This window comes from Chanos chanos, chromosome 5 (genome assembly GCF_902362185.1).
Source record: "Chanos chanos chromosome 5, fChaCha1.1, whole genome shotgun sequence".
Lineage (NCBI taxonomy): Eukaryota > Metazoa > Chordata > Actinopteri > Gonorynchiformes > Chanidae > Chanos > Chanos chanos.
Window position 1 is genome coordinate 4679314 of NC_044499.1, and position 72089 is coordinate 4751402.

The window sequence follows — 72089 nt, forward strand, 5'->3', positions numbered from 1 at the left end:
ATTAATTGCGTAGGCAACATATATGCTCACCTAAATTCTTTTAGACTGGGGCACTTCTGGATGACGGAGAGGATTCTGGTTGCCCAACTCTCAGTCAGACTGTACACATTCAGCTCAATCTTCTTCAGACCAGGCACAGAGTACAGAAAGGAAAGAAGAGCATCCAACTGCTCATCAAACTTTGGACAGCTGCGAGAAACATATACACTCTATCAAACACGCAACTGCTAAAAACATCTGATACGTGACAGGTCTAAAAATATTATTTAGGTTTAATTTAGCCAAGGCTGTTATTTTGGGGGGAGATATACATGGAGGACAGAAAGAAAAATAAACAAATGTTCATGGATGAAAAGACAGATAATGTATGTGTGGGTGCACATATGTATGGAAGGGAGATAGAGTGTGAAAGATGTTAGACTACCTATCAAGTATGTGTGTGTGTGTGTGTGTGTGTATGTGTATGTGTGTGTGTGCGTCTGTGTGCGTGAAAGTGTTTATGCGTGTATTTTAATTTCAAAAAGGCTCCTGAAATTAAACATTGGTCTACAAGACAACGTACCTTTCTGTGACAACTTTTATTTGGTAAAGTATCTGAAAGAGTTTGGTCCACTCAATTTTGGCAATCTCCAGGTATGGACAGGTCAGACTGATTTTGGAGTAGGATGTTGCAGTCTGTGGGGTGGACGTCGCCAGTAACTGACTGCCATTTGCAATATACAACCTGAAATCCAATCAGAGACAGACCATTGCAATTAATCTAGAGAATTATTGCTATGGCCACATAGCTGTGGCTAACATTTTACTAAACCCATCAGATTTTAAGAATTAGTATTTTGTCCAAAATAGAGACTGGATTCGTGTCATTTACATAATTTTTGCAGTTGCTTTGCTTTAGTGTGGATATTAATTTACAATATACTATATTGGTACTTGTGGTGTAATGACACCCTTCATGTGAGTAAATGTTCAATCTCTCAGGTGCAGTGTTATTCACTTCATATCCTAATACCAAACTATACACTACTTGTCTTGTCCGTAGTCAGTAGCCAACTACGGAGTGGAACAACCATCAGCCACCTCTTCTACATGGATGACATCAAACTGTATGGCAGGAGTGAGCGAGACATCGACTCACTGATCCACACCACTAGGATATCCAGCAATGACATTGTCTTGTCATTTGGGCTTGAGAAGTGTGGTCGGATGGTAATAATGGTAAGGAGGGAAGGTAGTCAGAGCCGCAGGGATTGCACTACCAGAGGGCAACATAGCAGATGTAGAGGAAAACTACAAGTGCCATGGAATCCCACAGACAAATGGGAATCACAAAGAGGTCACTAGGAAAGCAGCAACTGCCAAATACCTACCGGTTATCAGATACCCTGCTGGAGTAATGAGCTAGCTAAAGGAAGAGATAGATGCCACTGACATCAAGACATCAAGAAAGCTCCTTACAACGCATGGAGGATTTCACCCCAAATCCAGCATCCTGAGACTGTACACTAAGCAGAATGAAGGAGGCTGAGGACTAGTGAGCGTCAGAGCCACTATCCAGGATGAGACACCAAAACTACATCAGGAAGATGGCCCCAAGCAATGAAGTGCTTATTGAATACCTCAGGCAGCAGAAACCTCAGAGGGAAGAAGAACAGGAGCAGGAACCATCATGGAAGGACAAGCCCCTGCACGGCATGTACCACTGTCAGACAGAGTAAGTGGCTGACATTGAGAAATCCTACCAGTAGCTGGACAAGGCTGGACTGTAGGACAGCACAGAGGCACTGATCATGGCAGCACAGGAACAGGCCCTGAGTACAAGATCAATAGAGGCTGAGGTCTACCTCACCAGGCAGGACACCAGGTGCAGGCAGTGCAAAGACGTCCCTGAGACAATCCAGCACATAACAGCAGGGTGTAAGACACTAGCAGGCAGGGCGTACAAGGAACGCCATAACCAGGTGACTGGCATGGTATACAGAAACATCTGTGCCGAGTATGAACTGGAAGTCCCAAGGTCAAAATGGGAAACGCCCCCGCAGGTGGTAGAGAACGACCAGGCTAAGATCCTGTGGGACTTCCAGATACAGACTGACAAGCTGGTCATGACTAATCATCCAGACATAGTAGTGGTGGACACGCAGAAGAAGAAAGCTGCAGTGATAGACATAGCAGTCCCAAGCAACAGCAACATCAGGAAGAGGGGACACGAGAAGCTCAAGAAATACCAAATGGCAGAAAGAAGAGCTAGAAAAAATGTAGAGGATGAAGGTAACAGTGGTCCCCGTGGTAACTGGAACACTCGGAGCTGTGACCCCCAAACTGGGAGAGCGGCTCCAACAGATCCCAGGAACAACATCCGTGATCTCTGTCCAGAAGAGCACAGTCCTTGGAACAGCTAAAATACTGCATAGGACCCTAGAGCTCCCAGACCTCTGGTGGAGCACCCGAGATTGGAGGGGAAAGAAAACCGGCCACAGAGCCGAGGAAAATTTTTATATGTATGTATACGCGTGTGTGTGTGTGTGTGTTATGAGGGGCCAAACAGGAAATATATAAATATAAAGCTGAATATATAAAAATACTTCTGAATATATAAATGTGAGTCTATATGTATAAATATAAGCCCAAATATATAAATGTAATCCCGATAAATGTAATTCTGAATATGCAAATGTAACTCTGAATATATAAATACAATTCCTGAATATATAAATATAAGCCCAAATATATAAATGTAAAGCTGAATATATAAATGTAATTCCGAATAAACTAATGTAATTCTGAATATATAAAAGTAACTCTGAAAATATAAAAGTTAATTTATACTCAGACATATCAAAAGACAGTCGTTTTTCATTTTTAAATAATTTTTCTTTTTTTTCTTCATAGGCTACTGAGTGAGAAAAACAAGTTTAACATTGGCATCAGTAAGGTTTTACAGTACAATCAAAGATAATCAAGCAAAAACATTAAATAATGTAAATGTGAATGAGGCAATAATTTGGACTTCATTAAGGGGTCCTTATTTTCTTGGTATTAGGACTTTCCAAGTAGGGGAGCTAAATTTGACAGGGAATTGACAAAAGGATGGTCTGAAAAGGTAGAGAAATAGGAACCTTTGGAATCTGGTTCCCTTACTTGGAAGGTTCTGTAGGGTGTTCACCAAGTTCACCATGGTGTATAAACTTAGCAGATGTGCACAGTTAAGTTACAAGATAGTTACAGTACAGTTAGATTTTACTGATGCTCATGTTAAACTTCTTTTGCTCACTCAGTCGCCTATGAAGAAGAAAAAAAACAAATTATTTTAAAAATGAAAAACGACTGTCTTGTGATAAACTAACTTTTATATATTCAGAGTTACTTTCATATATTCAGAATTACATTTATATATTCCGAATTACATTTATGTATTCAGAATTATATTTATGTATTCAGGAATTATATTTATATATTCAGAATTACATTTAAATATTTGGGCTTATATTTATATATTCAGAATTACTTTATATATAATATATTCAGAGATTTTATTTACATATTCAGAAATACTTTTTATATATTCAGCTTTATATTTATATATTTCCTGTTTGGACCCTCATAATACACACACACACACACACACACACACACACACACATATATATATATATATATATATATATATATATATATATATATATTATTGTTAAGTTCTTATAGATGGTGATGTGTTTGTTCTTAATTAGATTTGTTGAAGGAAGCGGGGTAAACTAAAAGTTTGTGTGAGGGAACTACACTACCCATAATGGTTTGTCACAGTAACGTAACTAGAAAAAAAGAGAGGGGGGGGGGCTAATTTTAGTGTGTGTGTAGATACAGACTCGAGCTCGTTCAGAACGATTTCTCCATGTATTACTGCATTAACTTCACTGAAGGTTCCGTTCTACAACAAAGTTCTCAGTCATTATTGCTGACGACAGATCAAAAGAAGAAAGAAAAATATATACATATCATAGTCTATTTTCAATCATTTTAACCACTGATTTCATTTGATTTTGTTCATATTATTACACATATTTGTAGTAATAGCACTAAGTAAACCATTCATTTATTTCTGTTGCAAAGTTTTGCTTAATCTATGGCTCCGAGTCTGAATTCTTAGTGATTATGTAGACAGAGAGAGAGTCTTCACTTTTTGTTTTTCATGATCGAACATATTGGATCACATTCAGAGGGTTTTACACATGTAGAGGTACAGGGTTCTATTTTGGCCGTTTTCTTCGTCTCCACTTGCATGTTCCCTTTCGTAGAGTTAATGAAGGACAAGATTAAACTGATTTTGTTCATGTCTTTGCACCATCTGAGGACATAAGCACAAATGGATGCCTTGACAACACATGTGGCTTGCATAAGATTTTGGATTTAACAGAATTTCAGCTTGATCGATACTTGGACCTAAGGGCCAGACACATAAGACAGCTATTTCTTAGGACTGCAGCCTGTTGGGAACCTCAGTGTTGCTTTAAAATTAAATTCAAAGTAGGTAGCCTTAGTGTTGTTTTTAACTTTGACTTGAGCCTTTGGCTCAAATCAGCCTCATTAAAAAAGAAAAAAAGTTGTAACGCACCACTGTATCATTTTTCGATGTGTTGCAGATGTATTTATGTAAAATTAATGGATTCTCCTCTCCTTTACCCGCAATTGTTTTTCATTGTGTTTCATAGTACCCATTTTATGATCTTCATAAAATTACTAAAATACAGCTATTTCTTACACAGACTTGTGCAGGGGGACACATGCCTTTATTTATCACATCTTCATCTTGCTATTACTGTACGTAAATGTAACTGATTGTTACAACCAACGGAGCGAACCCAGAAGCAGGACATTCAACTCAGAATGGAATTACGGGATATAGGTTTATTTTAGGTTGAAGTGATGGTAGGATAAGAGAGGAAGTGAGTAGGCAGAAGCACATGGGCATGTAAGCAGGAGAGGGTGAAGCTGGTCGTGGACTTGACCGGAGCGCAGCAGGCGGTCTCTGGGCGGTAGGCGTGGCTGGCAAGGAAATCGAGGTGCGCAGAAGGCAGGCAGGCAGCATGTATTCCTGACACGTAAAGAGAGACGTTAGAATAAACCACAGGGAGGAAATAGAACACACAATTCTATGACCGTACGAAATACTGCCGGACTGGAAGAGACAACGAACTGGCAGAGAGTGGAAGAACAACCCGGAGTTTATGGAGTTTACCGCTGATCATGGAATCGGGAGCGCCACGCCCACTCACAGACACACACCCACACAAAGAAACAACAGGGGGAGCGAAGGAAACACAAGGGACGGGAAACACTAGAAACATACAGTGGAACGAAAACTAGAAATCAGCCAAAGCCTTAACATTGATGCATAAATCACAGTTCTTTTCATTCATCAATGACATGAATGAATCTTTATAACACCATTAATTAGCCATACATGAAAAGACAACTAAAATCCTTGTCATGCTGACAAATGCCAAACAAATCAAACCAGTCCGTTGTCTAAATGGAGTCAAGTTCAAAGCACAGTCAAAGGCATTTAATATCTCAGAATTTGACTCCACCTACCAGTCTGATCTCAATTTATCTCATATTCATCTACAGTATCTATGAATATACCTTGTATGTTTGAAAATGTATGCATGAGGATTGTATGTTTGAAAATACTACAGAGTTCCTTACGTGAAGTCTCCCTTTGTGTTTGATGCATTCAGTGTTGAACAAAGACTCTCTCTATTACTGTCCTCATTCACATCAATGCTGCCAATCAGAACACAGAGTCAATCAAAACTGTCATTATGACCACAATTAACATAAAAAAGAATCAACTAAAGCACTGACAGCATTAATTACAATCAAAATTGACTGGCTAAAAGTGCTGTAGTCCTGACACCTTATAATCCACATATAATTTATAATGAGGCCAAAAATGTTTTAGAAATGTCAGGTTTCTACTGGAATCTTGATCAGTGCTATTATATGGAAAGACCATAACTCACTGTATTCCTGCTAACACCCTTACTTGATGAATTCAAGTGTGGAGCAACTCTGGATGAGTGAGATGATTCTGACGGCCCAGCTCTCAGTCTGTCTGCTCACTGTCAAAACCACCTCCTTCAGACCAGTCAAGGAACGCAGGAAAAACAGCAGAGAATCCATGTGCTCATCCGAACCCGGGCTGCCACAAGAAAAAACATTAAATAAAACTATTGAAACACACCTTTGATAACAAACAAACATCATCCACAAAAGAGAAGACAGAAGAAGAGAGAGAGGGAAGCTATGGTGATGTGCTCATAAAATGCTATCAAAATAAGCAAGCAAGCTCGTGCAAAACGTACCTCTCACTGAGGCCATTTACTTTGGAAAATATCTGGAGGAAGCTTTGCCAGTTTACGTTGGTGATCTCAGAGCGTGGAAAGGTGAGTCCAAGATTAGAGAGTAAACGCTCTCTTTCGTCTGAAATATGCAGTCTGAAATCGAATCACATTTGTAAACTCTAAATGAACGTGCACATACATCCACATCTTCTCTTCAGAGAGTTCTTTCCCTTTCCAAAAAGTGGCAAATGACAAACATGTGTCACTTTTTTCCCGCCTTTACTTTACAGCCCAGTAAACTGAAAGCCATGGGAAACGACAATAAAGTTCATTAAATATTAGATAGTTCTAATACACCAATACGGACACAGAAAAGTCAGTCTGTTAAATATAGTATAAGAAAGTGTTTTTTTTACCTCATGTCTCTGTCCGTGATTGTCATACTAAGAGATGAGCAGAGACTGTCTTCAGATTGACTTATCAGCTCGACTTCCCTGTAAATTGGAGTACAAAAGCAAGAAGAACACACAGTTAACTAAAACGGTCGAAAACAGTCAACTAAAGCACAGTCGGTAAAGAAATGTCAACAAAGGCAAAGTCACGGTGACGCACTGGAAACACTGTTGCCTCGTAGCAACAGAAAGGCCTGGGTTCGATTCCTGGCCAAAGTTGTATGCACTGCCAAGGCTGTGTGCTCCATTGTGTTCGGCGACTCCATGCATCACCTATTACATTCTCAAGGAGATGCCCGTATACTGGCATGTCGAAAGACGCTCTCACTGGCTTCATATTTACCACAGGAGCAGTCCCACCACAGGACAAAACAGGAGACGTGAGACAAGCAGCTGTTTTAATCCCAGGAGACATGGTTTATTTCACACACTGTGCAAAGGTGAATATACGGCATGCAGAGCAGGTGCTGATGCTCAGTGGGCTTCACTGTAACTCTAGCTCTTGGTTGTCGACTGTGGAGCAGGTGGAGGCGTAGCTTAGTCCAAGGCTGCGGAAGAAGGTAAATGGCATCCTCTGTCATTTGTGCTTACATCTTCCCCCGACTCGCTCTTTTGGCTAGAACTTGATGGGCCTTTTGAAGAGCTGCCAGCCGTGCCTCCTCAAGATTTCCCACGGAAACACCTTGTGTATTTGTTAACATTTTGACAAGCCACTTGCTTCTGTTGTGTCTTCGGATGAGCGGTACCGAAGTTGCACCCAGCCTCAGTAAAGGCCTGCTTTGACCAAACCTGTCTGCCAGGCCATCGATCTGTGAGTGTACCATCCACAGATTAATGATCAGCCAACAATGATCAACCATTAGCCGGGAAACAAATGGTGTTCCCTGGTTACTCAGGATCTCCTTTAGGATCCCAACCCTCCTGAATAAGAGGAACGAATTGCGGGTGATGGCTTTGGATGTGGTCTTTCCGAGGGGAATCACATATGCATACAGGCTAGCATATTCCAGAATGATGAGGATGTAGTTGTGACCCGTGGTGAATTTTGGCATCCGCCCCACCAGGTCCATGCCTATGCACTCAAAGGGAACTTTGATGATGGGAAGTGGGATCAAGAGGCTGGGAGATGGCACTTGTGGAGCCATTTTGGGTGTGACAACGCTGACAGAGGTTCTTGGAACCTTTCATGGATGTGTTCCTCTCATTTCAGGTTCCCAGGCGGCCAACCACTTGGTGGACACAGGTCAGCTTCATCGCTATGTCAATCTGCCTCCATGGCACCACCAGAAGTTCCTGCTGTCAACCCCATCTGACTGCTGCATGTGCTGGGAGGGAAGGTGTCCCTTCTGATGTGGCTCCCCCACAATCATCTGGACCTGCTCCCAACTGTTCTTCAGGCACTCATACTGGCATTGTTCCTTGGTGAAAACCCGGGTGATTAGACACAAGATTAGCCACAGGGGTACCTTCCCCACTGAGGAAGAGGATAGAGACACAACAGCTTCCTCTGTTATTTTGGCCATGGTTCTGGGGCAGTGCTGATTCGCTGAGCACAGCCATCACACAGGGACATACGAGAATACAGGGAATTGGATGAGTCATCTTGTGATCAAAAACAGATCCTAGGCATTTCCAATGTGTTTAACAGCTTGCCTCTTCATAGTAGCAAGAGAAAGAGAGCGGTGAGAGAGGCAATCTTTCACAATTATAACATGTATCTTTTGCAGCCTTGCTGTTCCAGCTGGCAACCAGATCCACATTGTTGGCATATTTACAAGGGAGGTTTTCACTCACAATGGAACAACAGGATGTCTGTGCAGTCAAATTAAGTAAAATATATTCATAAATATAAAGTAACAAGGTACTTTCTCCTTGGGGCATGTGTCCCGTACATTCTTAGCACTAATTCTCATTTCAGTGGGCTGTGTGTAAATAGTGCACATTGTAAGAGTAAGCATTGTAGAGGGGCCAATTCATTTCTGTGCATTTGTTGTTCACTGTGCACATGTCCTCAATCAAACAAACAATCCCAACCACCTTTTCATTTAGATTCCTCAAACATTCCAAAGATATGCACATAATTTTAACTGCACTTTACATCTATAGGCTCAAATAATTTGTTTCACTGATCAAAGTAGCAGTGCTGCAAAAGAAACAAAAAAATATGTTATCAATTCTGTGAAATATTGTAGCGGTGACAAACGCATACCTTATTTCCTTATTGATCTCTCCCTTCTGAAAAAAGTCAACAAGCATCAGAGCAGTATCTATTGTGATGGCCTTCACGGTCAGCACTCTTGCCCAGGAGTCCTGCTTGTTGAGAGTGTTGAGGGTTTGCTGCACATCCTGGTCTGAAAGAACACTGTTTTCCCTGGTAGTCAGGAGAAAAACAATTGTAAATATATTAGTGTGTGTGTGACTGAGTGTGACTGCATCCCTCCTTGAGCCGACAGACACACACACACACACACACACACACACACACACACACAGAAATGGGGGGAGAAACTGAGTTACCGCAGTTTGGTCAGGTTGTCTCCATCCACTGGGGTCAAGCTCAGGTCACCACTATCTTCATGCGAGAGTCCCTCAGCCATCAGCCTCAAAATTCAAAATACAACCAAAAAAAACCATTAGAGGAAATGTTTTAATTAAAATTTTGCAATGTTTAAAAATTTCAGATGATGATACTGGGGTATTGCTCAGTGCAACTATTCAGCTACTTTGATAATTCACATTCAAATTAACAGTAGAGTGTATTTTTTGTGTGATTTCAAATTTCATGGTTGTTTGTTCAGCTTGTCTCACCTAAACTTCTCAAAACTGTTGACCTCAGGCTGAAGAGGCTTGACCTCCTCTGCTGTTGTAGCAGAATGAGTGAATTTCACATATGTACTGTTGGAACAAAACTGCAGGCAGTAGTGTACCACCAAGTAGTCCATCCTACTCAGTGGAAGATCAGAGAGATCAATGTATTCCCAACCATCCATCGCTACCCTTAAAAATTCCTCTTCGTGGAATTCATAAAGACAGCAGAGAACAAACAGGTTTGCATGTCCCCTCAGATGGAGTCGCTCATGTCTTTCCTTGATGACTTTAAGGATCCATTCTTTGAGCTGAGCTTGAATGGTGGGAGAAACAGAGAGATTGTAAGTTTCCATCAGGCAGCCACTCAATTCACTGTTAACGAGGCCAAAGAGAAACCGGATCACTGGTAGGAGATGGAGTTTACTTTTCCTCTCATCAGCATCATCCAAATTGAAGTCATTGCGTATGTCCTCTAAATTACGAAACAACCTCTTGACTTCCCTCTTCATTTCATTATCAGTCAGCAGAGCATAGTAAAGAGCAGTGAAAAACTCCTGAAAACTGAAGTGAATGAAACTGAACACGGTCTCTTGATGGATTTTCCTCCTGAAGTCAAATTTACACAAGAATGGAATATTAGCAGGATCCGGGATAGTTTCAGACACTCTCTTCTTATCAAACAGGGCCTGCTGTTCCAGCATCCCTCTCTTTGCTAACTGGCCTAGACTCCTCAGAAGGCCGGGGACAGACTGACTCAAACCCTGGTAGTGGTACTTCAGCAGAGTGGACATACAGTCAACATATATAGAGGTGGTTGTATCCAAAACATTGGTTATTTCCATACTATCTTTGTGTCTCTCCCTGAATACTGTGCAGATGATCCAGCAGATGACAGGGATGAAGCAGGCAGTGAAGAGGGTTTCATTTGCCTTTACATGCTCATATGCCTGTGTCTGTAAGAGCTGATCATCTTTAAAGAAGCTCTGAAAGTAGTCCTCCACACCCCTCTCAGAGAAGCCCATAATCTCAGTGAAACGCTGTGGTTGTTTTTTGAGCAGCTTGCTCAGTGTGTCTGTAGCTGTAGACCTGGTGGTGACCAGCAGGAAGGACTCAGGCAGCAGGCATCCACTCAGCAGGGCTTTCAGAGTGGACTCAGGTGAGGCTGGAGTTTGGACATCAGTGGGCAGAGACCAGTTGAACACGCTGTCTTGTGAGAGTTCAAGTTCATTAAAGCCATCTATGAGGAAGAGAACTCTCTCTGGTGAGTGCTGTAGTATCTGTGAGATCTGTGCTGGTGTTAAACTCTGACTGTATCTCAGGAGCTCCACCAGACTCTTCTCCCAAGAAATTTGGTTAATTTCTTTACACTTCAGGTGAAAAATAAAATCAAAATTGTCGGTATAGAGTTTTCCAGATGCCCAGTCCAGCATAATCCTCTGAGCAGTTAAAGATTTGCCATGTCCAGAGCTGCCCTGTAAAATAACTGCTTTTGGAACAACTCCATGATCATCTGGATTGAAAAACTCCTCCAAACCGATGATGCTGTGCTTCTCACTTTCCTTTTTACTGAACAATTTTTTTCCTTTGGAGAGGATGTCTTCCTTTCTCTCACTCTGTCCTCTGTGTCTCTGAATGATCAGCAGCTCACTATAGTGGTCAGTCAGCAACACATGTTCACCAGGGAGGGAGTCATACTCTGTCATATATGCATACTCAAAGCGAATGACTTCCTTGTACATAAGACTTTGTGAGGACCAACCTACAAAAAAAGATTATTGCCATTATTGTAGTCCTGCTATTAAATTACTCAGTTATATTTCACTCTTCATTTCCATTTAAAATGAAACAGTTTAAATGTAGAAAAGAGGTGGTTCACCCTATTCACTGTTCGGTTTGTATCTCGGTTTCTGGGCCATGGTTCAGTGTGTATCACATAAGAAAACTAAACCTGACAAACAGGACTGCTGCGAGAAAATGCCATTTCAGCAGAAAAGGAAACACATTAAAACACATTAAAGTTCTTGTACTGCTAAAAGAGTCACTGGCACATCCTTTGAAACTAAGGAGGTGAGGTTTGCATATGCCACTGCCTATGACTGACTGTTTCACATAAACTCTGAGCTTAATGTGAGGACTGCTAACACATTAGCTTCCATGCCATGTTACTTAGCAAGAACTGGAGATTATGAACAGCTCTTTAGCTTAGCTTAACAAAGGAAAAAAGTGAATTACTGGGAGAATACAAATAAAACAAACAAAAAAACAGAATTAACTACATGACAAGGCTTGGCACAGCAAAGCAAAAAATATATGTAAACCTTGGCAATACAACATATTTTGGCAATATTACACATAATTAACACTCTAAAAACTGTATATATATAATTAATGCTGGTGAGAGTTAAAAATAAGTGAATAAATACTCTGGGCAAGTATTTGAGACCTAAATAAAATAAATAAATAAATAAATAAATAAATAAATAAATAAATAGCTTCAGTTATATTCTAAATATTGTAACGTTAAAGGGTTGCCTACTTGTTATGTTTATGTCCGTCTAACCACACAAAAACATATAACATGGCGTCTTCCTGCTTTCATAGTCACCAGATTATAACCGTTTAAACAGGACAAAACATATCAGTATTACATTTGTTGAACATTTCACCTCTGCTCCAATGACTCCTTACTAGGATAATTACCTGGAAAAGGAACAGTGAGACTGCTGTCCTCTGGAGGAATAGAAAAGGAGAGAAGAGGAGACCAAAATTAAGATAAACAAATACATGATACACTAATATCTGATTTCACAAATGTTTCCAGTTTAGGGTCACATGATGCTTGCTGGTTCTGTACTAAACAGCTGGAATATGACAGAATTTGAATAGTTTCTGAGCAGAATTTTCCAGTCAAGCCACAAGAAATATCTCATCAAACAGAGGTAACAGAAGTAGAAGCAAATAGAAGTGATTAAATGGCATTATCAGATTTTCTAAAAAAAAAAAAATAATAATAATAATTAAAGAATAATCAGATCAAATAAAACAAATGTATTTTTTATTTTTTGGCAACAGCAAACAAAATGTTGTTTTTCCACCGACAAAACTGTTTGATCTTAAATCATCGTGCTCATGGTGCTAGATGGTGCCAAAAACACAACCATACCAAAAGTAATGTAGAACATCTGTATCATAACATCGGTGCCATATTACACCTTTAAAATATTACACACGATACATTAACAGAACAAATACACAAATTAGTGCGGGATTACATCAGCTAATATTTAGATGGAACAACAAAAAGCACCTTTGGTGCTCTCTGTCCTCTTCAGCTGTACAACTGGACAGAACACTGTTCCTGATGATAGAGACCATGTCACATGACTGATCAGTACTCTGTGCCTCCAGCCTCTTACCTCTACAGGGGTTCCTTTATTCTCTTACCTAATTCTTGGAGCAGGTGTGGCTCAACGTCTCTCAGAACAGAGTAAAAGGCGGATTTCACTCTGTCTCCTCCAGAGCGCAGTGCAGTCAAGAGTGCCCTCATTTTCTCCTGCCTGGTCCTTGCTGCACTGATCTGTGAGTATGTCTCCTCATGTAGCATGCCCAGTGAGAGCAATGAGTCTGCCAGGGGCATCACCATGGTTACCCTCTGGATAAGCTCCGCCCTGTGTTCATCCACAAATCGAGCATCTGAAGAGGAATTATCACCCACTTAATACATTAATCAATAATTCATCAATCAGTCAGTACCATTAATGAGCAAGTAAGTTGCACAGTCAACAAATTTATCACCAACTCCACTGTCACACAGTGTCCCTTGAGCAAAATGTACAACACCAAAATGCTCCAAAACTATGCAATAACTGCTTACTGTATGCAAACTGCTCTCAGTAACAATGTCACCTAAGCTGTGATGGCTGTACCTTGTAAAATTTGTCTTAGCCCCGGAAATGTGTCCAACATGTCTGTCTGACTGAGCATCTCGATGAACCTCTGACATGTTTCTTCCCCCCTGTTAATCAGGGTGTCCAGTAAGTTGATACAAATCTGCTCACTAGAATGAGATGGGACATTGAGTTTCCTGTAGTCATGATAAGTGATGAGTGTTCTCTCCACCACATGCTGGAGGACAAAGCCTATGTCAGCAGAGAGGATCTTGATTAGGCTTGTCTTCTTTTCACGCAGGGTCTGCATGGCTCACTGAAAAAAGCAAAATGAAATCATATATTACAACCCCAAATTACATTTGAAATTAAAGTTTTAAAGAAAAAAAATTAAAATATGGAAATTTCAGTTGAGACTCTCCATCACAGTTCTTATCTCAGCCCTGTAGAAGAGGCCTCCAAGCAGAGATTACTTTTATCATGTTACCACAGTGTGTCAGTGAAAGTCTCCACAGAACATGTTCTGCCATGTTCTCTGCCATAAAACTTTCTTGTTACACAGTGTTAACATTTGCAAACATCATTCAGTTATGCTTCTCAAAAGTAGGAGTCCCCTTCAGCTTATTTAAATGAAAAATACCCTTATTCAAATCTCCCTTATTGGTATCTGTACGGAGACCACAGAAGTGTATCAGTTAAGTTCTGGTATGTAATTACGGTATAACTATAGGCTGTTATAAGCATGGTTAGGAGAGTAAAATTTAAAATGAAGAACTTGGAAATAGAGATGGCTCGTACAACATACACCAATCTACACGTCGTAATTAAGTTGCAAAACACGTCTTTGTCAACACTGAAAAGAAAAATTGATGATTGAAACCAATAATTTCTGGCCCATGTAAAACTCCTGGTTTTGAAACATTTGAATTTGTTATTGAATAGTCTGTAAGTGAATACTTCTACTTTATGGAACGTAGCATTCCTCAACTTATAATAGCATATCATTAGTGACTGTACTTAACGTGACCTGTGCCGTGGAAAACCAAAGAGATAAAGAGATGCCTGTGTAAATTCAGTCGCTATTCCCTGGCACCTTTTGCCCGCCCGCTCTTGAATGGGTGCAGCTGTATAGCGTTGGTGAACCGTTACACCCCTGGCATGTGATTAATTTATGTGATTTGCCTTTATGAGTAGCAATAATAACTGTTGAATTCAACAACTGAAATACAATAGCAGTTTTGTGTTCTAAAATCCGTATTGCTGTGTTTTTAGGGGAACAAAATACACCTACGATGTCACTGCCCGTTCCTCCGTGACTTTGGTTCCACGTGAGGTGTCTTAAAACCGGAGACCAAACATACCACTACCTATTAATTCATTCTACTTTTTATACTGTTCTACTTATAATCAATTTACTCCATTTCTCTGATTATATTCCAAGAGCAGAAGTCCAAGCGAAACAAAACTACCCAGCAATTTCGACTACGTGGATAGCTTTGCTATTTAACGTTCAGTTTCTCCTCTTTTCCTGTGTCTTGTTGCCGATTACGAAGTATTAACTTCCTGAAGAAACCACACCCCCCTCAGAACAAACACTGTTGTTACAGCTAGAAGTCAGGGACAGTCTGTGACCTTTACAGGTAAATGTCACATTACAGGAGTCACTGCTGGACCAGTGAGAGATTCCAGCCATCTCAGGAACAATGACTGGCTCTGAAAAAGATGTAACACGTTTACACTTACATTTATTCATCTAACAGATGCTTTTATCCAGAACAACTTCCAAGTGAGGCAAAACACAAACCAGGTATGTTACCATTAAGGAGCTTTCTGTGGTATAAGTGCAGTAGCTAAGTTCAGTATTAGACCAGCGTAAGAAAAGTTGAAGGAAGTTAAGAGTTAAGAGAGTTAACCACAGACAAACACAGTGCCGTTGAATGAGGGCTACAAAATTTAAATGGATATGCAGTGTTTTCCGAGATGTGAAGCTGAGAGAAGATGAAAGTCTCTTTTCTGGAAGTCTTCTCTTATTAAGGCGCCAAATCCCATGACCAAATATCTTAGATGGGAACGCAGATCAGGCCTACCCAGAACAGGTTATTCCAGATTATTAAGATTATTTCAGATTATTATGATTCCATTAAAGTACAAGTGATCAATATGGCATTTATCATTAGAAGTACAAAATAAACTTGCAAACACACTGACTAAATCAATAAAAAAAAGACCCCCCCCCCAAAAAAGAAAACAACAAACAAAAATCTGCATATATAGTCCAAACAAAACACAGAATTCATTCCTTTTAGTGAGGAATATCAATTTACTATTTACTGTTTCATTTTGTCTCTAAACTTACCTTGGACATTGACATTGTACAGGGCAACATGAGATATTTTGACACTAGTCGCTTTAGCTTGATAGATTCCACTGTCTGTCTTCTTCAGGTCTTTTATTGTCAGAGAGTAGGTATCTTTGTTAAAGATCACTCTGCCCAGGTAACGATCTGACACTTTCACATCACCGTATTTCTCTATGCAGGTCACTATATTCTGGGATAAGATAAGCTGCCAGTCGGTGGCACGGTGGGTAGCGCTGTCGCCTCACAGCCAGAGGGTCTCGAGGTCGATTCCCAGCTGGGCGCCAAGGGTCCTTTCTGTGTGGAGTTTGTATGTTCTCCCTGTGTCTGCGTGGGTTTCCTCCCACAGTCCAAAGACATGCAGGTCAGGTGAATTGGAGCCACTAAAGGTATGACTGTGTGTGTCTGCCCTCAGTGGTGATGATGGGTAACTATTTTCCTATTGCAACTCTTTCCCCAAAGGACACTGATTAATTAATTACCAAAACTTAAGCATAAACAATATCCTCCAATGATGTCAATAGCTCGTTTCAGTTTGACTTTAGAACCTCGTACAATATAGACAACTGTAAACTGTCTTGGTAGCGTATTAATTTCTGATTGTTTGAGGTGAAATGAGCAATTTGGAAACAATTAACAACTAACACAGTGGACTCTACACAGCAAAGGAAACTGCTGGTGGAGAAAAAGTTGCTGCGCAGTACCTTATAACTGTGGTGGGTGAGTGTTTCAATAAGAGCATGTTTACGTGTTTAGGAGTGATGGCATGAATGAGTATGTAACTGAATTATTACATACCACCAGTGTATGGATTGTTTTTGCCAAGAGTTACTTGCAGTATTGTTTAAACATGCTCCTGTGAACAGAGAACTGTGTGTGACAGACAGAGACAAAGTCTAATGTTATGATCTCTGACAGATTCCAGACTCAGAGAAAAGTGATTTCCAATACCAGTTTTATTCTAATTACAACTTCAGTCTTATATGTGGTAGGTGAGTGTTTTAACCAGAGCATGTCAGTGTGTGTGTGTGTGTGTGTGTGATATGGTAATTAGAAGTGAGAGGGCTATCCTAAGTCAGGGAGTCACATCATGAAATCACCAAACAGACAGATATGATGGTGAGAACAGATCATAAACCCCAATAACAGGACAAAACACTGCTCTTTATCGGGAGTTGCAATTCTAATGAAACTAGTATTACAAATAACCGTGATGTGAGGGAAGTATTTTACACAGACATATTCTGTATAATATTCTGAGAGTTGCATTTTCAACATTTGCAGAGAAAGTTATTTATTAATCATACCCAGTATTAGAACCATGAATTACAGTGGTAACTGATGGATGTATGGCAAAAATCATTTTCACTTGTGAATCTGTGATCTGTGTATCTATTCTTGTGTGTGTTGAGATATTAAAGAGTTTTATACATAATATTAAAGAGTTTTATCAATGAGAGAATGACTTTTGGTCTAAAAGGACTGATGAATCACAACCTCATGGTAACATCATGTATATTTGTGTGTGTGTGTGTGTGTGTGTATGTGTGTGTGTGTATTTCAGATCCAGTAGTAGCTCCTGTCCTGTCTGTTCTTTCAAACTGGTCCAGCAGTGACTCCTGTAATGTGACTCTTGCCTGTAGAGTTTACGACCTCTTTGTGACCTCCGGTTGGAACAGAAGATTCTGCTCCGTTTGTCACAGACAATTCTATACTCTGCAACCATAGCAACAAGGTCAGCTGGAGAGTGGATGCCAGGGAAATTAAACTACTCTGTCCCTTTATTAAAGGTGTGGACACATACAAATACACACGCAGACCTATACAGAGGCACAAGAGAGCTGCTTACAGTGTAATGTGTATTTGTGTTTTCAGATGCAGTGACGCCCCCTGCTGGTGTCCCCATGTATCTGCTGAGGACAGTGCTGCTCTCTGTTACTCTGGTCCTCTTGGTGTCTGCAGTCATCACTGTCCACATCAGAGAGAGACTGATCAAATCATCTTAAACACACACACACACACACACACACAGTGTATACATATGCAATGTTTCTGCAGTCTGTGTATAATCTCAAGCACTGGTTTCTGACACAGAACAAGAAAATTTAAGAGTTCATGTGAGTTTTTCAAGTTCATTCAGCTTCCATTTGTCCGTTTCAGTCCTTCCATATTCGTTCATGGATTGTTGTAGGAGCAGTGGAAACTCCTGTTCAGTTATATGAACTATCTGTCATACTCACGTGACATTATACAAACGATTACATGACATGTAACTGTGATATGAATTTTCAGACTGAATTGAACAAAGTCTTAATCAGCTCTTGTGTCCATTTTCATTTGGTTACTCTTAGAGGTGTATGCCTACAAAATACTAATACAAATATATAACAGATCTGACAAACATCTCTCACATTTCATGAATTATTATTTTATATGCTGGTCTGGTTGCTGGCTGGTCTGCTTTTACATTCACGATGGAAGAACTGGACAATACAGAAAATCAATATATTACAAAGTAAATGTTTTATTTGTTTGCTTTTAAATGTAAAAAAAAATGGTCGACCAACAAGAATATGTTTACTTGCGGATACCCTGAGTTTTCCAAAAACATTCATAGACTGCTTAATAGAGTGTGCTGTATCCAATGGATGTGCTTTGTTCCCACTCATTCCATAGGCATATTCTAACACATATTCTACAGCATCAAAACATTCTCGGAATGTATTACGCGGCTTTGTTGAATACTCGATTCTGATTGGTCAATTACAGCATTCTACGGTCTGTTATTTCTGTATAGCGAACCGCTGCTGTGTATAACAGACCGTTGCTATGGAACTATTTTTTTTAGCTGAAGCAATAAAATCCTTTTTAAATCCATAAAATCATTTTTAAATCAATATTTTGTGTCAAATTATTGATTTCTTTAGTAAGTAGCTGTGTAATTAGCGGGAAAAAGTACATTATAGCGTACATTAAAGGTCATTATAGCGTACATTAAAGGTCATTATAGCGAAATAAACTCCCTCAGGGTGTTTCAAGACACCCTACATCACCCTGTCGGGGTTTATTTTGTGATAATGACCAGCTCGCTGTACATACTAATTTGTATTAATACTTGTCTTAATGCAATAATAAAATGATTTAAATGCAAACAATGATATACAGTAATACAAATGAGATTTGTTTTAAGTTATAAAGCAGGCATCTCTGAGCTCCTACATAAACCACACAGGCACAAAGACTCATTTGAGAAAGACTGTATACACCTGTTTTGCTGGTGTGTTGATTCTGGTATAGTGGGAATGATGGTAGACCAAATGTTCAGTTAGTCCATTTCTACATTGAAACACAGAAACATGATCTGCCCAGTCCCTGGGCAGTAAACTAATGGTCCTGTCTGCTGCCTGGCGAAGCCCCTGTCAACACAACATGCAAACAAACAAAGTGAGATGTGGATCCATTTCTCTGATACGCCATTTTACAGCTTAAGAAATCTACCAAGTTTCATTTCTGGAGGAAACATCACATCAATCTCACAGATTAATGATCAAAACTGACAACTTATTTCTCCTAAGCCTTTACATCTTCATTCAGTATGAGTGTACAATAAGTGTTCCTTTATGTTCACATTTGTTGTTGATGTTTGCATGCCGTTGATGTTTGCATATTAGTAACTTATGTTGACACTACAGCAGATGTCTTGGTTTTTTTGCACTGTCTTGTCTTAGTAATGTTTGCACTGTCTTGTCTTAGTAATGTTTGCACTGTCTGACTTAGTAATGTTTGCACTGTCTGATTTAGTAATTTTGCGCTGTCTTGACTTAGTAATGTTTGCACTGTCTTGCTCTGTTTCCACACTGCTGGACTTTATGTAGTTTTGTGTAGGCCTATGTGGTCTCAGTTAGTTCTGTTGTAGTCTCATGTGGCCCTGTGTTGTACTATGTAGCACCATGGTCCTGGAGGAACGCTGTTTAATCTCACTGTGTGCTAGCTGTATATGCTTGAAATGACAATAATGACGTCTCACACACAGTTTAAAGCAAAATAAAAGTTCTCTTAGCATCTCAACACTCTTTCTTAACCAACAAATTGCTGTCACAGACATATGTAATTTAAAATTCAACCCATCAAACCTATCAACCTATTATTTACAACAAACAAAGATCCTGTCCAACAGTAGTTGGCCTTACCAGGCAAATTGTGTGAACCGCTGAAACTGCCATGAAACGTATTATGAACGAATACTGGGGCAGACTGCCGGCTCCCTCCAGTGGCTGTGTTACTGACAATTAACCCTTCAGTGCGCTGGTTCCCTCTTCGCTGCCCTGGAAAAGGGGTTTGAAAAAAAAAATGGAAGAAAACATAACGGCCATGCATGTTATGAAAACGTGTGAATTTCTGCTTGATATAAAATTAAAATCTTTTAAACGGGGCAGTTTACCTGCTTCTGATCGAAGTGCTCCGGTCTCTGAGCCTGAAAGGAATTAAAAAAAAAAAACATATTTCATACTTAGCTTACCATATTAAACCTTTTTGTTTTTGCTTTACAGTAAAAAGACCTTATTTTACAGTAAGTAAATGCCTCTTTAAAATGAACTTATTTCAAATAGACTGATTAATGATTTTTACCTGGTAAAATAATCTCGTTCTTCCATACCTCCCTCTCAGGGTCACCTTCCTCCAATATTTTCACAGTGACTTCATCATTCTCTGCATCCATGCGCACAGAAAACAGGGGACTATAGTTTGGGCCATCGTCCCATTCGAATTTGGCACTCTGAAATTACAGAACAGGATGCATATGCTATAAGCACTACACCATTAACCATTTCTCAGTTTTAGTCCTAAGCATGCATGTAACTGGTTTAAACTTTAAGCTCTTTTGGAAGAGAAAACTGTAAGGTCATGTTTAACACACACCAAGGACAAAGACATCTTTTGGAAAAACTGAAGCTTTGTTGTTGGTTGGCTCTTACAAAGGCTATGACTGCTGATATTCTTCATGTATGTGAGTAAAATCAAAAATGGAATTGAATCAGATCGAGGGTGACATGGAGCATGAAACTCAATCATCTGCTTGACGAAAGGAGAAATCGTCAATCACATTAGAGCATTTTTACAGTATTCTTATCAGTGAAGAAACTTTCGTTAAAATGTTACCAGGAAATCAACTGTGTATGACTATCTAAATATTCAATAAAAAATCACAGTATCTGTTTTGATGTGATGAGAGCAACGCCTAAGGTTTTATCAGTTTGCATATAAACACGTGCTAACAGTGTACTAACAGTGCAGTCAACAGCACAGTTCATGTTACCATCAGAAACCTGGAGAACTACAGCTTGTCTTTGATTTACAACGGATGCGAATTATAACCAATCAGCCTTACAACGCCCATCCCATTAACCTCGTTATATTATTTTTGAGTAGCGGAGTTGGTTCGTAAAGTCTAACAACAACTATTTTTCATCTCCTGTATGACAACATCGACTGGCTGTGCTGTGGCATTGTCACAGCCTGCACCTTACTTTGGACTTTTATTTTGAAATGTCTTGTGCTCCTGTTCCCTGTGTGTTTCCACCCCTCACCTGATCCTGTTTGTTCCATTTATTAACCTCGTTTTCCCCTTGTTAATTTCCTCCAATTAAGTTTCTCCAGTTTAGTTCTCCTCTTGTGTTTGACCTGTCCTTTTGTCTATCGTTGTTTCAGTTTGAGGACACTGTTTAGCTGCACTGTTTATATCCAGTTTTTTGTACTGTTTATCTACATTTTGTAGTAAAGTCCTCCTTTTTTGTATCACCATCACTGTGTCTTGCGCTTGGGTCCAGCTCCACTGCACGCCTCACAGGCAAGGCAGCTGTGTTTGATATTGTTTAGATTTCAGTGTGTTTGTTGTTCAGGGGCGTGTTCCAGAAAGCAGGTTTAGTGAACTGTTAGTTAACTCAGAAGAGATAAAACCTCCTAACAGAAGAACCCTGTGGTTTTGTTTTGCTAGGAGAATGAAGCCATAGGGCTCTTCTATTAGGAGGTTTACTACTTACTACTCAGTATGTTTGTTACTGTTTGGGTCTCAGCGTGTGTTTGTCATTGTGTAGGTCTCAATGTGTTTAGAGGGCTGTACTACAAAGCAAGGTAATTGGCTTATCCAGGCAATTTCTGGCTAAGTTGAATCAGAATAAGTAGCAAACCTCTTAATAGAAGAGCCCTATGGCTTCATTCTCCTAGCAAAACAAAGCCATAGGGTGCTTCTATTAGGATGTTTACTACTTAGTCTGAGTTAACGTAATTAGAAGTTACCTGGATAAGCCAGCTACCTCAATTCGTTGTACAGCCCATAGGTCTCAGTGTGTTTGGTTGTTTGGCCTGATGCTGGATTCAATAGTAATATAAAGGGATTTAGAACTTACGATGGAATTGACTCAGAACTAGTAGGTGCTTGTCAAAACAGACCCCCATAAGTTGAGGACTCTATAGATTTCTGAAATGGTGTTTGCATTCAAGGGCCATAAAGGAATTGAGGTAACATGTCTAGATACCTTTCAAGATGAGTGAGCTTTATAATCAGTATGATAATCATTTGTTTTTATTATTTTCGCAAATGAAAATGTTTGGACAGTTTTCTTTGTTCTTACAAAGGTTACACTTCATAACACTCAGCTGTTCTCATCATTCTCAGTGAAATCTTACCAGTGGCTGAATTTTCTCTGCCTTTGGTTCACAGGACACACTGTACATTGTTCCAGTAATCAGTTCACAGTTGGGAGTGGTTATGATGTGTCTCGTTTCGCTTTGAAACTGCTGTTTCACCTTCAGAGGAGAAAAGATGTACCATGTACAGGGAAAAAAGCGTCAAGAGAAATCGCTGTTCCATTGGAAAATGTTGAATTCTTAATACATAAAAAAATCAGTCAGTTTGAACTGTATAACCATATTTATGTACCAACTACCATACTTATGAGTCCACAAACTGAGATGAACTTTAAAAAATTGAAAATTGAGGCTGATTTAATTCCATTTACCTTTACTCGTCAGTGTTTTTACAAGTCATACTTTTTAAATATGTGTTCCTTGATCAGTTGTACTAGAATAAAGTAGTATAATTTGATTATGGTTTAAAATAAACTGTAACTAATTTTTCAACAGAAATGGAATTTATATTGAGGCCTTTGTTTGTCCTTAATGAGGTGCCAGGCATTTTGAAGCCAGACAGTACCTCAGTACCAGCAACATGCTGATAAACTTTACAATAAAATAAATAACAACATAAAATTAAAGCGTGTTTTGCCAAAATACAGTTAACAAGGGGGAAAATGTGCTGTGCTTTCATACATGAAAGACAATTTATTTTAATGAGTAATAAGTGAGATATTTGTAAGCAAGCTTAACTAAACAGTTAAAAATGTGGCCAGTTCCTTGCTAGATTTCTCCTCCAATCATCCTCATGTCATTCTTAGGTCCTGTCTACCTTATCAACGGATTGTCTTTACAGTTAAGACCCAGGGGCAGACTGGCTGACTGGTCAATCTACTAAGCTACTGCCAATTTGGCTGTAAATTCAAGTCGTCAGGTCAAAGGATGGGATATCTGAACCCCTCAGCATACGGTGACCCTGCTCTGTTGTTTTCTATCTAGCTAATTAATATTTAACCACAATAACTGCATGAATTCAACAACCATGCATTGGTGTGGACATATCCTTATGCTGACAGAAGTAAGCAGAGAGAGCTTAATGGAGACATGGAATAAGTGGAGCCATAGAGGTGAAAGCTGATTACCTTGTTGACTGATACAGTCCTTTGCAGCAAATGGACATACAGTGTCCTCCACTTCTTGATAACTGCTGGTTCAGAGAACAGAAGCACTTGGGCCTTGATCTTGCGGGACGGAAAAAAGTATCCCAGGACGGGTTCTATATTTAGGCCAAATAGCGAGCAGTTCTCGATGTCGACAATTACGTGTGTGTCGTTCACTTCCAGGGGTTGCATTATCTCAGCCCCCTCAGCAGTAACATGGACCACATTCAGACGGAAACTGTCTCCTTAAAAACACATAAATGAGTTTAAATGTTTTTGCATGAACATGACATAACTACACCTAATGTACAGCGACTCACCGGAAAGGACTTCACAGTGAGGGATATGCAGCTGACGTAAACGAGTCCCACTGCACTCGATGTCATAAAGGGGTCCGGCAGGCGTCCAATTATTTTGATCCAACAGACGGAAATCCCAGGGAACCGTTCTGTATATCATCTCCCCCAGACCCTCCATTTCAAACATAAGTGCGGTTTGATTGCACAGAAATAGTCCAGCTCGTGGACATCGAAACCTGGACAGATGGCCTACAGTTAGATGATGTTTTCACAAATTTATTTCCATGTCGTTATATTTCTCTCTCGCTCTGTTTTTCAGTCTCTCTGTACATTGGTTGTAAAATAGGATCGCATCAGACAATCCCAAAATTGAAATTGAAATTAGTGTGTTCAACAACTTTCTTTAACTAGTTACAGCTCTTTATACATAAACAACTTTTGTAAATGAAATGAAGTAAACAAAAAATACCTGTAGAGGATCTCAGAGCCATCTTTCTCGATTTCAGGACTGAACTCAACCACATTTGCCGTAGGCTGTCATGGAAAAATTTAAGATCTTAAATCACCTTGTGGTACAAGAACTGAAAACTTAATTTTTATATTTATGTTGTTAAAATATATGGTACATTTTATGAGACTTCAAATTATGACTTATAGACAAGTATCAGTTTAAATACTTTTAAAGTTAACTGGAAAAGTGTTCAATTCCACAGTCTGTTGAAAATGTGAATGCATTGCAAGACCTTGTAAAAGCCATGAGTAAGTCTTTAACAAAGAAGAGTGTGATCCACACTAAAATGTCAGAACACTATGCTTTTTATAACTAAATTTTATGTCTTACACTCTGCTAAAGTAGAAACAGAACTTGAATCTTTAAGACATTGTACCTAAAATATTCAACTTACAAAATCAGGTTGCTCAACATTTAGAGAAATCTGTGAACTTGCCAAGCTTGACATGGAGCCGTATCCAGAGCTTGCACCCCCTGCAAAAGTAAACCATTAAGAGAAAAAAAATGTGAGATAACCACGCCCCATTCATTTGAATATAAGAGATGGAAATAAAATGTGGCATTACAAAATAAAAGTACCCTGAAATAAATAAAAGTAGTAGTCTATTTTGAAATAAAAACCTAGCTATTTATTTATTGAACTGCACTGACTCGTTTATATATTCATATTTACATTAATTTATATTTCTATTATATTATATTTCTATATTTATTGCCTCATTCATTTGGTTCCTGGATTTATTTCATAGCCATATTTATGTATGTATTTATTCATTTATTTAATTTTGACTTAAATGGCATTCCATACTTTGAGAGTTCCTCCAATCATCATATACAGTAGCCTGCCGTCCAGGCTGCAGGAAATCAAGCCTAATGTCCAATGCAGAAATCGCTCTCAACAGTCTCACTGGCTGTGGCTGAATAGTCAAATAGTCTTTTTTGCTTGGGAAGGTCCCTAAATGATCGTAATGACTCGGAAGTATATAAGTGACAGCCATGATAAGAGCTGGACGAATTCTCAAAAGGCTACGCAGATCCTTCAAGGAACATCTTTGTAACTAAAATACAACATTCCCGGAACGTTCTGGGAACCAAAAATTGTTAGCTGGGATGTCTCTCTATATAGCTCTGATGCTGAGGAAAGGTGCCTCGGTGATTCCTTTCTTATCTCCTATAATATAGGGTACACTGTTCCATCCATTACAAAAGGAGAGGAGATAATACCACCCCACAATTCCTTGCGGCATCAACATTTAACCTGCACAGGTTGAAGTATCTAAGATGCACTTTTAGTAGTCCATCCTCAGAACACTGTAGTTTCAGTACGACAGACCCACGTCAATAACGTTCGCCGTCGCATAATTATGCAGCCTTGGGTAAGTGCAGTCAGATTCTCTTAGCACCGCTGTTATCTTTTCCTAAGTCCTAATGAACTTTCCTTCACATCTTTCCTTGACCAAATGATGCTTTCCATCGAGGTCAAGGAAAAGTGGTAAGGAGAGGACATGGGGCGTTATTTTTTTCTGACAGTTTGACCGCAGCCATTGACACCCATGGAAGTCCGGAAATAACGTTTTAAAAGCATATTGTCCATTAAGGCCCTAGCTTTGCTGCGCTGAAAACAAAGGATATTCCAAAGTGCCACTGAACGCAAGATACGCAACGTGTAAGTGGGTTTAAATGGGTCCTGTTTCCACAGGCTTCTTTGAGAAAGAAAAAAAAAAGTTAGATCATGACAACCTGTGAGAAATTACTGCTGCACAAACGAGCTGTCAAGTTGAACACTTTCTAGCCCAAAATAGGCTGGGCCTCCCACGTACTCGTAGAGCAGTCGCCTCTGCCTGAGACCTTCGCATCAATTTTCATAGTTAAGAATTGATCCCTGTGGGGAAACCTGTCCTCTACATTTAACTCTTTCTCACTGCTTAGGATGCAGTGGGCAACTACTGTGCAGTGCCTGGGATCCATCTGAAGATCCCTAACAAGTATGAGGAAACCACAGTACCTAGAAGAATCCCAGATATTGTGGAGAAGAACATACAAACTCTTCACAAAGGACCTGGAACGAGAACTTGAACCTCAAACCTCTTTCTTGCACAGCGACAGTGCTAACCATTACACCACCATGACGTGGTCTACACCGCCAGGGTCTTTGGACTGTAATACTTCACATTCACATACCCATCTGGGCCATAGTAAATCTGGCCCACTAAATCGTGTGAGTTCTGACAGTTAGTTCTAAGGACTGAGGATATTAAAGTCTGTGTGCGCAAGTAGGTTTCAGATGTAGTGGAAAATGTTAAGTTGGAGTCCACAACAATAGTCATTAGTATGTTTCTCGCTGTTTCTCATTCAAAGATAAGAGTTTCAATGACAAACATCTATTACCAGCAGGTACTGAGCAGATACATGTATTGAAATCTTTCAAGACTGAAGCGGCTGAAATTCATAGCACATCTTTATAATCTATATTCTGTTCTACACACAGCCTCTGTCCTCCACTTTCCCCCATTTTCTCATTCATTCTTTTTTTTCTCACTCTTACCAAAGTGGGAAATTTCCACTTCAACTTCTGTGAATCTGTCTGCACCGAACTGCAGCTTCACTGCACGTTCTTCCCCTTCTGTGCACTGGCCACTTGACCTTGACTGAGGCAATCTCGTCCTTCACAAAGAACCACACACACTTTGTATCAACAACGTTTCACAAACCTTACAACAGACAACCTACTATGACTTCACAAAGGAGTAATAACGCCAGCTGAGAATCTATAGCAACTTGTTTTTTCGGCTGCTTTTAGCATGTCTGGATGTACAAAATACAAGGCTTGGTAAAAAACAAAAACAAAAAAAAAGTAATAATAGTTTTAGTTTGAAGCATTCCTTTAACATCCATGACACAGTTTTTCCTCTTATTATCTGCGACAGCATCAGGATTTAACATGGAATCAGATTAAATTAGATTAAAACTTGCATGATTTAAGGTTGTCATCAGCATGGCAAACACGCCTGTCCCCTCAGCTCTTAAGCAGAGTCTGATTCCTGATTAAGCACTTGCAGAAAATTACAGAAACATACCCTACAACAGACACAGTGCAGTCTGGGCGTCGCTGTGACTTCTGTAGGATGCTGATTCCTGCCTCTTCTAACAAACCTTGTCCTTTGAATCCTGCTTTAAAACTAAAGTGAAAAAAAAAACATTTACTGAAATCACAAAGTACAAATTAAATAATTTGCAATTCGTGATTTCATTAATGACAGTAATTCAGTAATTGTAAGTATGAAACACATCAACACATCTTTTGTTCTAATTTATCGTTACAAACTAAAAAAAAAAAAAGACAAATTCCTCCTCTTGGTTCACCTTCAGACTTCGGGGAAGAAAAGAGGCATTCCAAAAAATGAAAATGACATCCTCATATTTTCTCTTTCTTTTCTGAACAAACTGTCATAATGATTCAAGACTGATGTGAGAAGGTATCTGTGACAGACCAGAACGAAAAATTGGCCCTGGCAGTTATGACCTGTTCCGTGCCCAGTCCAAAGTGGATTACCAATGACACCGGCTATAAAAACATCACTCAGGCAGCATATTAACTTCCTTCAAACTTGTGGCAAGAGAAAATTAGTTTTTTTTTCTGAATTTTATTTCATTGTGATACATTACTTGTTGCTGCATTCATATTTACAGCTTAACTTCGGCTTGAAATGGGTCTTTTGCACAAAATGATGAACTGTATAATGAATTTGAGCCAGTCAAGAGAGTACTGAAGGTGTACCTCTTTCATCAAATCTCAAATGGCCATTGGCTTACCGCTTCAAATCATTAATTCACTTGATTTGGAGTCTAAGTATTCTGATTTATGCCAAAATTGGCCTTCGTGTTACCCGACTTCCTGTAGGCTGGGGCAGCCCTGGATAAGGGAGAGGATTCTGGTTGCCCAACTCTCAGTCAGACTGTTCACATTCAGTTCCACCTTCTTCAGACCAGGCACAGAGTACAGAAAAGAAAGCAGAGCATCCAACTGCTCATCCAACTCTGGACAGCTGCAAGACATGATCAAAATATAACCAACATCTCATGTGAAGTATGACAGAACTCAAAGTATTATTTTCAGAGCTGTTATTGTGCAGACATTTATACTCATTCTAAAACAAGGCTGACATAATGATCAAAACCAAAGAGAAAGTAAAAAAATAAATAACATGAAATGAATAAGTAGATATTCTTAATCAAAATCCATCCAAGTCAGTAAAACAAAAGAATTATAACATCAGCAGGGGCAGGTACTGATTCCTTGGCCTTTACTCTACTGTAATCTCTCCTACTGCCATAACCTGTAAACCTTTGCGTTTTATGCTTTTGTCTGTATGTGAACCCCAACATAAAACCCTATTTTTAAGAACATTATCCAAGTTTCATGTTTCAAGTTTAAGTTCATTTAAAGCCCAATTTCACTGTTTACAGTCTCAAAGGGCTTTACATGCCCGCAGGATTACAGCAAACAGAGCAGGGTGGCACCCCCTGACTTAATCCTCATAGTGGGCAAGAAAAAACAACAACAACAAAAAAAAACCCATCCCTACCAACATTCATCAAATGCACAGAAAAGAAACAAAAAGGCAGAAGTGTCTTTCAGAGCATAAAACAACAAAATTTAACACCCACTTCAGGATTTAAAAAAGGCATTTCGACATTAAGAGCCGATGCACTGTAACTTATGAAAAGTAGGTGAGCAGGTGCAAATTCTGTGTGTGTGTGTGTGTGTGTATGTGTGTGTTTAAGAGGTATTAGTATATATTCTTAGAATACATACATTTTTTCTTGAAAGCCTTTTATCCTGTTGAAGATCTGTAGGAATTTTGTCCACTCAATGTTGGATATCTCTGAGTGTGGATAGGTCAGACTGATTTCCGAGAGCGAGAGGTGAGTCCACCAACTGGAATGCGCTGGGAACCGGAAACTCAAGCTGTGGTCTTCAATGTGCAGCCTGAAACCAAACCAGAGACGTACAGTTACATTTTCAAATCAAGAGTTATGTCATCAAATCCCGTATGAAAGTAAGATATTATTAAATTGCTGTAGCCAGCCACTACTGTTGAGATTCTATTGCTCTGTTCTCTGTCATATTTCAAAAGTAACTCCAACTTCAGAAACCATTTTATTTTACAATGTATTCTCTGACTTCAAAGATAATTTGATATGATTAAATAAATAAATAATATTATAAATCAATCAATCAATAAATCAATATTTTCAAGGACAGCATTTAGAGGTAAGGATCTTAGCTACTGTTCAAGCACACACACACTGGTTTTACATCTATGAGCGATTATACATTGATCTTCTCTCAAATACAACACACATGCGCATGTGGTCTGGACAATTGCTACTGATATGTCAACAGTAATCGAAAATTTCAGTCGGACCATTTAGCCAGTGGGATAATACTGAGAGCTGGTAGTGCCTTACGTGACGTCTCCATCTTTCTTTGAAACTCTGAGAGATGAGAAGGAGTTCCCTTTCTCACTGTCCGAAAGTCCCCAAACGCTGCCAGAGAGAGCACAGACTTAGCTAAAGCACCATCGACACAAACAGTCAACTACAATGCAGTAACTGAAAGTAACACTAGTTCTCAATTTCTACAGGTGCCATTCAAGTGATGGCTTTTAATCTCTCTTTTAGTCTCTTCCACCAATGATCCACATGCCTCACAGGAGTTCAGAATATTCCTACAGACTGACAGCCCTCCCCAGTCACTAGGGAAACCTTCCTGCTTAAAAGAGAAATATGTGCCTTGGCATTTTCAGAGATGTTAACAAAAACTGTACCTATGTGACAAAGTTTAGAATCCAATTTAACTAAATCAGGCTTTTTAACATGAACTTTGTATCGAAATCACTGGATAAATATCAGTACAGTAATACTGTATAATATAATAACTTCATTTATTTATTTATTTATTTATTTATTTAGTAAAATATACATTTTCTTATCAATGTATTTCTCAAATCAGAGCGTAATGCTGAACTAAAGTTTATTTTTATGTGTTTTTTGTTTTAGTTAATAGATATTTATTTGTTTGTTTTATTTACAAAAGTGCACCAGTGGTAGGGCACATTAAAAGTATTAATTGCGTAGGCAACATTTATACTCACCTAAATTCTTTTAGACTGGGGCACCTCTGGATGAGGGAGAGGATTCTGGTTGCCCAACTCTCAGTCAGACTGTACACATTCAGTTCAGTCTTCTTCAGGCCAGGCACAGAATACAGAAAGGAAAGAAGAGCATCCAACTGCTCATCAAACTCTGGACAGCTGCAAGAAACATATACACACAATCAAACATGCAACTAAATTAATATTTTGAGGCACATTGTTCTGCTCAACACATCTGATATGTGACAGGTCTAAAAATATTTAGCCAAGGCTGTTATTTTGGGGAGAGATATACATGGAGGACAGAAAGAAAAATAAACAAATCAACATGTTCATGGATGAAAAGACAGATAATGTATGTGTGGGTGCACATATGAATGGAAGAGAGATAGAGTGTGAAAGATGTTAGACTAACCATCTAACTATCGAGTATGTGTGTGTGTGTGTGTGTGTATGTGTCTGTGTGCACATGTGTGTTTGTGCGTATGTGTGCGTGAGAGTGCTTATGTGTGTGTTTTAATTTCAGAAAGGTTCCTGAAAGTAAACATTGGTCTCCCAGACAACATACCTTTCTGTAACAACTTTTATTTGGTAAAGTATCTGAAAGAGCTTGGTCCACTCAATTTTGGGTATCTCCAGGTATGGACAGGTCAGACTGATTTTGGAGTAGGATGTTGCAGTCTGTGGGGTGGACGTCGCCAGTAACTGACTGCCATTTGCAATATACAACCTGAAATCCAATCAGAGACAGACCATTGCAATTAATCTAGAGAATCATTGCTATGCCCACATAGCTCATGTTTTCTCCTGTTTATGTTGGTTAGGGAGGCAGGGAAGTTTATTTGTATTTCTTTTAAATATTATTTTGGGTAGGTAAAGTGGTTCCCTCTCCTCCTGGGTAGCAGTGTTTATTATTTTGGCCTTGCCCACCCCTGAAGTCTTTTGCATTTCATTAATACTAATAATCATCTACTGTATCTATGAATATACCTTGTATGTTTGAAAATACAACAGAGTTCCTTACGTGAAGTCTCCCTTTGTGTTTGATGCATTCAGTGTTGAACAAAGACTCTCTTCATTACTGTCCTCATTCACATCAATGCTGCCAATCAGAACACAGTCAATCAAAGCACTGTAATTATGACCACAGTTAACAGAGTCAATTAAAGCACTGACAGGATTAAGCAAGGGCGCAGAATTTGGTAGGATTGTAGGGACATAAGTGTCAGTGTCTCTTTTTCCCTCATTGTGGCCCTAATACTCCATCATGTAATGTAAATACAGATCATCCACGTTAATAAACCATTCGGTTGTCAGCTTTAAACAGTCCTCTGTTTTTGGGGGTTTTTGGGGGGGGGAGGTTGTATGTTTGTTTTTTGGGGTTTTTCGCAAAGGTCACACACCCTCCCTATTCATTGGTTTTACATTAGACATTTTGCAGTGTAGCCCATACAGCTGGGGGGTGGGGTGGGGGTTGTGTCCCTACCAATGTTGAGACCAAACCTATGCCCTTGGCATTAAGGTCCTAATTATAGGGTGGGTTTATCAAACCCACAATCCAAATTAACTGGCTAAAAGTGCTGTAGTCCTAACTTTTTAAAACTCATATATAATTTCTAATGAGGCCAAAAATGTTTTAAAAATGTTTCTATTGGAAGCTTGATCATTGGAATCTTGATCTATTGGAATCTTGCTCAGTTCCATTATATGGAAAGACCCTAACTCACTGTATTCCTGCTAACACCCTTACTTGATGAATTCAAGTGTGGAGCAACTCTGGATGAGTGAGATGATTCTGGCGGCCCAGATCTCAGTCAGCCTGCTCACTGTCAAGTCCACCTGCTTCAGACCAGTCAAGGAACGCAGGAAAAGCAGCAGAGAATCCATGTGCTCATCCGAACCCGGGCTGCTACAAGAAAAAACATTACATAAAACTACTGAACCACACCATTGATAACAAACTAACATCATCCACAAAAGACAGAAGAAGTGAGGGAAGCTATGGTGATGTGCTCATAAAATGCTATTAAAATAAGCAAGCAAGCTAATGCAAAACGTACCTTTCACTGAGCCTATTTACTTTGGAAACTATCTGGAGGAAGCTTTGCCAGTTTACGTTGGTGATCTCAGAGCGTGGAAAGGTGAGTCCAAGATTAGAGAGTAAACGCTCTCTTTCGTCTGAAATATGCAGTCTGAAATCAAATCACATTTGTAAACTCTAAATGAACGTGCACATACATCCACACCCTCTCTTCAGAGAGTTCTTTCCTTTTCCAACAAGTGGCAAATGACAAACATGTCACCTTTTTTCCCACCTTTACTTTACAGCCCAGTAAACTGAAAGCCATGGGAAACAACAATAAAGTTCATGAAATGTAAATGAATAGCACAAAAACAGACTTATTGTTTGTAAAAAAGAATATTTTAAAACATCATGTATGTGATACAAAAAAATATGTTACTGAATAAAACACTACTGTATCTTTTTTCCCTGTGTCACAGATGTATTCATGTGAAAGAAACAGATTCTTCTCTTCTTCATTCATAGTTCAAAATCTCCAGCTGAATAAAGATACTAACAATTTTGCGGACTCTGCCTACTGTAAATGCAAATGAGCTAGCTGGCCACTTCTTGTTCTTTTCAGAGTGCATTTTATTACTATTGTTAATGTTTTTGATGTTGAATACAAATGGTGTAATTAAAAGTTTCATGTTAAATCAAAGAATGTTAGATAGTTCTAATACAGCAAATACAGATACAGTAAAGTCAACCTCTTAAATGGAATATAAGAAAGTGTTTTTTTTACCTTGCGTCTCTGTCTGTGACTGTCATACTGAGAGATGACAAGAGAATGTCTTCGGATTGACCTTTCAGCTCAACTACCCTGTAAATTGGTGTATAAAAGCAAGAAGATCACAGAATCATCTAAAACAGTTGAAAAGAGTCCAAGGCACAGACAGGAAAGAAATAAGTCAGCGTGAGCAGAGTCATTACAGAATCAGTTAAAGGACTGACAAAGTTTCATTGCATTCGGCGACTCCTTGCATCAGAGGGTGAGCCTCTACACCTCCTACATTCTCATGGAGATGCCGGTATACTGGCAAGTCAAAAGAAGCTTTAGCTGGCTTCAGATGTATTACAGGAGCGATCCTGCTGCTGGTAGTTGTCATTGGCAAATTAGGAGATGTGAGACAAGCAGCTGTTTTAATCTCAGGAAGCATGGTTTATTTCACACTCTGTGCAAAGGTAAACACATGGTATGCAGATTAACTGCTCATGGAATGGTGCTAAGTGGGTCTCGGAGCAGTTCTAAGTCTATGGGGGTGGTTGTCGGCTGTGGAGCAGGTGGAAATGCAGCATAGTCCAAGGCTGAGGAAGAGGGTAGAAGCACACTGGCTTCGTCTGTCGTTTCTGCTTACCTCTTCCCCAACTCACTCTTTTGGCTTTGATGGGCCTGCTGATAAGCGGTCAGCCGTGTCTCCATAGGATTTCCCACCAAAACACCATGTGCATTTATCAACATGTTTCGCCGGTTAATTAAACCTCTCTACCAGGCCATCGGTCTGTGGGTGGTACACTGAGGTTCAAAGATGTTTCTCCCATAAAGGGCGAAACATCTACAAAGATCGGCCATCAGACGGGAGACAAATGGTGTTCCCTGCTCAGGCAGGACCTCCTCTGGGATCCCAACCCTCCTGAAAAAAGAACAAATTGCGAGTGATGGCTTTGGATGTAGTCTTTCGAAGGGGAATCACATATGCATACAGGGTGGCATAGTCCCGAATGAAGAGGATGTAGTTGTGACCCGTGGTGAATTGTGGCAGCTGCCCCACCAGGTCCATGCCTATGCACTCAAAGGGCACTTCAATGATGGGAAGTGGGATCAAGAGGCTGGGAGATGGCATTCGCAGAGCCATCCACTGACGGGTGGCACAGCACTGACAAGAGTTCTTGACCTCTTCTGTGAGTACGATGCAGTGGAACCTATCATGGATGCATCCCTCTAATTTCAGGTTTGCAGGTGGCCAACCACTGGATCCATCACCACGCTGATCTGCCTCTATGGCACCACTAGAGGTTCCTTCTGTTCATTCCATCAGACTGCTGCATAGTAGAGGAGACTGTTGTGTATCAGGAAGTGCTGGGAAGGAAGGTGTCCCCTCTGATGTGGCTCCCCCACAATCACCTGAACCTGCTCCCAACAGTTCTTCAGACACTCATACTGGCATTGTTCCTTGGCAAAACCCAGGTGATAAGACAAGGGATTAGCCACAGGGGTACCTTTGCTTCTGAAAAAGAGGGTGGAGACACATCAGCTTCCTCTGTCGTTTTGGCTGAAGTTCGGGACAGCACTGATTCCCTGAGCATGGCCATCAAACAGGGAAATTTGAGAGTACAGGGAACTGGATGAGTCATCTTGTGCAGAAAAAACAGGTTCTAGGCATTTCCAATGTGTTCAACAGCTTGCCTCTTCAGAGTAGCAAGAGAACGAGAGCGGTAAGAGAGGCAATCTTTCGTAATTATAACATTCATCTTTTGTAACCTTGCTGTCACAGTTGGCAACCAGATTCACATCTTTGGCATATTTACACAAGAGGTTGTCACTCATAATGGAACAGCAAAGTATTTGTGCAGTTAAAGTAAGTAAAATATATACATAAATATAATGCAACAAGGTACTCTCTCCATTAGATCCCTTACATTCTTGGGACTATTTCTCATTCCAGTTCATATCCCTCACAAGGTATTACACGTGCGGAGGCACAGGACTCTATTTTGCACCTTTTTCTTTGTCTCCATTTGCATGACCCCTTTGGTGGAGTTAGTGTAGGACATAATTAAACTGATTTTGGTCATATCTTTGCACCATCTGAGAATGTAAGCAGAAATGAATGCTTTGACAACATGTGTGACTGACATAAAATTTTGGACATAACAAAACTTCAGCTTGAGTAAGACAAAACGAAGACGATGATTGGACCTAAAGGCAAGAAAGGTAAGACAGCTATTTCTTAGGACTGCAGCCTGTCAAGAACCTCAGGGCTGTTTCGAAATGAGATTTGAAGTAGGAAGCCTTGGTGTTGTTTCTGACCCTCACTTTGGCTTCATATAAAAAACAATGCCCATTTTATGATCTTCATAAAATTTCTAAAATACAGCTGTTTCTTACACGGACTTGTACAGAGAGAAACACGCCTGCATTTTTCACATCTTAAACTTACTGTTACTGTAGGGAAGTGTAATTGATGTATAAATAAGAGTTCCTATGATTCACCAATAACATGAATGAATTTTTAAAAAAACATTAACTAGCCATATGTGTAAAGCCAAATAAGTTCTGGTCATTATTATGAGTACTGACTACAAAGTTCAAAGCATAGTAAAGGACATTTTAGATATTAGAATTTGATTCCATCTCAAATCTGACCTCAGCTTAAAAGACATTGTCTGATATTTTTGGTTTAGATTATTTTCATCTATCTATGAATATACATTGTATATCTGAAAATTGCATGCTGAAAAATGCAATAGATATGAGAATTCCTTATGTGAAGTCTCCCCTTTTGTTTGATTCCTTCATTGTAGAACAAAGTATCTCTTCACTTTTGCCCTCATTCATATTAATGCTGCCAATCAGAACACAGAGTCAATCAAAGTGATGTCATTATGACCACAGTTAATATAAAAAGGGACAGTCAAAGCCCTGAAAACATTAAGGTCCTAATTATAAGGTGGGTTAATCAAGCTGATAATCAAAATTAACTGGTTAAAAGTGCTGTAGTCCTGACACATTATAATGTGTACAACATTTCTAATGAGGACATTGTTTAAATAACCTTAAGTTTCTATTGGCATCTTGACCAGTGCTATTATACGGAGAGACCCTAATTCACTCTACTTTTGCTAACACCCTTACTTGATGAATTCAAGTGTGGAGCAACTCTGGATGAGTGAGATGATTCTGGCGGCCCAGATCTCAGTCAGTCTGCTCACTGTCAAGTCCACCTGCTTCAGACCAGTCAAGGAACGCAGGAAAAGCAGCAGAGAATCCATGTGCTCATCCGAACCCGGGCTGCTACAAGAAAAAACATTACATAAAACTATTGAAACACACCTGTGATAACAAACAAACATCATCCACAAAAGAGAAGACAGAAGAAGAGAGAGAAGCTATGGTGATGTGCTCATAAAATGCTATTAAAATAAGCAAGCAAGCTAATGCAAAACGTACCTTTCACTGAGCCTATTTACTTTGGAAAATATCTGGAGGAAGCTTTGCCAGTTTACGTTGGTGATCTCAGAGCGTGGAAAGGTGAGTCCAAGATTAGAGAGTAAACGCTCTCTTTCGTCTGAAATATGCAGTCTGAAATCAAATCATATTTGTAAACTCTAAATGAACGTGCACATACATCCACACCCTCTCTTCAGAGAGTTCTTTCCTTTTCCAACAAGTGGCAAATGACAAACATGTCACCTTTTTTCCCACCTTTACTTTACAGCCCAGTAAACTGAAAGCCATGGGAAACAACAATAAAGTTCATGAAATGTAAATGAATAGCACAAAAACAGACTTATCGTTTGTAAAAAAGAATATTTTAAAACATCATGTATGTGATACAAAAAAAAACATATACTGAATAAAACACTACTGTATCTTTTTTCCCTGTGTCACAGATGTATTCATGTGAAAGAAACAGATTCTTCTCTTCTTCGTTCATAGTTCAAAATCTCCAGCTGAATAAAGATACTAACAATTTTGCGGACTCTGCCTACTGTAAATGCAAATGAGCTAGCTGGCCACTTCTTGTTCTTTTCAGAGTGCATTTTATTACTATTGTTTATGTTTTTGATATTGAATACAAATGGTGTCATTAAAAGTTTCATGTTAAATCTGAAAATGTTAGATAGTTCTAATACATTGAATAGAGGCACAGAAAAGTCAGTCTGTTAAATGGAGTATAAGAAAGTGTTTTTTTTACCTCATGTCTCCGTCCGTGATTGTCATACTGAGAGATGAGCAGAGACTGTCCTCAGATTGACTTATCAGCTCGACTTCCCTGTAAATTGGAGTATAAAAGCAAGAGGAACACACAGTTAACTAAAACGGCTGAAAAGAGCCAACTAAAGCACAGTCAGTAAAAAGTCATGGCGGCACGGTGGCACAGTGGGTAGCATTATCAACTCTCAGCAAGAAGGGTCCAGGCTCAATTCCCCGCCCAGAATCCTTTTTGTGTGGAGTTTGCATGTTCTCCCTGTGTGTGCGTGGGTTTCCTCCAAGAGCTCCAGTTTCCTCCCAGAGTCCAAGGCAAATTGGAGACACAAAATTGCCGGCTAGGTAAGAATGTGTGTGTGAGTGTGTTTGTCTGTGTGTCTGCCCTGCGAGGGACTGGCGACCTGACCAGGGTGTTTTACCCAATGACCGCTGGGATAGGCTCAAAAACCACCTGGGGATAAGCAGCTTTGAAAGTGAGAATCAGTTAAAGCACTGCCAAAGTTGTATGCTCCATTGCATTCAGCGACTCCTTGCATCAGAAGGTGAACATTCTCAGGGAAATGCCTATTTACTGGCTTCAAAGTTATTACAGGAGTGGTCGACAAGGGCAAAGGAGGAGACGTGAGACAAGCAGCTGTTTTATTTTACTGTGGTTTATTTTACACACTGTGCAAAGGTAAATACACAGCATGCAAACTAGGTGCTGATGCTCAGTGGGCTTCACTGTAACTCTAGGTCTTTAGGGGTGGTTGTCGATGGTGGAGCAGGTGGAGGCGTAGCTTAGTCCAAGGCTGAGGAAGAGGGTAAATGTACCTCAGCATCCTCTGTCATTTCTGCTCACATCTTGCCCCGACTCCCTCTTTTGGCTAGAACTTGATGGGCCTTTTGAAGAGCTGCCAGCCGTGCCTCCTCAAGATTTCCCACGGAAACACCTTGTGTATTTGTTAACATTTTGACAAGCCACATGCTTCTGTTGTGCCTTTGGACGAGCGGTACTGATGTTGCGCCCAGCCTCAGTAAAGGCCTGTGTAAAGGAAGGAGACCCCTTCAATTGTGTTTCCATTCCCTACTCATGTGAAAGCCATACAGATGATCAGCCAATCAGAGCGCAGTGTACAACAGCGAGACAAAACGGGAGAAAAATATGTTAGAAATGGATGCAAAATTCCGATAGTGAGAAACCTTTAACTTTACCCTTGTGTAATTAGTGAATTATACACCTCTCCCTGTGTGCGGTCATGACTGAAAAGTAAGTGGATTTGTTTAACATGTTCTCCATTATTGTGTGATGTAAGCTTGTATCGCTGCTATCCATGTTAATTATCATTTACTGCCAAGTAAAGCGGGGACAGCCCTCCAAAGTTGTTTTTAGTTAGTGGTAGACTCGCAGTATTGTTTAGATGTTTGTTGTTACGTTTAAAGTAATATTTGCAGACATCTATCACAGTTAGCAGTGTTTAGAAATGAATATTACAATACATAGCGACGATTAGCAATGTATACATACACTAAGCTTTACTCTGTGGGAATATTTCAATGCATCCCAATTTGTAGTTTGCAAGCTTACGTTGCATTACCGTACTGCATCCTGTCTTGTATAGCAGTATGGCAGTTATGCTGTACCTGACTGCATTATCATGCATATTATAACCCTGTGTAGTTTACTGTATTGTTTGCTCAGTGTTGTATGCCTGTATATGTCTGTATAGTGACAATTGCTATAGTTGTACAGTTGTATTGTGCTGTGTTATTAATATTACGTATATTTGCCTTCTTGTTAGGACCGCACATATGCCCAAACCTGCAAAGTGGTCAAGCATATCCAAATACAAAGTAAACTTTTAAAGGATCAGATTTGCCCTGTCTCCCTATGTTCTGACTGACACTCCATGGCAACCAGTACACGCCCTCACCCACAGCCTGCTTTGACTAAACCTCTCCATCAGGCCATCGACATCAGCCAACAAGGATCGGCCATCAGCCGGGAGACAAATGGTGCTCCCTGGTCAGTCAGGATCTCCTTTAGGATCCCAACCCTCCTGAGAAAAAGGAACAAATTGCGAGTGATGGCTTTAGATGTAGTTTTTCGAAGGGGAATCACAAAGGGGAAGGGGAAGGGGAATGCGTGCAGGGCGGCGTATTCCAGAATGATGAGGATGTAGTTGTGACCCGTAGTGAATTTTGGCATCTGCCCCACCAGGTCCACGCCTATGCACTCAAAGGGCACTTCAATGATGGGAAGTGGGATCGAGAGGCTGGGAGATGGCACTCGTGGAGCCATTTTGGGTGTGACAACACTGACAGAGGTTCTTGACCTCTTCTGTGAGTCGTGTAGAAGAAGCCAATTAATTTCTGCGCATTTGTTGTTCAGTGTGCATGTGTCCTCAATCAAACAAACAATCCCAGACCACCTTTTCATTTAGATTCCTCAAACATTCCAAAGATATGCACATAATTTTAACTGCACTTTACATCTATAGGCTCAAATAATTTGTTTCACTGATCATAGTAGCAGTGCTGTAAAAAAAAATATATATATATATGTCGTCAAGTCTGTGAAATACTGTAGCGGTGACAAACGCATACCTTATTTCCTTACTGATCTCTCCCTTCTGAAAAAAGTCGACAAGCATCAGAGCAGTATCTATTGTGATGGCCTTCACGGTCAGCACTCTTGCCCAGGAGTCCTGTTTGTTGAGAGTGTTGAGAGTTTGCTGCACATCCTGGTCTGAAAGAACACTGTTTTTGCAGGTGGTCAGGAGAAAAAAAATTGTAAATATATTAGTCTGTGTGTGATTGCATCTCTCCTTGAGCCGACAGAGACACACACACACACACACACACTCACACACAGAAGTGGGGGGAGAAACTGAGTTACCGCAGTTTGGACAGGTTGTCTCCATCCCCTGAGGTCAAGCTCAGGTCACCACTATCTTCATGCGAGAGTCCCTCTGCCATCAGCCTCAAAATTCAAAATACAACCAAAAAAAATCATTAGAAGAAATGTTTTAATTAAAATTTTGCAATGTTTAAAAATTTAATAGGTTACAGGGGTATTTCTCAGAGCAATTATTCAGCTACTTTGATAGTTCACATTCAGGCAAATTAACAGAAGACTGTATTTTTTGTGTGATATAAGCTTTCAAATTTCATGGTTGTTTGTTTAGCTTGTCTCACCTAAACTTCTCAAAACTGTTGACCTCAGGCTGAAGAAGCTTGACCTCCTCCGCTGTTGTAGCAGAATGAGTGAATTTCACATATGTACTGTTGGAACAAAACTGCAGGCAGTAGTGTATCACCAAGTAGTCCATCCTACTCAGTGGAAGATCAGAGAGATCAATGTATTCCCAACCATCCATTGCTACCCTTAAAAAGTCCTCTTCGTGGAATTCATAAAGACAGTAGAGAACAAACAGGTTTGCATGTCCCCTCAGAGGGAGTCGCTCTTGTCTTTCCTTGATGACTTTAAGGATCCATTCCTTGAGCTGAGCTTGAATGGTGGGAGAAACAGAGAGATTGTAAGTTCCCATCAGGCGGCCACTCACTTCACTGTTAACGAGGCCAAAGAGAAACCGGATCACTGGTAGGAGATGGAGCTTACTTTTCCTCTCATCAGCATCATCCAAATTGAGGTAACTGAATATGTCCTCTAAATTACGAAACAACCTCTTGACTTCCCTCTTCATTTCATTATCAGTCAGCAGAGCATAGTAAAGAGCAGTGAAAAACTCCTGAAAACTGAGGTGAATGAAACTGAACATGGTCTCTTGACGGCTCCTCCTGAAGACAAATTTACAAAGGAATGGAATTCTGTCAGGCTCTGGGATAGTTTCAGACACACTCTTCTTATCAAACAGGACCTGCTGTTCCAGCATCCCTCTCTTTGCTAGCTGGCCTAGACTCCTCAGCAGGCTGGGGACAGACTGACTCAAACCCTGGTAGTGGTACTTCAGCAGAGTGGACATACAGTCAACATATATAGAGGTGGTTGTATCCAAAACATTGGTTATTTCCATACTATCTTTGTGTCTCTCCCTGAATACTGTGCAGATGATCCAGCAGATGACAGGGATGAAGCAGGCAGTGAAGAGGGTTTCATTTGCCTTTACATGCTCATATGCCTGTGTCTGTAAGAGCTGATCCTCTTTAAAAAACCTCTGAAAGTAGTCCTTCACCCCCTTCTCAGAGAAGCCCATAATCTCAGTGAAACGCTGTGGTTGTTTTTTGAGCAGCTTGCTCAGTGTGTCTGTAGCTGTAGACCTGGTGGTGACCAGCAGGAAGGACTCAGGCAGCAGGCGCCCACTCAGCAGAGCTTTCAGAGTGGACTCAGGTGAGGCTGGAGTTTGGACATCAGTGGGCAGAGACCAGTTGGACATGCTGTCTTGCGAGAGTTCAAGTTCATTAAAGCCGTCTATGAGAAAGAGAACTCTCTCTGGTGAGTGCTGTAATATCTGTGAGATCTGTGCTGGTGTTAAACTGTGACTGTATCTCAGGAGTTCCACCAGACTCTTCTGCCCAGAAATTTGGTTAATTTCTTTACACTTCAGGTGAAAAATAAAATCAAAATTGTCGGTATAGAGTTTTCCAGATGCCCAGTCCAGCATAATCTTCTGAGCAGTTAAAGATTTGCCATGTCCAGAGCTGCCCTGTAAAATAACTGCTTTTGGAACAACTCCATGATCATCTGGACTGAAAAACTCCTCCAAACTGATGTTGCTGTATTTCTCACTTTCCTTATGACTGGAAAATTTTTCTCCTTTGGAGCGTATGTCTTCCTCTGTCTCACTCTGTTCTCTGTGTCTCTGAATGATCAGCAGCTCAGTGTAGCGATCGGCCAGCAGTATGTGTTCACCAGGGAGGGAGTCATACTCTGTCACATAGGCATACTTAGAGCGGATGAGATCCTTATACCTAAAACTTTGTGAGGTCCAGCCTACAAAAAAGATTACTGGCATTATTATACTGCTGCTATTAAATAACTCACTAATATTTCACTGTTCATTTCTATTTCAAATCAAACAGTACATATGTATAATAAAGGAATCATCAAGAATTTATCAGTACAGTAGAGGTGTAACAGGTCATCCTATTCACGGTTTGTTTTGTATCTTGGTTTTTGGGCCATGGTTCGATTTGTACCACTATTTGGCTTGAACTCAAAACTGAAGTTTTTGCTTCTTTTTAATTTAACTATATAGATATTAAACACAAAAACATAAACAGCGCAGATTACCTTCTTATATATAAGACTTTGTGAGGACCAACCTACAAAAAAAAAAGATTATTGCCATCATTGTACTCCTGCTATGAAATTACTCAGTTATATTTCACTCTTCATTTCCATTTAACATGAAACAGTTTAAATGTAGAGAAGAGGTGATTCACCCTATTCACTGTTCGGTCTGTATCTCGGTTTCTGGGCCATGATTCAGTGTGTATCACATAAGAAAACTGAACTTGACGAACAGGACAGTTGTGAGAAAATGCCTTTTCAGCAGAAAAGGAAACACATTAAAACTTGCACTGCTAAAAGAGTCACTGGCACATCCTTTGAAACTGAGGAAGAGAGGTTTACACATGCCACTGTCTATGACTGGCACACCTACACATGCGCAAATTGTCATTAGGACCATGATTTCTGCTAACCAACCTACTGCTTAAACTTAGAACCACCTTATAAACCAGCAGTGCTATGTCTAATCATTTCTCACCAACACAGACACATTGCATACAGGCAAATATGTTCTCAAAACAACTTGATTCCAAAATGCTCTAAATGCCTCTGAACAACATGGAAGCTCCTGTCAGGCATCATGGCAGATATGTGGCTCAATACATGAGCGGGGCCCAGAAAGGTATCGGAAAGAACACCAGAGGAGCAAAACAACAGCTACCAGTAGATAAGACAGTTGCTCGATTCTGCATGACCAGACAGACCAACCGCCTGGATTGACGACAAGAAAGCCTATGACCCAATGCCTCACACGTCGATCCTGGAATGCCTGGAGCTCTAAAACATCAACAAGACACTAAGAGCCTTCATCAAGAACTCAATGGAGCTGTGGAGAACAACACTAGAGGCCAACTTCAAACCAAGTCACTATCAAGTGCAGCATCTATCAAGGAGATGCTCTGTCCCTGCTGCTGTTCTGCATAGGCCTGAACCCCCTCAGCGAAATCATCACAAAGAGTGGCTATGGCTACTGACTATGGAATGGAGCAACCATGAGCGACCTCCTCTACATGGATTACATCAAAATGTACGCCAGGAGTGAGCAAAACATCGACTCACTGATCCACACCACTAGGATATCCAGCAATGACATTGTCTTGTCATTCAGGCTTGAGAAGTCGGATGGTAATAATGGTAAGGAGGGAAGGTAGTCAGAACGGAGGGGATTGTACTACCAGAGGGCAACACAGCAGATGTCGAGGACAGCTACAAGTACCTTGGAATCCCACAGGCAAACAGGAATCACAAAGAGGTCGTTAGGAAAGCAGCAACTGCCAAATACCTGCAGAGAGTAAGGCAAGTCCTGAGAAGTAAGCTGAATGGGAAAAACAAGGTCCAGGCTATCAACACCTACGCCCTGCCGGTCATCAGATACCCTGCTGGAGTAATAAGCTGCCCAAAGAAAGAGATAGAAGCCACTGACATCAAGACAAGAAAGCTCCTTACAATGCATGGAGGATTTCACCCCAAATCCAGCTTCCTGAGACTGTACACTAAGAGGAGTGAAGGAGGCTGAGGACTAGTGAGCATCAGAGCCACTATCCAGGATGAGACACCAAAGATCCAAGACTACATCAGGAAGATGGCCCCAAGCGATGAAGTGCTTAGCGAATACCTCAGGCAGCAGAAACCTCTGAAGGAAGAAGAACAGGAGCAGGAACCATCATAGAAGGATAAGCCCCTGCATGGCATATACCACCATCAGATAGAGTAAGTGGCTGATGTCTAGAAATCCTACCAGTGGCTGGACAGGGCTGGATTGAAGGACAACAGAGAGGCACTTATCATGGCAGCACAGGAACAGGCCCTGTGTACAAGACCAATAGAGGCCGAGGTCTACCTCACCAGGCAGGACACCAGGTGCAGGCTGTACAAAGACGCCCCTGAGACAATCCAGCACATAACAGCAGGGTGTAAGACAAGGAACACCACAACCAAGTGGCTAGCATAGTATACAGAAAGATCTGTGCCGAGTATGAACTGGAAGTCCCAAGGTCAAAATGGGAAACGCCCCCCAAGGTGATAGAGAATGACCAGGCTAAGATCCTGTGGGACTTCCAGATACAGACTGACAAGCTGGTCATGACTAATTAACTGGAAATAGTAGTTGTGGACAAGCAGAAGCAGAAAGCTGCAGTGATAGACATAGCAGTCCCAAGCGACAGCAACATCAGGAAGAAGGGACGCGAGAAGCTCAAGAAATACCAAGGGCTGAAAGAAGAGCTAAAAAAGATGTGGAAGGTGAAGGTGACAGTGGTCCCTGTGGTAATCGGAACACTCGGAGCCGTGGCCCCCAAACTTGGAGAGTGGCTCCAGCAGATCCCAGGAAGAACATCGAGATCTCTGTCCAGAAGAGCACAGTCCTAGAAACAGCTAAAATACTGCGTAGGACCCTCAAGCTCCCAGGCCTCTGGTGGAGGACCCAAGCTTGAAGGGAAGAAGACCGCCCACAGAAGCAAGGGGGGAATTTATAAATATAAAGAAAGTAAGTTGTATTATATGTATGTATGTATGTCTTGGCAATACAACTTACTTTATATATTTAACACTCAAAAAACTGTATATATAGTTAATGCTAGTGAGGGGTAACGTAAGTTCAATGTAGGCTAATGTTGTGACAGTGCCTTTATCACCACTGAAAGGCTTACATTACATTTGGCTTACATGTCTGGCAGATGTCATAAGTTTTGTTCCCTGAACATCTGCCGATTTGGCACTGTCACTGTCTCAACTCAGGTCAAGTTCCCTTCAAACTGTGCTCAGGATGCATACATCGCTTTATCAACATTCCAAGCACAGCTTTTGTGTATTGTTGGGGCATTTGCCACAGACAAGCTGGAGAAAACTGAGCTTCTCTTTTTTCCTTCTAAGAGCTCCCCAACGATCGACGCTCCAATCACCGTTGAGGGCTCCGGGATGACCCCCTCCGGATCAGCCAAAAACCTTGGCATGACCCTGGATGACCAGCTGAACTTCTCAAGGCACATCGCGGCAGTCACCCAATCCTGTAGATTCTCCCTCTTCAACATGAGGAGGATCTGCCCCTTCCTCATGCAACAAGCAACCCTGCTCTTGGTCCAAGCCCTTGTCATCTCCTGCCTCAACTACTGCAACACCTTACTGGCTGGCTTACAGGCCTGCGCTATCAGGCCACTTCAGCTAGTTCAGAATGCTGCTGCACGCCTGCTATTCAACCTCCCAAAACACTCTCATGTCACTCCGCTTCTGACTGCTATCCACTGGCTTCTGGTAGCAGCCCATATCCAGTTCAAGACACTGGTGCTGGCTTACCAGGCCACAAAAGGCTACACCCCATCCCACCTTCAGTCTCTTATAACTCCTTACACCCCAGCCAGAGCTCTCCAATCAACCACCTCTGATCAGCTGGCAGTCCCCTCACTTTGGGAACCTGGCAGCCGTTCCTCGCAACCACGCCTCTTCTCTGCCATTGTTCCACGGTGGTGGAACGACCTCCCTCAATCAGTGAGAACTGTGGAATCTCTTGCCATCTTCCGCAGGAAACTGAAAACCCACCTTTTCAGAACTCACCTGTCCCCCACTGCCTAACCTCTCCTTCTGTGTGATATATAAAAAAATGTACTAACCTTGTCCCCATGCTACAGGTCTTGTTTACTTACTTAATTGTTTATTGTCACAGAATTTCAGGAGCGCGATACTGAGAGTAATTATTCTGCAGTCTTATTGTGATCTTTCGCTTATGGGGTAGTTTAATCTGATGATGCACTTATTGTAAGTCGCTTTGGTTAAAAGTGTCTGCTAAATGCCAAATTGTAATTAGATGTCTGAGAGATGTCATAAGCTTTGTTTCCTGAACCTCTACCGATTTGTAACAGTGAGGACATAGTCTCGGCTAGTTTCTTTGCGCTATTGTCAACCGCAACTGTCTGATGCATTGTGCTCGTAATGGCCGCGTCATGAATCGTTTGATTTGCTCACCAACTCAAATCAAGTTCCCTTCAAACTGTGCTCAGGATGCATACATCGCTTTATCAACATTCCAAGCACAGCTTTGGTGCGTTCTTTGAGCATCTGCCACAGACAAGTCAATTATATCTGCCGATTTGGCACTGTCTCCTTTATGCAAGCGGAGAAGGAGTTTCAGGCAAAAGCCACTTGCATGCTGTCGCCCCCGTTGCCTTTGCCGTTCTCTGGTGCACACACAGCTCTTTTGCCAGCTTGAGAATAAATTTCCCTCTGCTTATGGTGATGTTCATGCACCGTCTGTACAGAACATGTGCATTAATAGCAGCCAGGTGTAGGAGGTTGTAAAACACAGCCAAAGGCCAACAGCGGCTGCCTCCCTTTACCAAATACAGCCGAGCCATTTTATCCATAACATCAACGCCAACTAGTAATCTACTCAAAACAGATGTTTCATTCTGATTTAAACAGTTTAATCTGACTTCATTATATATTTATTATGACTTTTTCTACTCTGGAAATTGAGGAGGAAAATACGCCACCTTACCTGGAAAACCGTACTGAAATGTTACATTTCCAGTAACTGTCGTGTTTGAGAGAACTGGTGCTATGATGCGACCTCCAGTCTGAGCTGACACACTCTGCTCCTCTGGAGGACAGCATACAAATAAAGGTAAAAAAAACATAATGGTACATTTAAAGGCATTGTTTGATAGAGGGGAAAAGCAAGAAAGTTTCAGACACAGCTCACGTAGGGTGAGTCTGTCCCTAACAGACATATGCCAGCTAATATTTAGATGGAACAACAAAAAGCACCTTCGGTGCTCTCTGTCCTCTTCAGCCGTGGAACTGGATAGATGATGGAGACCATGTCACATGACTGATCAGTACTCTGTGCCTCCAGCCTCTTACCTCTACAGGGGTTCCTTTATTCTCTTACCTAATTCTTGGAGCAGGTGTGGCTCAACGTCTCTCAGGACAGAATAAAAGGCGGATTTCACTCTGTCTCCTCCAGAGCGCAGTGCAGTCAAGAGTGCCCTCATTTTCTCCTGCCTGGTCCTTGCTGCACTGATCTGTGAGTATGTCTCCTCATGTAGCATGCCCAGTGAGAGCAATGAGTCTGCCAGGGGCATCACCATGGTTACCCTCTGGATAAGCTCCGCCCTGTGTTCATCCACAAATCGAGCATCTGAAGAGGAATTATCACCCACCTGATACATTAATCAATAATTCATCAATCAGTCAGTATCATTAATGAGCAAGTAAGTTGCCCAGTCAAACCAAATAACAAATTTATCACCAACTGCACTGTCACACAGTGTCCCTTGAGCAAAATGTACAACCCCCAAATGCTCCAAAACTATGCAATGACTGAGACTCTGTTTTCTATATGCAAACTGCTCTCAGTAACACTGTCACCTAAGCTCTGATGGCTGTACCTTGTAAAATTTGTTTTAGCCATGGAAATGTTTCCAACATGTATGTCTGATTGAGCATCTCAATGAACCTCTGACATGTTTCTTCCCCCTTGCTCATCAGTGTGTCCAGTAATTTGATACAAATCTGTTCACTAGAATGAAATGGGACACTGAGGTTCCTGTATTCACGATCAGTGATGAGTTGTTGCTGGTGCACATGCTGGAGGACAAAGGCTATGTCAGCAGAGAGGATCTTGATTAGGCTTGTCTTCTTTTCACGCAGGGTCTGCATGGTTCACTGAAAAACGCAAAACGAAATCATATATTACAATCCCAAATTACATTTGAAATTAAAGTTTTAAAGAAAAAAAATTAAAATATGGAAATTTCAGTTGAGATTCTCCATCACAGTTCTTATCTCAGCCCTGTAGAAGAGGCCTCCAAGCAGAGATTACTTTTATCATGTTACCACAGTGTGTCAGTGAAAGTCTCCACAGAACATGTTCCATCATGTTCTTCACCATCAAACTTTCTTATTACACAGTGTTAAGATTTGCAAACATCATTCAATTATTCAATGATTTGTGTTGCAGCCAAAATGTGCTGTTATTCATGGTGAGAATTTGGATGTTTCATTTGTTTTGCAGACTGAATGGGGCATTGTTAAAGACATTTATTTTGATTTTGCAGTATTTCATTTACTTGACCAATATGGAGGTGTACAAAGACGCCCATTCGTTCAGACAGATGACTGTCAAGCTTTTAATTTAGAATGAAACCCGTGTCTCGAGAGGAATGCAGCCATACCGCAGCAAGCGCGACAGTTTGGAATTTTACAAACAATGAAAAGCCTCAAACAACACACGCCCCTCCACCTTGTACGGCAGGAATGTTTTCATTACCAGATTCTTTATCATTTCACCAGGATCAATAAAACAAGACCAAACACGAATACACTCGGCTGTGCATCAATTCAAAATGCACGCTTGAGCGCGTCAACCAAGGCTCAATTTAGAACGCTCTTTCAATTTGCGAGCATCATTCAATTATGCTTATCAAAAGTAGGAGTCCCCTTCAGCTTATTCAAATGAAAAATACCCTTATTCAAATCTCCCTTATTGGCATCTGCTGGGAGACCACAGAAGTGTATCAGTTAAGTTCTGGTATGTAATTACAGTATAACTATAGGCTGCTATAAGCATCTTGGAGAGTCAAATTTAAAGTGAAGAACTGACAAATACAACATACACCAATCTACAAGTCGTAATTAAGCTGCAAAACACGTCTTTGTCAACACTGAAAAGAAAGATTGATGACTGAAACCAAAAATTTGGCAGCTGTGTTAGCACTGGTGAATCGTTACACCCCTAGTATGTGATCATTTATGTGACTTACCTATATGATTAGCAATAGTAACTGTTGAATTCAACAACCGAAATACAATAATAGTTTTTTACTCTAAAATCTGTATTGTTGTGTTTATAGGGGGAAAAAACAGACCTACGGTGTCGCTGTCCGTTCTTCCGTGACTTTGGTTTCACGTGAAGTGTCTTAAAACCGGAAACCAAACATACCACAACCTAGTAATTCCTTCTATTTTTATTCTGCTCTTTGTATAATCAATTTATTGCACTTTTCTGATTATATTCCAAGAGCAGAACTCAAAGCGAAACTTAACTACACAGCAATTTCTTCCTGCTGTTAAACTTCCAGTTTCTCGTCTTTTCCTGTGTCCTGTTGCCGATGACGAACTATTAACACCAACGACTGGTCCGGAGTAGAAACGGCGGAAGTACGTTTTTCTCCATCCAAACTGTCGGAAGACTCGTGTGTGTATATGCATATACATGCAATAATGCTGGAGATAATTTATCCAGGTGCCTCTTCAGATGCGCGGTCAAGTAAGGAGCAAAAGGCATATGGTTACCACGGCGGTGCAGACAGGAAACTATAAGTTTTTATTTGCTGAACAGATTTTATTGACAGCAAAGAATTTGAATAAAAATTAGTAAAAAACAAAAAAACAAACAAATAAAAAAAACAGTAGCGTCTAGGTGTCTTATGTTACCATTGCCACATTAAAATATAAATACAGAAAAATAGAATGATTCAACTTTATTCTTTCAAACAGATGAAGAGCAGAACAGCAGAAAACAATTTCCATTGAGGCCTTTTAACAGTTCGTTTAAACACAGTAAATTTGACAGTGTTTAATGAACTCTGCAGGTGTTTTGTCCCAAGTATATTTTATGAACCAGGGTGGGTAATTGTGAACATTTTTGCAGTTAGTTTCATCCTGGTAAACCTGGTCTACCGGTAAATCTTTACGTGTTATGACTACCTTCACAAACTGTGTGCGTGTGTGTATTTTCTCTATTGATCAGTCTCTCTCTAATGTGGACAGAGATGACTGCAGACATCATGAGGACCAGAGTAACAGAGAGCAGCACCGTCTTCAGCAGACAAAGAGGGGAACCAGCAGGGTGCGCCACTGAACCTACAAAAATGCCAAATGCATTGACATGTTAAAATGGTTCAATATCCAACAACAGATGTCACCACGAGTCAAACTGCCAAAATCCAATATATATAGATTAAAATATTTATATACTTCACTGCACAATGAGTTTATGATGCTATTAAATACAACATCATTGCTTCTGTCACCAGAGAGAACACGTTTCCCTTCATTCAGCTGACAATTAAACTGCATACTTAAGCGCACAATGTTTTACAGAAAAACGAACATGCTTACATTTTAACACTATTAAACTTTTTCAGTTTTAACTAACTAAGAAAACATGTTGGGGTCTTCTGCATTACGCACCTTTGAAATATGGACAAAGGCCTTTGATCTCCATTGAGGTGTTTCTCCAGCTAACCTGGTTGCTGTGGTTACAAACAATGATATGGCCTGAGGAGCCAAGGGTGAGAGCAGAGCTTCCTGAAGAAGCCACACCCCCCTCAGAACAAGCAGTGCTGTTACAGATAGAAGTCAGGGACAGCCTGTGACCTTTACAGGTAAATGTCACATTACAGGAGTCACTGCTGGACCAGTGAGAGATTCCAGTCATCTCAGGAACCATGACTGGCTCTGAAAGAGATGTAACACATTTACACTTACGTTTATTCATCTAGCAGACGCTTTTATCCAAAACAACTTCCAAGTGAGGCAAAATACAAACCAAGCATGTTTGCATCAGTATCAAACCAGATACAAGTGTCGTCGAATGAGAGCTACAAAATTTAAATAGTTTGTGCTGGTTTTCTAAGGGATTTTTTTCATTCAACAGGAGGATATGCAGTGAAAGTCTTCTCTTATTAATGCGCCATATCCCATTACCAAATATCTTAGATGGGTATGCAGATCAGGCCTACCCAGATCAGGTTATTCCAGATTATTAAGATTATTCCAGATTATTATGATTCCAGTAAAGTGACCAATATGGCATTTATCATTAGAAGCACAAAATGCACTTGCAAACACACTGAGTAAAAAAAAAAAAAGAAGAAGAAAAAGAACCCCCCCCCCCCCACCACCAAAAAAAAACCGCAGCAAACCAACATCTGCATACACACAGTATGGATCGTGTAGTCCAAACACAAACACAGAATTCATTCATACTAGTTAGGAATGTCCAAAAGTAAATGATTTGATGATTACCAGATTTTGCAGTGCAGTGTTATTTCATTATAAACACAAATTTGTGTCGATTACAAATGATAAATGAAACCTGTTGCTCGCAAATTGATTCTTTTCTTCCGTAAGCGAAATGGTGCTGTGACTGTCTCAAAACACGGGAATCTATCAACAAAGGCGAGTTAGAGGACTGTTACATTTTCTTGGTCTCAAGCCATCCAGTAACACTTTGCATTACATCCGTATCTTAAATTCACACTAACTGTAAGCACTGAACACTTCATAATACGCTCTAAATGAAGGCTTTTTTTCAGTGAGCTTGGCAGTGTCTTCGATGAGGTTTTTTTTCGGTAGGGATATTTCCTGAAACTAATCGTCAGTTTTTTCCCATCGGTTCATTCGTGAACTTTCAGGTCATTTCAAGGGACAAATCATCTGAAGAATGATTGATAAATGTGAATGGTGACATAGTAATCGATTCAGGTCTATTTCGTTGATAACAAACCTTTCCTTAGCTTCACCGTGTCTTAAAGGTTACAAAATTCAGCGTTTAGGTATCACCGACAGCCCTTAACTGATATTATTTATCCGTGACTTCCCGTACAATATTCAGTGATTTAGTATCTATTGTTTAATGTTGTCTGTAAACTTACCTTGGACACTGACATTGTACAGGGCAACATGAGATATTTTGACACTAGTTGCTTTAGCTTGATAGATTCCACTGTCTGTCTTCTTCAGGTCTTTTATTGTCAGAGAGTAGCTATCTTTGTTAAAGATCACTCTGCCCAGGTAAAGATCTGACACTTTCACATCACCGTATTTCTCTATGTAGGTCACTATATTTTGGGACGAGTTAAACTGCCAGTATAATGTACTGAACTCCGTTTCTTCATTGGCCTGTATTTGCAGTTGAATCAATCCACCTTCTGGCGCGAACATACACACCTCAGAGCTGGCCACTGTGAAGAGAGAGGCAGTGTGAGGGTAATGAGGATGGCTTTATATAAATTAAATGATATAACACAATATTAAGTAATATTCAAAATATAGTTTCCGGCTCAATAGTCTTCTCACTGGTGTACTTGAACCACTGAAAGAGCAAATGAATTGCATCTGATAAATATGAATATTAAATATACATTTAATACGTACAAAAATTACATATAGTACATTAAATATACATATGTTAAATTTAGATAGATATTAAATATAATTGAATATAAATATTCAATGAACAACATTAACTTTTTTTTTAACTTACAGAGACACACACAAAACTATGATGATCTCTTTATTAAGTAGACGTATCTGTTCATTCCGATAAGATATCATTCACTGTTCATCGTTCTTTTTTTTTATATTTAAATTCTTGTGAGTGGTTTATAAATAATGTGAGAGAAACTAAATGTGAAATCTCAAAATTAATTGTATAATTCATTATTAGTCTGTTTCCTAAGCATGGAAATAATGGAGATATGAGTCTTTTAAATGCCAAATGCAATGTCTCCCACTTGCACTCTCTAGCGTACATACACACACATATACACATACATACACCACATATATGTACAGGCAGACAACTCACCTTTGGATGCTGTAAAGGCTATGACTGCAAATATCATGAAAGAAGACATTCTAATTTTTTAATTCTTAAAGCCAGAGGTAGAGTAAGCAGAGAATGTTGTTTAATAGTGTGGCTGCCTGAATTGAAAAAAAAAAGCTGACTACATTTGAACTTTTTCCTGTTTGTTCAATTACATGTTTGACTTCCTCATTCACACCTTCGACGACCACGCTTAATTTCCTATGGAAAACCACAAGAGGTGAACAATAAAGAGAGAGCTGATACACCACTGGCACCAGCAATTGTGTAACAAAGTAAAACCCAACACACATCAGCTGAAATTAGCAGGCAGTGTAGCCCGGCTTACCCCCCTCCACCCCACCCCTACCTACACACACACACACACACACACAAAGGTTCTTCCAATCCTAGAACTCACAGATGTCAACCCTCAATCCAAACCCCTTCTCTGTGCTATCAGACAGCTATAAAAGAAAAATATGACTGTTTTCTCACATGGGAAGCTTTCCATTCATTGAAATGTAAGAGAAGTGGAGTAATGTGTTAGCGCTGTATTCGGTGCTACGCGCAGAGATGTAACTACTTGTGGCAACGACGTGCGGCGACGCAGACCGCAACAACTGTGATTGGTCCGCATGGTGGCATCGTTCTCCTTCTGCCTCAATCGGTCCAACGGTCATAGAGACCATCTCCTCTGACGTCTTCTCTCTTATCTGCGTTGCAGTAGTTTGAGTAAAAGTAACTGTTGTTCAACATGCATTAGGTCCAACGCCAACATGATTCGCTCAGTTTCAGTCGACATTGAAGCATGTCCGGCATAATGGCGAACTGAGCGCACGTTATTTTGAGAGCTCCGTTTGTTTGTCCCCCAAAGTTTTAGAAACTAGTCCTTCTGTTTAACGTAAAAAACTTGTTTTATAGATATTGCTGTGCAAAGATTGAATTCCGACTTTTTATGTAACATTATTCTTGTGACTTGCAAAGTAACGTTTTGGCAGGGTCATTACAGATTGACGCAGACACACAAGTATAAATGCTCACAACAGCATTTCAATGAAGCTTTCATTGGCAGTTATCTTATTAGAACATACCTGACCAGTTGTCAGGTCTATTTTTAACAGTCAACATTTTAACGGCCAGATTCACTAGATTGCAGCTCAAGGCACTGATTTATAATAATGAAGAGTTCATTTTTTTATCAGAGGAGAATTCACAGGGGCTCTTCCTCTGTAGGTTATTTTGAAGGAAGGAGCATGATTCACGTCGAACTTTGGACAGGATGTGGTCAGAGGTTCTATAGAGAAACTCAGAGTTTGCTCTTAGTGACTTAAAAACATGATCCAGACGAGCTACAATCTATAAGCAATTTAACTTAGTGTAGTTCTAATATCAAGGCTTTGACATGGCTGGCTAGTTGTTGGCCTGTCTTTCTCTTCACTTTCTTGTTTATCAGTCACAAGAGGGTGCAAAATGTAGGGTTTTAATCTTCATGAAATAGCCAGTAACCACTTTCATCGCAACACTGCTGTTAAAACCAGAACTTCCATGTCTCGTGAAGAAGGACTGACTCCCAAAGAAAAGTTTTACGCACCTACCCATCCATCCACTCCCACCAATATTCAAACCAGTCCTTTCTTCCTGAGGTAGGTCGAGGAGATGAACAGGGACGGAGCATCAGGGGTGTTTAAGTAAGAGTGGCACTTTGTATGTATAGTCTCATACCGTGCCCAGAAATTATTCACTTATGCTGTTTCCTGTGAGAAGCCACAACAATTGAAAGGAACAGCCTACGTGTGTTGAGACACACACGTTGTTTTGCAGAGCTTCTGGAGCACGAAGAGTAAGACTGGACTAGAATAGAACAGAATCCCTTGATCGCACGCGCACACTATGAACAGTGAGCAGTGAATTTAACCCATCCTGACACACCGGTAGTGAATACACATACACCAAGCGCAGGAGCAGTGGGCAGCACACCCAACCCCCGGGTGCCCGGGGGAGCGGTTGGGGTTTAGGTGCCTTGCTCAAGGGCACCTCGGCCGTGGATCTTTGCCGCCAGTCGCGGGGATCAAACCGGTGACCCCTTCGATCCACTTGAAGGATCGTTAAAGAAATTAATGAGGGAATGTGAGGTTTGAATGGGACAAAGACAATAGGAAGTCACTGTTATTGTCTGTAGTTATGAAGGTGTAATGTTTTTTGTTGGTGACAGGATGCTGACTAAAAAGATGTAAAACAGATGTGGGATATCGTACAACAGCGACAGCTATGCACATTCATGTTTCACATGCACTAGACCACTCATGTGACTGTCGCGGTAACCATAGAAACCACCACAGTGAATGTAAGAAAGCATGATGAGGAAGTATTTCAGATAACTACAGACTCATGCTGGGGACAAGGTTCATTGATGCAATGTCGCTCCAAAGGCTTTTCAGTGTCTTACTGCTGGCATTAAACACAGGCTCAGGTAGATACCCCTTCATTGTATTACTTTGTCAAACATGTTCTGTTGTCAATAAGTTGTGGCAGAGAGTTGTCTATGATTTTTTACTGACTTTGCATAAACTGGGTGTTGAAATTCACGCATGGCCAGAGTCCTAATTACCCAGTAACCTTACTTGAAAAAGCAGATTTTAGCTAGACTGAGTGTGCTAATGTATAATGTGTTAAAGTTAGCTTTAGAAAAGAACTAGCAGAATCATCCATTATATTTTATTTACACTGAATTCTAATTTTATTAGATGCTTCTGAATCATATGAAGTGAGATATAAAGATTTAACAAAGTTTGTTAAAAAAAAAAGAAGTTTTCAACTGTTGTTCATTTGGACATATTTGCTGTTGTCTTCCATAGCTACCTCAGGGAGGTCAATCCATGAAACACCATTTTGATTTACACTGGCCGATTTTCATGATCTCAGATTTGTCAAACATGGGTCATATTTTCAGCTGTGCATAATCAAAACATGTTTACATAATGCCTTGCGCTACACAATATTTAGGCTACATGTTGGTTGGAAAAACAAAATGATACAGCTTTCGGCAGTGCTACCCCGCTACTTAAATGAAAGCACTGCGTCGCGACTGAGAAACAATTTGATTTCGAAAGTGAAGATGGTACCACCTGGTTGCAGGGAAATGTCGTCACTTCTGGTAATGCTATGTCCCAGCAGTGTTTACCAGTGAGATTATGACCCTAAGCAAACCTCCAAAACATACCTCATTATGCTTCAGGGGGAAAAAAAAATTTTAAAAAGATACAGCAAACGGTTATCCTGACCAAAGGTTGCACAATTAAGCTCTAGTTCATGGGTGCCAATACATTTAAGATAAAAAAAAGAAGTGAAAGTTACCCTAACTTAGATATTTTCTGTAGCTGTGGTAATCAAACCAATAGATGTTAGAAAACTACAATAATCATAAAAAAAAAAAAATAAAAACTTAAATTACTTCAGACAACATAACCCATTTTACTGATTTTTTTTTCAGCTGTTGGTGCCAGCAAATATGTGTAGAAGCTTCTGGGTGAATATTTGTGGTCACCTGCTACCACTACCGCTATAAGAGTTATTCCTGCACCTGCCTGTATTAAAAAACGATTTGCACATTTAATGTGGTTCTTTAAAAAGACGGTATTCAGCTAAGCAGCTCATGGCTGTGCTAAAATACTTGTTCTCTGTGAAACAAGCGGCTTGTTTGTCCCTTCCCTAAAACCACTCGATGCCTTTCACTGTGACGTTTGGCAGCTGACCGGTGTTCCCCTTCATTTTCCACACAAGGTTTGTCAGCGAGAGGCCGTCTTAGAATGCAGTTACCAAAGGCTTGTTAGTCGCTTCTCTAAAACCACTCAAAGACAAATTTCGATGACACCCGTCAGCTGCCAAATGTCACAGCGAGAGGCCGCCTTTCGGTTCTCCAAGTAACATTGAAAAGATTTAAGAAATTCATAGCAGTGACAACACACATGCATGCACGCACAGACATTTACAAAGTGGACACTGAACTTTATCTGTAGAATGCAGTTACCAAAGGCAGCTCTTCCAGGAGGAAGCAAAAAAATGATGCAGAGTGCAGATGCACCGTTCTGCAAAGTGCAGTGGACAGATGTGGCTGAACGACAAAGATGTAAATGAGGCCAAGAGGAAGAAGAAGAGGAAGAAGAAGAAGAGGAAGAATGAATTTCAGAATCAAGCAAGTGTGGTGCATGCTTCTCCTCACTGGTGCTAAGTGCAGAGGAAAAATTAAAACATTAATTAAAAACCCATTCCCGCATGATTACAAAAAAAAAAATCAGATAAAGGCTATAATTGAACTTCTCTTAACCTATCCATTAATCAGTCAAGCTATGTATTGTCTTGTGTGTTGGTTGGAATCGGGACCAATGAATCATTAAAATGATTCATACTGCACACGAGTAATCACAGTTTCAGTTCAGGATTCCCATAGCGTTCCGTGTGCATTTCTCTGTGAGCTGGAAAAGACATTTTCCGACCGCAGAGACACAGGCTCTCTGACACAAAATGTGAAAGACTTGTTCTGTGTACGTGAATTAGCACCTCTTTTAAGCCACACACAGAATAGTACCTTCTGACACTTAAACTCACTGAATGACATTTTATTTTATGTAAACTGCAGTTCACCCCAAGTGAGTTGAGATAGGCCTACTCAGGAAAGGGTCATATCATCCAGTTATATTAACTGGGTGATTCTTTTGAATGACGTCAGTAATCCTGACCACCGCTGTAAAAGCGTGTTGGAATTTGAGAAGACAGCTGACTGGAGGTCTCTGGTTTCACTCCATTCTCTCCACAGTTTCCCGTCTTCCGTCGACTGTATTCGTGTTGGTCGGAGAATCTGTGCGACTGGACATCCAGGATGATAATCATCGGCCGTTTCATGTGTTGCATTGGCTTCACAACACCGAGGATGTGAAGGCTCGGTATTATCCCAAGTACAGTGACGTTTATGTGAAGGACAAAAACAGAGTGGAGTTTAATAGGGAAACTCTCTCTCTAACACTGAAGAACCTGCAGAAGACTGACAGCGGATTCTACGAGGCAACTTTAAGTGACGACGTTGACATAAGTGTAGCCAAATATCAAATATATGTTCAAGGTATGTTTCAACACTTGATTTGACTTTTTGTGGATAGAAACATGTCATACTGTAATTTGATTTGATTTACAGGAAACATTTTGGACTGCAATCCTCAAGGTCACTATGTTTAGTTTGAATAAATTTCCATAACGCTTTTTTTGATTGACTTTGCCACAGTTACCTGGAGTAATTCAGTAGTGGAAATCAGCAAAGTGACACTAAACCTTGCTAAATGTATTGTGTGTGTGTGTGTGTGTGTGTGTTTCAGATCTAGTGGAGGCTCCTGTCCTGACCATTCTCTCTAACTGGTCCAGCAGTGACTCCTGTAATGTGACGCTCAGCTGTAAAGGTCATGACCTCTCACTGACTTCCATCTGTAACATCAGCTCCTGCTCAGGGGAGACAGTGACCTCACCTGAAGGCTCCATCCTCCGGCTCTATGTCACAGACAGCTTCATCATCTGTAACCACAGCAACCAAGTCAGCTGGAGAAATGATACAAAGGGGATCAAATATCTCTGTCCTCCTTGCAAGGGTAAACACGCGCGCACACACACTCACATGAGATTATGGTTTTGCTGTAACAATTCATAAAGTTGTTATAATTATTGCTGTAACCATAGCTAACTGCAATAACTCACTGTGTGTATATATATATATATATATATATATATACATATCACTCACAGGTGCTGGAGAGAATATGACAACCCCTATTATCTGCAGTACTGTCATCGGCTGCATTGTCACTGTCGTGATCATTCTCATGGTCCGCAAGTTAAGGCACCAAAAAGGTATCTTAACCACTGACTGAGATATCAGATTGACTCAAAGTGTAAATGGTCACATTGCATACTTGTCGTTTTATCTTATTTAGCTAACAGGCTTTGATTTATATTTGAATGTGTTTTTCTTTTCACAGGTGCAAAATCAGATTGTCCTCTCTCTTACAGCAAGGTATACACTTTCTTTTCATGTCCATCTTTTATACCTGTAAATTAATATTGTCCTCTTAAATTCACAGGGGTAAAAAAAAAAAAAATCAAACAGGCTTGTGCTTTTCTGAGAGTGTGCTACCCGACATTAGAGGTTCTATGATAAGCTAACATGCTGTGATGGAGAAAAGCAAGACCCAAAAGCAGATCTAGTTCAGTTATTTAATGAAGAGGAGATCTCACTCAAAACAAGAAACACAAAAAATCTCCAGTCTTGCCAGGAAAAAGCAAAAACACAAAAACAGCACCCTCAATGGCTGAAGACCAAAAAACAAGGGAAAAAAATGCAAAATAGACAAACCCAAAAACCGTCTAGAAGAAATCCAGGTGCAGGCAAAAGCAGACAGACCAACGTTCCAAAACAGGCAGAAAATCACAATTCAAAAACTGACAGAAAATCACAATCCAGAAACTGACAGAAAATCACAATCCAGAAACTGACAGGATTCAAACAGGCAGAATACAGAAGCAGGTTAACAGTCCAGGTGGTCACAGTCAAGAGGCTGGGACAGTCTGACAAACAGGCACCAGCAGAGGAAGATATAAACAGGCTGAGTGATTCAGCCAAAATGAGAAAACAGGTGAACTCAGTGGGCGGGAAACACACAATGGCAGGAAGTTGAACACAAGTGAGGGGCGGGGTCAGAAGCACAGGGAAAACCAAAACAAACAAAGGCACATGGTAAAACAAAACACAGAATGACTAACAAGAGGCCACAGAGTGACTGAGTCCAATTGGAGGTACTGACACTCTTACGAACGTAGTCTGCATCAAGCCCTAAAGGTTTCTTGGTATTCTGATGAGATATGCAAAATCAAACACCAAAAGAAACAAGCCATGTTATGTGTACCCGAGAGGACACAGAGTGGAGCCCTACAGCTGCTAAAATCCCACTCTGACTGGATGTCTCTTTAAAAAAATTCAGCAGAGCACAATGAGACAGAAAACACGCATTACGAAGCAACCACTTCATTCATTAATACTTCTGTATTAATACATTCCTGAAGAAGCATGAATTTACATTTCAGGTCACAATCGTTTGGGCATAAGACTGAGAACCTGTAAACTGACCAAATTTTTTTTTTCTCTTTTCTCTCTTCCCTCACTATTCTCTACCTGCTGACGACTCAAACCAACAGGAGGAGGATAAGAAGTCAAAACAGACATCTGTGGTATCACCCAATGAATACACTTCTCACCCCAGCAGGAGCACCTCCCCACAAAACAGTTCAGATTATGATGTCATAAACTCTGACACAGAATGTGGCAGCACAAACTCTGAGGCAGATTACAGCAACATAAACCGTGGTGCAGATTATGACCACGGAAACCATGAGGCAATTTACATCAACGTTAACCCTGCAGTAGAGTATGGCAACATTAACTCAGAGTTTCCTAATGGCAGCATCAAATCTGAGGCAGACTATGATAATTCAAACTGTGAGGGAGACTATAGCAACATCAAATCTGAGGCAGATTATGGTAATGTAAACTCTGGGGCAGATTATGACAGCATAAACTGTGGTGCGGATTATGACAACGGAAACTATGAGGCAGTTTACAGCAACATTAACTCTGAGGAACAGTATGAAAACATTAACTCAGGGACAAGTAATGGCAGCATCAAATCTGAGGCAGATTACGATAATTTAAACTGTGAGGGAGATTATAGCAACATTAACTAAGTAAATCGTGATAATGTAAATTCTGAGACGATTAATGGTAATATTAGTTATTCAGAAGGTCATGGCAATGTTTACCATTTCAGGTAGATTCATAATGGGAAGGACTTTTGTACTGAATCCCATCACTCCCAGTACAGAAACTTATGCTTCCCTTCTGCCTGAAAAAAATGTCATTTCTTTGTAGTTTGGAGTCTGAAATTTTAACATGTGCACGAAGAAATTAGGACATATTGTCATGTTAAACCTGTATGACAGCTCACTCAGGGAAATTTGGGCTATTCAGATATCTGAAAACCATGAACTGTTGTAAACCATTACCATGAACTGCTCTAAAACAATTAGCACGTGGAATTTTTCAAACATCTATGTCAGAACCCAAGTTATGACATTTTAAAATCTACATTTATCAAACAAGCGAAAAACAAAAATACATTTTTTTACAGATTGCATTAGTTCCGTTTAAAATATATTTGGACCTGTCCCTTCACTGCTGGCTTCACGTAGCGTGGTCCTGTCTTTGACAGACCACTGTCAGTGTTTAGACTGTGTGTTGCACTGATTTTAAGGTGATGACTAGCTTCTCCTTGATGACTAGCTTCTCCTCTCAGGCTTTTTGTAATTTTCTTTTTGTTTGCTGTGTACATAGCTTTAACCCTATCAGTAAGCTGTGTGTTGTTTTTCATACGTTGTAACCAAGTAAGAGAAAACGCGTTGGAAACCACAAATAACCGGTTGTGTACCGATTGGGTATTTCACACTTTATGTGTTATGTGTTTGTTCTGTTTTATTTCACGCTTTATGTGTTATGTGTTTGTTCTGTTTGTTTGTGTGTTGATTACCAAAATAATGATACAAATATTAAATCAACTAACTGCATTTAGATCCCAGTCTTACATAAATGAATCAGTACATTTTGCTTTGAATTGTTTGTGTTTTGGATTATTTATACAGGCAGGTTGTATACTTATGTCTCAGTAGCAGTTTGTAAACTCAGGAAACTTTAATCCCTCTTTACTGCATGTTTTAATGGTGTAAAAGTGTGTAATGATAGCATAGTACTTTTTAAAGATTGTTTTTTTTTTAAGCTGTTGAAATATTTCAGATTCTTCTCTCTGTAACTCTGTAACTCTATAAAGTTTACTACATAAGTTGTTGTTGCTGTTGTTGTTGCTGTCGTTGTTGTTGTTGTTATAAGAGAGAAGAGAACATTTGTTAGCAAACCGTTTTTACAACTGGGTTTCAAAGCCTCATATTAAATGCTGATGATAACCTTGTCATCGTGTAATCTTGCATCAATCTTGTGATGGTATTTACATTAGTTTTTGGTGTGTCTTAGTTTTGTGTGTGTGGTGTGTTTAGTTTTTGGTATGTCTTGGTTTTGTGTGTGTGATGTGTTTAGTTTTTGGTATGTCTTGGTTTTGCGTGTGTGGTGTGTTTAGTTTTTGGTATGTCTTGGTTTTGCGTGTGTGGTGTGTTTAGTTTTTGGTATGTCTTGGTTTTGCGTGTGTGGTGTGTTTAGTTTTTGGTATGTCTTGGTTTTGCGTGTGTGGTGTGTTTAGTTTTTGGTATGTCTTGGTTTTGCGTGTGTGGTGTGTTTAGTTTTTGGTATGTCTTGGTTTTGCGTGTGTGGTGTGTTTAGTTTTTGGTATGTCTTGGTTTTGCGTGTGTGGTGTGTTTGCTTGTTTGTGTAGTGTTTGGGCTGTGCACTGTATAGATTGCGTTGTGTGTTCGTCTGTGTGTGAATGTTTTGTTTTGTGTGATGTGTGTATTATACGTAATGTGTGTGAAGTGTGTTTAATGTACTGTTGGTTAGTATCTACGAACAGGGCTCGTAAGTGGGTGAAGTGAGAAAAAAAAACTTGTGTGCGTGTATGTGAGTGTAAATTTCCAAGAAGAGCACCTCTGGGGTAAAGCAAACAGGATCTTTTTTTCCATTAAAATAAATGTGTCAGCCGTAACATCACCCAGAGAGTGCAAAAAAAAAAAAAAAGAATACAAAAGTATAAAGCAAAGAAAGGATTTGACCAAAAGAGGTGAACAGATGGCCAAAGAGAAGTGTGTTTGCATTTGTGGTAGTGTTTGTAGATTTTATTATATTTTTTTTTAACAAAAATAGTTGCAAGTAAAATACATCAACATAGAATATGACACTAGTGGCCCCTTTCACTTCCATTTAAATGAACTGGACCTCCTGGCCTCAGACAAGTTTCTCCCCCCCCCCCCCCCCCCCCCCCATTGCCTGGCAGAGCAGATAACGATAGTTTTGTTTTTTGGGGGGGGTGGGGGATGGCGGGGGGTGTTGCAAAAAATCAGACAATCAGTTTCGGAATTGAGAAGACTCAGAATTCAGACCCTTTAGCGTTTTGAGAAAAATAGATCTCTGAGAGCGTAAACAAATTTTTAACCACGATCTTGGGTTAGGGACACATACTATTTTTTTATATGTTGATCTATGCCATGAATTATTAATATAGCCTGAGGTAAGTTTATTTGTATGCTGAAATTAAATTTTAAAGTATCACACATTCTGTTGTGCTCCATGTTTTGCAATAATGTGCCACTTCACTTTAAAAAAAAATATATATAGAGAGAGAGAGAGAGAGAGAGAGAGAGAGAGATCAGAAGTTATGTTAGAAAAATATGCACCATACTGCCCTCTAGAGGACACCCTCATAAAGAACATAGCTGTAGTTCTGTAAAAACATTAGTGACCTGTTTAGCTAAACTTTAGACATTCTGTACACAAGTTTGTTACTTAAACTGTCAAACTGTCAGTTAACTGCATTGTGCTAAATCATGCTAAAAATCATCACAGAAAAACACGAGAAGCTAATTTACTTATTCCAATCTCAGAACTCAGGCTTGTTTGAAATTTCTGTGGTAAGTGTCTCAGATGCAAAGAGAGTTACTGATATAAAGGTCACTTTTAAAAAATGCGTAAAAGCCAATCACTCCATATGAGCCAGCTTTATTTATTCATTTATTATTTTATTTCATTTTATTTTATTTATTTTTTTAATTTATTTTTGCGGAGACTTAGCTGTCCCTGAAATAGCCTCTGCTTTATCATGCCTATATTAATTATTTAGGCCTGTCCTATGCTGGAAGCTGTGCAGATGAGATATGGCCAAACTAACTAACTAACTTTTATCAATCATTATAGTGCTCACAACTATACAGCAGCGTACAGTCATTATTACTGCCGTGGGCCAAAAGGTCACTGGGTTCGTGAAGGTATTGAGGACAGAGAGACCGGTGAAATTATATAGTCTGTGACATCGACGTCACGTTTCATGCGTGTGAGTGTGTGTGTGTGTGTGTGTGTGTGTGTGTGTGTGTGTGTTAACATGTGCCTGTGTATGTATGTACACTTGTGAACATGCACGCTGCTGCATGTGTCTGTGTATGCGTTTGGGCGTGTGTGTGTGTGTGTGTGTGTGTGTATGCGTCCACAGGGTGGATCTTTGTGCTCTCTGCTATCATTTAACACCTCCATCGGTACACAGCGACAGACAAGCCTCCCCATCTTACTCACTCATTTACTTTTTTATTCCTTCAGTTCTCTCCCGGTCTCAAACATGAAGATTCGTCTGCTTTACATGTGTGCTGCAGTGTTCACTATGAGACCAGGTAAAGTACCTGTTATTAAACATTGGTTTTGTGTGTGTGTGTGTGTGTGTGTGAGATAGTGAGAGAGAGAGCGAGAGAGAGAGAGACAGAGACAGAGACAGAGAACATTTATAGTTTTAGCAGTTGTGACCAAAGATAACCATGGACAGCACTCATGACCGAAATTCGACCAAGACGCTGTTGGACAAAATAATACTTAATTGGGACATGTTGGGTTGTTTTGTTTTTGTTTTTGTTTTTGTTTCTTGACCTATGAATGGTTGACTGCTTACTTTGTGATTGGGCACTTGGTTCATAAATGCATATCAGCTACTGAGACATCTAATGCGCAGTGGTTTATGTTCCAAAATGTTTCAAAATCTAGTACTTCAGAGAGCTCCTCCTGTTTCACTGTTGGAGATGATCTACAAATTTAATTTGACTGTTGGGAGGACATCCATGAGGAGAGCCAAGTAGACAAAAGCAAATTTTTTTTGGGGGGGGGGGGGGGGGGGGGGCATTTCCGAGAGTTATACTAAAATATTATTACTCTCGTTTGTTGTGAAGGTTCAGCGGCAGTGTTGTATGCTGAAATGCATTGGAAGAAGCGACAAAAATCTAGAGTCTCATTACTGAACAGCAAAGTGTCTTTAATATGCTTGTACAGCAAAGCAAATGCTTTTATCTGCTTTAATAAGCACTTACATTAAAACGCTGTTCACAGTTTAAGTGATAGAAATTAACACAGGTTGATGTTTTGCCGATTTGAGCTGACAGAGCTTTCTGCAACACCCTCATAAGGTGAATATGCTTGTAAGTATGACTACAGACTTAAAAAGGTCTGAAGAAAAAACATTTGAAGTGGATGCTTTCACCCCAAGTCAAAATGTTTTGGAGAAAGTAGCTGCCATTCTGAAAGAAAGCCGTCAGTTCTGTGAAAGGTGTTTTCAGGATCATGGGAGATGTGAGATGTGTCGTTACTCGACATTTTCCTGTATTCTTCGCGCTAAACAACAAGCCTCGCATGTTTAATTTATAGATAGCTTTAAAGAACTCTCAGAAAGTGAGAAGCTTGCTGGTATCTCATTTTGGTAACACACACACACACACACACACACACACACACACACACTGAGGGGGAGAGTCCTAAATGTGGTGTGGTTAGAGTTATCATGCGCACCCTTCCATGTTCCCTATTTTGAACACAGAGCTAAAAATAGATTTTCTGGTCGGGGTTGATTTCGCAGAAGCTGAGGTGCTTTTTCTGATAAGTCTCCTGCACATCAGAGGTTTTACGCAACTCACACAGACTTATGTAATCGTGTCCTGAAAGCGTTAGTGTGTTTGCGTGTGTACATGTGTGCGTGTGTGTGTGTGCGTGTGTGTATGACAGAGAGAAAGAGACAGAGAAAAAGAGTGTGAATGACAACATAGCCAATACACACTATATAGTAGGATTTCTATGTGTAATTCTTTTGGGAGTGAATAAAACGTGAGTGTGAGTGTGAGTGGGTGTGTGAGTGCATGTGCGCTGAGAGTTTTGTCCCACTTGAGACAGTCCAGTGACTCAGCTGTGTGTGAGGGGCTAACGTATTATCGTTATGAGTGTGTTATGCGGCTTTCCCTGAATTGGTTCAGTCAGTCTTATGAAGTTGAAGATGTTTTATGATTCAGTCAGTTTTATGAGATTTAAGATTGTGTAGCGAAACAGAGCATCTGTCACAATCAACAACTTAAATTATAAATGAAACATGAATGTTTCAAAATCAGGTTGCTTCAAAGAATATGACCGGAACTTAAAATGAGAACCAGAAAATAAGGTTAACACACTATGGCGACAGAAGTGTTTAAATCGGTGTGACGATGAAACGATTAACACACTACGGCGACAGAAGTGTTTAAATCGGTGTGACGATGAAACGGTTAACACACTACGGCGGCAGAAGTGTTTAAATCGGTGTGACGATGAAACGGTTAACACACTACGGCGGCAGAAGTGTTTAAATCGGTGTGACAATGAAAAGGTTAACACACTATGGCGACAGAAGTGTTTAAATCGGTGTGACGATGAAACGGTTAACACTATGGTGATTGAACCGTTTAAGCATCTAGCTGCACGCTTGTATCTCTGTTTCACTATATTCATGCTAACGAAACTAGCGTGAAAAAAAAAAACAGAAAAAAAAAAACATTTTAGTTGATAAAAATCCAGCTTTACCATACATATGAATAAAATCTTATTCACTGTCATTACAACAGCACTGCATCTGCGCTTTAATCATCCTTTTATGCCTTTTGAGAGACAGAGGATCCATCTTCACAGACTATTTGACCTTGGCTGACATTGGGTAATCTTGTGAGCAATACAGCTCCTTTAAGTATTGCGTAAAAAAGCACCATATTGTCCTCCATAATGTAAGAATTACATAAGTGACCTGGAACATGTTTTTTGTGCTCTTTGGTAAACACTGTATAAGTGTATCTTTCAACCTTGTGTGTGACAGTGTGATAATGTGAATATGTTGAGATTTTACTCCAAAAACAAAGAAATGTACCCACACAAGAAACAATACATGGTTTATGTTGCAGCAAACAGCACTTTGTTGTTTTGAACTGTTTCCACGTTCAAATAATGAGTGATTCAGCACTGTCTGAATTTCTAAAAGTAAAAAATCTCACTTAGAACTATGGAAATGTGGATAGTCAGACAGACAGGCATAGATAGATAGACAGAAAACAGAAAAACAGACAGATAGACAGACAGACAGATACGTAGATCTGTTTTTGTTTGTCCCTTTCTCATGTTCCCTTCTTCAGTTTTGTCAGACGACAAACCCATCCTGGGGGTGGAGGGCGGGTCGGTTCGGTTCAGCGTGCAGATGGACCTGACGGGCATGGACATTGAGTACATGTTCTGGAGGTTCGACCTGACCCACAGCATCCTGCGCTACAGCAACGAATCCAAGTACCCCCTGAAGATCTACGATGAATACGACAGCCGTGTGGGTTTGGATCCCACCACCTACACCCTAACCCTCAACAACCTCCAGTTCTCAGACAGCGGCATCTACAGCGCCAAGATCACCGATCACCGTGGTTACGAGAAGGATGTCGCCAAACACATGCTGCATGTCCATGGTGTGTGTGTGTGTGTGTGTGTGCATTGTTGTGTGTGTGATAGAGTGTCCATGAATACATGTAGCCTGTCTTTAACATAGAGCTTTCAACAGTTAGGCATGTTTTGTCCTAAAATGGTTCTGTAAATTGTGTGTGTGTGTGTGTCTGTGTGTGTGTGTGTGTGTGTGTGTGTGTGTGTTTCAGAGTCTGTTCCTGAGCTGAAGTTCTCTATGACTTTGCTGTACTTTAATTCCACTGAGGGCGTCTGTAACGTGTCAGTTTCCTGCGCTGCTGGAGACAGCTGGGTCAGCTACACCTGTGACCTCTCTGAGTGTTACGAAGAGGAGGTCAGCATCTCCCGACCCCATCTGCGTATGAGCGTCTCTCACGGCGAAAACACTGTCCACTGCAACGCCAGCAACCTGGTCAGCGCCAAGGCCCAGTGGGGTCGTATGGAGGACGTCTGTGAGTGACTACAGAACAGCGAGACACTACTCCATCATGTTGATGTCAGACTGCTTCCTTGGTCTGAAGGCTCCCGTGTTCTGTCTGAACCACTAACAGAAGCCAATAATTCTAACATCACATGTCAATTCAACACACAGTGAAAGAAAGATCACGTCAAACACTCTGAGGGAGACTGGTTTGCTCAGACCTGGATTAGCACCGTTCCCAGTGCAAGCTGGATTTGGGCCAGGTCATTTCCATTAATGATACAGTTTAGTTCAGAACTCTGGCAAAGTCCTCAGCTGAGAAACCAGTTCACAATGCATCGAAAATTCTGAACCAAAATATTAGACAGCCCCTATAGTCTGGAATGACAGTTCATAAAACATACAGTTATACTGGACAGTCTACAGTTTCTTTGACATTCAACTCACTGTGAGATCCCATACTATAAGTCTCCCTCTTACTGTATATCTCATTGTATATTGTGTGTTGGCTATGTCATCACTAACTCACTCTCTCTCTCTCTCTCTTTCTGTCAGGCACTGAGGAGGTGTTGTACATTGAGATGGCCTCTCTGTTGGGGCCTGCCCTGATTGTATTGGACACAGTCACACCCTTTTTTCTCATCTTCCTCATCCTCTTCCTCCTGAAACGACGCAGACACACTGGAGGTATGAACACCGTGAGCCTTCTGTCTCGTGCACCGCTCTGTTTTCAGCGACGTCACGCCTACAGATTGCTCAGTTTCTCAACTCATTTCTGTTCTTAATTCTCCAGAGTTCTCTACCATGGTGCCGTTGAAGAAAAAATACGCCTCTATCGAGGTATAGTGATAATTCAAATCATTTACTTTCTCTTTTTTTTTTATGATACTGTTGATGCTTTTACAAGGGGGGGGGGGGGGGGGTAAAATATGTTTTTATGTAATACATTACTTTTTTCTCCTGTTTGTGCGTGTGTGTGTGTGTGTGTGTGTGTGTGTGTGTGCGTGTGTGTGCAGCTTCTTAACATTCATGAGTTTCAGGAGTTCTACAGCAGTCCCTCTGTAGTTGTGGAGCTTACAAAAAGCAGCATGATGGGAAATCCTAGGGACGGGGCTAAGAGACCGCTGTTGCCATTAGTAACGGAACCCATGGATTCAGCCACACTGGAGAGGTTATAACACCTTAAGGAAAATGAATGTCCACACACACCCTCACAGAGTCACTCTTCAGTCATGCAACTATGTCACAGGTTTGCAGACTGTTGCCCAAAGAACTGACACACAAGGTACATGTTGTCAAATAGACAAACATTCCACTAAACACACACACACTCACACACTCATACATATGTGCAAACAGGCTTTTAGAGGTGTGGACAAAATGTTTTTCTATGTTTGTTGAAGTGTGTATAATTTCTTTGTTTATTATTTTGAATATGTAACTGTGATGGTAAGCTCAGCAAGTTTGATCTCATTTGTAATCAGTTTTTAAGACATTCAGCAACTGATACAAGGGTGTTTATTTTTTAAACAGAATATCCTTAAATTTATTTTGCAGTGATTGTGCATGTGTGTGTATGTGTGTGTATGAGAGAGAAATGGAGAGAGAGAGAGAGATCCACTTATTCAAATTTTGTTTTATTTTTATTTCTACAATATTCACGCAGCTCTATCTATGGGTTTGTTTTTCCAAGCATAAAAATGGGTGAAATGCTTTTTTAAACACTGAACTATATCTCCCTAACTGAACCTCTTTATGGAGTGTAGCCAAGATCAGTTATCAGATGAGATAAGTGTGTAAGAGAACAAACTGTATCTTGGAGTCGGCTGAGTTACGTGTGTCCTCATTTGGGGAACTCTATAGCGCCATCTGGCTTTAGTATTGTAAATCAACTACACAGGTCTACGAAAAGTGCTTAACATTCCTCAAATATTTACTGGCCCTCTCATAATCCAACAATCAGTCAGTCAGTCAGTTGACCAATCAATCAATCAATCAATCAGTTTGTCAGTTAGTACACTGATCTGTCGGCTCTTACAGTAAAGCAGTGACCAAATTTTGTCCTTTTCCAGATGCAGTTGGTAGGATCCAAAATATAAACATTTCTTCATCTCCGTCTCTGTGTTGTTCTGAAACACTGCTGCTTGACTGTGTGGTGTTAAAATTTGTTTTTTGCCTCTTTGGTTGAACTACTTTTTGCATTTGCTATATCTGTACATTACAATGATAATATCACTATTCATCATTCATTTTAACGACTAATGCACTTTATCGGAGATAATAAATGACACTTTTCTTCAAACTGCCTCCTTTCTCTTGCGCTGATATTAGTTAGTGTCCAACAGCAACTGAAAAGCATACAATCAGAAGTCAGCACTTTAGCACAAGTGACAAAGCATATCAGATATAATAAGTGGAAATTAAAAGGATCGTTTGAAACAGCACACAAACGGTAAAAGGCTCATTCATAGGAAAGATCCCTCACAAAGTCGCAACGGGCATCAGTGAAACTTCATGTCGGCTTGGGTTACAATGGAGGTTTAGGGTATTAGTTTATTCAATTTTCTTTTTTTCTGTTTCTTCTTCTTACCTTTTTTTTTTAATATGCTTTGCAGGATATGCTAATGAACTTGTAAGTCTGCTTTACTTTTAACATATCTGTCTCATTTAATCCCCAGTACCATGGCAAAAGGTATTTAAGTGCTTGTTGATTTAAGGGTTTATTTGTTTTTCATTTTCATTTTCAGGAAAAATGGCAAAAAGAACAGCAAAAGAAAAAAAGTCATTATGCGTGTTGAGCAGGGAAATCACACAAATACAAATATAAATCATTATACATGTTGAACAGGGAAAACAATTTCTTCCCACAAATGTTCCGTGTGATGAACTGAACATCAGGTGACAGGAAGAACTATCTGGAACTGTAAAGTTAGGGACTGGTAGAATAACAGAAACTAACAAACAAACAAACAATTTAACTAACTTTTAACTGAGATGAATCAGAGGCTCTAATGAAAGTAATGAGGTCAGTGTGGTTTCTGAGAATTACGCGTTGGAGAAAGAAAAGGATATGATGGTAAGGGGTCGACTAGAGTCACACACACCGGCACAGAAATCGAACAAATTTAGAATACTGAAGGGTTAGGGGTTCCAGAGAACTGAATAATATCACACATTAAAAACAACATACTTGCAATGCGCTTTCTCAAGACATACCAGTGTGACGCCTCAGCGTCTGTGTTCGCGAATCACATTTCACAGCCAGGACACAAAAAAGGTACCTTTTGAGATCTCTGTGAAATGTATTGTTAGGTTATTGTCAGGACCAGCTGTGAGACTTTTCAAAAAATGTCTGATGGAATTTTTTTATCCTCGCTACAGTACTGACCTCAGTAATTCTCTTATGTAAGCCTGGAAAATCACTGAACTGAATCAATGCCAGCTCTGAAAAAGCACTTTGTTGTGGTTTGCTGGGCTTTAAATGGGGTCAGCTTAAGTCCTGGCCTTCAGCCAGGCCCCCCAAAAAATCTTTGGCTGAAATGGGGCAAACACAAGGAATGGGTTTGTGAGCGAGATAGGATGCTCTTCAATCGATGGCCTTGTTTTTTTGTTTGTTTCTTTCTTTCTTTCTTTTTAATCAAACTATACATTCCCAAAATAATGCATTAACCAGTTTTATTACACATAGCCTTCATCAATGTGTTTTATGTTTCGATATATCATTCA

The 72089-nt window shown here is 40.2% G+C and overlaps 3 protein-coding genes across 3 annotated transcripts; 1 reads left to right on the forward strand and 2 right to left on the reverse strand.

Moving 5' to 3' along the window:
- Window positions 1–8052: 8052 nt before the first annotated feature.
- On the reverse strand, window positions 8053–13801 carry LOC115811345 (NACHT, LRR and PYD domains-containing protein 3-like). Its single transcript, XM_030773507.1, has 6 exons — window positions 13531–13801; window positions 13027–13297; window positions 9605–11347; window positions 9314–9397; window positions 9006–9167; window positions 8053–8323 (listed from the first exon to the last, which is right to left on the reverse strand). The coding sequence occupies exons 1-6, from the start codon at window positions 13799–13801 to the stop codon at window positions 8053–8055; spliced, it is 2802 nt and encodes a 933-aa protein (XP_030629367.1).
- Window positions 13802–40776: 26975 nt separating this feature from the next.
- LOC115811346 (NACHT, LRR and PYD domains-containing protein 3-like) lies at window positions 40777–42558 on the reverse strand. The gene has a single exon (XM_030773508.1). It carries the CDS (start codon window positions 42556–42558, stop codon window positions 40777–40779), a length of 1782 nt encoding a protein of 593 aa, XP_030629368.1.
- A 1270-nt stretch (window positions 42559–43828) lies between these two features.
- LOC115811348 (uncharacterized) lies at window positions 43829–46382 on the forward strand (the record flags this gene model as incomplete). Its single annotated transcript, XM_030773511.1, has 2 exons — window positions 43829–43970; window positions 45667–46382. Coding segments are annotated over exons 1-2 (858 nt in total), but the record flags the coding sequence as incomplete, so codon positions are not given.
- Window positions 46383–72089: the final 25707 nt, after the last annotated feature.

Coding starts and splice junctions, on each gene's coding strand:
- LOC115811345 (XM_030773507.1), bottom strand. CDS start 13,801: ATGCAGACCCTGCGTGAAAAGAAGACAAGCCTAATCAAGATCCTCTCT. Junction 13,298..13,530: donor GCTAAGACAAATTTTACAAG/GTACAGCCATCA, acceptor ATTCCTCTTCAG/ATGCTCGATTTGTGGATGAA. Junction 11,348..13,026: donor AAGAGAATAAAGGAACCCCT/GTAGAGGTAAGA, acceptor GTCCTCACAAAG/TCTTATGTACAAGGAAGTCA.
- LOC115811346 (XM_030773508.1), bottom strand. CDS start 42,558: ATGCCAGTAATCTTTTTTGTAGGCTGGACCTCACAAAGTTTTAGGTAT.